A 72,089-nucleotide genomic window follows, 5' to 3' on the forward strand; every position below is an offset into this window, starting at 1 on the left:
ATCTAGTTTGCCTGATAAAGTTTAGTACAGTTTTTTGTAAATGCGGTATAAGGCTAGTGGTAGAACACCTCTGGAAGTACCAAATCAGTTATTTCTAATTACATCCCTAATACCAATCCAAGTTTGATAAAAGTAGGTCAATTAAGTAGAAGCTGATTAATTAGATGTTATAACCTTTTAACCTTTAACCTTTAGGTTAGATAACCTCTAAGTCAGATAACCTTTAGGTCAGATAACCTTTAAGTCAAATAACCTTTAAGTCAGATAACCTTTAGGTCAGATAACCTTTAGGTTAGATGACCTTTAGATTAGATGACCTTTAGGTTAGATGACCTTTAGGTTAGATGACCTTTAGGTTAGATGACCTTTAGGTTAGATGACCTTTAGGTTAGATGACCTTTAGGTTAGATGACCTTTAGGTTAGATGACCTTTAGGTTAAAAACATTAAAAAACTAGACCACTGTGTGAAGAAGTTGATTATTATAAGTTAGTATCACAGAATAAACAATACTTTTATGAATTTTGATTATTAGCCAAATTCATTTCAGAGGCCTGGTCTCGGTGATAATTCAATGATAATTCGCTGTAGGGAAAAAAGTAAAGATGGTTACTTTGTTATTAAAAAAAATCAACTAAACAATACTGTCGCCGGTGCTATGAGTTTCTAATTTATCATGATTAAAAATGTAAATGATTAAAAAAGATAGAAAAAGAGTTATATGTGATACTTTCAAGGAATTACCACATGTTTATATTATTTAAAGCTAAAAAATAAACTGAAGCCTAATAGGCTATTGAATATTGTTATTGAATAGCAAACCTGTATTTTCAATGCAGTCTCACTTAAAATACCTAAAATTGAAGCTGAATGGTCATCAAACAAGATATTTTACAATAAGAAAATTAGTAAAGATGTCATTTACAAATATATTTACCATAAAAAGGAAGGGAACTGCAGGCTTCCTGAAAAAGCATAAAGAATGCTACAAAGTTAAAATAGTTACCTGGTTAAATTTTGCATGCATTAAATCTAAGAGTATAAAATTATATAGTGCTTATTTGAGATCAGTTGTTTTCTTTTTTGATTGATTTAATCCTGATATAGAAAATTGCAGTTGCCCTGTTAGTTCTAGTAAGTTGTGCACTTTCGCTTACTTTCACTTTTGTGTTTTTTTACACACAATAATGATTAAATACTAACTGCAATGAAAACTATAAAAGAAAAGATTTGGGCTCTATCTTGCATAGAACAGCTACAAAGTGTAACCATTTTTTAAAAATAACTGAGTCCTTAAAAAATCAAAAAAGAGATGACATAATTGCTATATCAGCAGATCCAGAACTAAACTATTTTTAAAAAGATGTATAATTAATTGTTTAAAAATTGAAATGACACTTTAAAAAAATGGCTGTTTAGCTGTAACGTGTTTATTTTGTACTGATGAAATTGAAATTTGAACGCGAATCATCTGTCTGTTAACATTTACATTACAAATATTCACAAAGAACTGGCTTTGTTTAATCAGATTGTATTTGTTTTAATACCTCATTATTTGATTTAATATTACTTATAGATAACACTAAAATTGAAAACATTGGCTTCTATATCAATAAACTCATAGAAGATTCAAATGATAATAATACTTGAGAAAAAATAACACTTTTAAAAATAATACCAAAATTGTCGCTAATATCATCCTAAATAACACTGAAAATACTGATGTACAAAGCACTTATAAAGGTTTAAAAGGAATAGCATATTTCTCATTAATAGACAGCGTTTTGATACTGGTATTGTAAATATTGACCTTAGTAACCGCATGGTTCCAAAACAATGTGTCATTAATTACATAAACATAAAACAAAACACACAAAAAAGGCATGATTACAGAAAACATAAAATTACAGGTGGTTGACTATTTAATTTGCTTTGTTTTTTTGGGAAACTTTTAAAGTTTTATATTATATTGGAATGTTTTTGAAAATAAGACCAGGCCTCTACACCAGGCCTAGACCTTTTAGGCTTATCTCTCTATTTAGGCCTAACTAATCTATTTAGGCCATTTAGGCCATCTAGGCATTTAGGCCAAAATTCAAAAAGGTAAATTATTAGAAAACTTATTTCTAAAGCTAAAGTTGAAAAATGCCTATACTTTATTAGCCTAATCAAAAATAAATATGGTTGTAGCCCTGATAAAGATATGTGACCCTGATAGAAGAAGTTTGTTAGACTAGAAAACTCAAAACTGTGTTGATTGTGTTGTGCCATAAATAACAAGTAGAAAATTTTCCTCAATGTCATGTCCAATGCCAGCTACAGATTTAGTGTGCAGATGCAAAACTTAGTGTTTTTTAATCATACCTGCTAGAGACTAATACATCAAACATTTTTAAATTAGACAAAAGAATACATTATAATAATAATAATAATAATAATAAGTCATAGTTAAAGAAACAGTAAATTCAATATATGGTTGGAAATAAGAAGAAAAACTAAAATTATCTTGAAATCAAGTTTTACAATCTAATTTTGTTATGTTAAAAGTCATATTTGGCAATCTGATTTTGTTATGTGAAAACCATTAAGGAAATTTATAAAAAACTTAAAGTTTGTTCCCATTGTAATTTTTTCGAGATGAAAACAATTTAAACATTTTGAAAATTTTATTTTTGAAATTGTATATATGAAGGGTTCTATATATAATTTTTTTTTAACTATAACTTTCTCTTTGCTGAATTGTATTTTTGTTTCAGCATATCACTTTGTTTTTATGATTGATTCAAGTTTTATTTTAGTTTCCTTTTAATCTTTTTTCATATTGTTTAACTGGAATAATGTCTGGCAAAATGTTTGCATTTCTCTTTTTATAAACTTGTTTTAAACAACATCTCTCTTTTTATAAACTTGTTTTAAACAACATCTCTCTTTTTATAAACTTGTTTTAAACAACTTTATATAGATTTTTTGTACATTTTCTGATCTTGGTAAACAATAGTAATTTGAGTAGACCATTCGAATCTTTTGATTTAAAATTATTATAAAACACAAAGCAGAAGCACAACACAATTGAAGGGTTTTAAAAATCTAGCCAGAAAAAGTATAAATATTAGAATGTAGAACACTTGTTTTTAATTATTTATCCAACTGAGAAGCTACCATTTTTTATTTTTTTCCCTACATCGTAAACATAAGTGTGCGGACCGCGTCAAATGAATTTGGCTAATTATATTCATTTTCTTCTCAGTCAGAATTTAGGTATTATTAGTTCTTATAATAAAAATTAAAAAAAGCTACAGAATAGTATTGTGAACACTTAATCACTTGCATATATCAACTTATATCACTTGCATACATCAACATATATCACTTGCATATATCAACATATATCACTTGCATATATCAACATATATTACTTGCATATATCAACATATATCACTTGTATATATCACTTGCATATATCACTTGCATATATCAACAATGATGACAGTGAAAGTATGAACTAAATATTATAAACTTTTCAAAAAATATCTTTAATGTACCTGCAGCACCAATTAGGTTTACGTTATCATTGGTGTTTGTTATCTCACTTAAAACAACCATGACAAAACTATGAAAAAAAATAAGAATAAAGAATAGAATATAGGAAAAAGAATAACTTTTAAACTATTTTAAATAAAGAATACTATATTTATAATATATTATAAATATATTTTTTTAAACATGCAGTATAAGTTAAATTACAATATATATTTATAAATATTCTATTAATATATTTATAAATATATTGTAATTTAACTTGAAACTTATTTATGGCTAATATTACAAAATTTACTGCCTTTATATGGCTAACAGGAAGAACACTATGATTGAAGATGACTATGAAGAGCGCTTATTCTATGCTTTTTAGTTTTTGTTTAGAACAAAGAATTTCTTTTTTTAACTAGTCCAAATCTAAAACAAAGTTTATTAAAAAATTTTTCAAGTTTTATTGTTTCAGGGTGCATTTAAGAAAAAAGAAAAAATCTATTCCCCTAGCAGTTAATGTAAAGTTTATAAATACCTGTAGAACCCTGAGAATAAGCCAGCTCTCCAACCAAACTTGCATCCATTTTTTACAAATCCCAAAATAACTCTACCATGGTATTGTCTCTTAGATAAAAAAAAAAGTTTATTGAGAAAAATAAATATTACACTATTTTTACAGTAGGTTGATACAAAACATGATAACATGATATCTTACATCATCATATTGAGGAATAAACAAAAATAAGTGTACTTATATTAAATGGTGGGTTGTGATCAAAATAAACAAACTGTATACATATCCTGCGGATTTGCACAATTTTCATTTAAATTTAAATATTATTAGTTTTAGAGAAAAAAAAATTAACGATGAAAACAATTTTTTTATCTACCTTTCTCATGTGTGGGATCTCTTTTATGTATATTTATCAGCATCTTATTTACCAGTTTTTATATATTTCAATATGATATTAATATGATATCTCTTTTTCAATATGATATCAAAAGTGATATTTTACTGTATACACAAATAAAAAGAAACATTGATGACACCATACTAAAATAGAAATTAGTGGGGCATCATTGCATTTATGGGCTAAAGGTCATAATTAACATCTTTTTTTTTATTTACTAAAAATAGTCACTGTATTATTACAACATTTATAATCATTACAATATTGTAAAAGTTTAAATTAAAATAAATGGTCCCTCTTTAGAAATCATTCTCTGAGCTGTGCAATCAACTTCTGGACTTCAACTAGGACTTCTTGTAATGATCTTGTCTCATTATACCTTTTACCACACACAGATATCCATTTGCCATTGATGACTGACAAGATCATCATTTTTGCTTAACAGTTGGAATGACACAGATAGGATGAAACAACCACACAAACAGCCTTTCATCAACAAAGCAAAAATTAACAATAAATTAAACATTTTAAATATCATTGTAAACATCTGTATATTTATTTAGCCTTTTTTTATTTTTTAGAACATGATGCATCATTTGAGATAAAGTAATACCAACTTTCTGATCTCTAGAACTTCAGATGCTTTGCTTTCATTGCAGCTGTTAATTTGAGTTTTCTGGCAAGCTAGCAGGTCTTAAAACCTAAATCCTTTAGTTTTCTCCAAACAGTCATAGAAACATTCACATTGGAGCATAGTAGAGTTGCACTTTTACCAGTTTTGAAGTAGCAAATCTTCCTGGAAAATTTTCTTTTAAAATCTTTCTGACCTTGGAAAAAAAAAGCTTTTTGCCACTTCTTTTCTTTCATTTTGGGTTTAATTTGTTCCCTAACTTATTTTCTTTTTTATTCAGTGTACACTGGCTTCAGAAACTTTTGACCTTTATAATATTTTGCAGTTTGAAAATATTTTAATATTAATCAACTACTTCAGCTTTTTATGTTGTGAAGATTTTTTTTTACAGTGTAAATGTTCCAATTGATTGAACACTGCACTAAAAATCATAGTGAGCTGCAAGCATCAGGATTAAAAGAGAAAAACTTGTTACAAAAAAGTGATAGAATATCACTTTATCCTATACATTTCAATTCTTTGAACAGGAATACAATTCTACAGAATGACATCTTTTTTACTGATGCCTCAAAAACAAGTGTTAAAGCTATATTGTTACATATTGGCATCCGTGCCTGTTGTATATTCATTGATCATGCAAGAAAACCAACAAAAAATCTGAAAAATATTATAAATGCCATACAGTATAATAAGCATAAGTGGATTATATGTGTTGATCTGAAAGTCAGTGTAATCCTAACTGAACAACTCTGCTTGTAGCAGGATACACTAAGTTCTCTTGTTTCCTCTCCTTTGGGATTCACGAGCAAGACATAGCCATTACAAAGAGAAAGTATGGTCTAAGCAAGGTGATTTAACTGTTGGACTAAAGAATGTTGCTGATTCTCCACTTGTTTCAGCAAACAAGATTACATTTCTACCTTTACATATAAAAATAGGCCTCATCAAACAGTTTGTAAAAGTACTTGACAAAGATAGTGATGCAATGAACTTTCCCAAATTGAGTTCTGCAATTGTAACAGAAGGTGTTTCATTGGACCACAGTTAAGCTGCTACTCAATCAGGACTTTGACACATTACACTCTGACACAAGTTCAGAAAGTAGCATGGCAGTAGAATTTCTAATAAAGAATATGAAGAAAAGCTATGAAAGTCTAGGCTGTAATACTCAGGCTGTAATACATCACTCAAACTATATGTAATATAATATGTCACTTAAACTTCACTTAATGGATTCATCTGTATATATATATATATATATATATATATATATATATATATATATATATATATATATATATATATATATATATATATATATATATATATATACATATATATATATATACATATATATATATATATATATATATATTCCTCAGTAAAGGTTTTTAACTTACAGTTTGTTGTAAAAGACAACACTAAGCTACTCTATGACATCTGATTTGACATATATAAGGTTAGATTATAGCAAAACACATTAATTTAATTGAGGAAACTGATTAAATTTATTGTTTTTTGAAAAAACCACAAAAACGCAAATTAAAAGACAAGAACATTTTTAAAACATACTGAATGCTTTTAAAAAAATACTGAATGTTTTTAAAAACATACTGAACGCTTTTAAAAACATACTGAACGTTTTTAAAAACATACTGAACGTTTTTAAAAACATACTGAACGTTTTTAAAAACATACTGAATGTTTTTAAAAACATACTGAATGTTTTTTGTTTTTTTTTTTTACTGTAAAACATGAGCGGAGTGTTGCTAAATCGACTATCTTATGGCCTGCTGTTACATGGGAGTGCTGGTAAATTGACTATCTTATAGCCTGCTGCTACAAAGAAGTGCCACAACATCGACTGAGGGTTTGGTTGAGGCAGGCAATCTATCAAATAATAAAAACAACTTTTTTTAAAAAAAAAAGTATTTAAACTTTTTCTGTTCTTTAAAACACTTAAAACTGAATTTTTTAGCAAATTTTTTTACAATTAATGAAATTGCATAATAAAAAACTTAAATTATGTTTTTTTCAGTAAAATGGCTGGAGGTAAATGTCACTGTTGAAATAAATGGACTGTTGCTCAGAAAAACTCTTAAAAGTCTTCTTTTTGTTGCAAAAAGATAAAGATAAAATCATTATAATAAAATTATATCATAATATTTATTGTGATATTATAAAATAAATATCACAATAATAAAAGGTTTCAAAAAAAAAGACTTCAAAGAGTTTTGATAGAAGCTTAATTATACAAGTCAAGAAAAATTGGTTTATTTCTGCTCCAAAACTTGTTGAGCAAGCTGAAGAGGATTATGGAATCAAATTATCCCATCAGACAGTCAGAAATTGTATCCGAGACCAAGAATTTTAAGGACAACTTGTTCGTAATAAATCATATATCAGTAAGAAACATGTACAAAGAAGATTGGAGTTTGTTATGAAGTTCAAAAAACATGCTGTTAAGTTTCTGGAAAAAGATCCTGTGAAGCAATGAATTGAAATTTAAATTAAAATCATCTGATGGAGCCCATAAAGTTTGGAGAAAAGCTGGATAAGCCTAAAATTAAATTGCGTGAGAGGAACTGTCAAGCATGGTGGCAGTAATGTGATGGAATGGGGTTCAACGGCTTGGAAAGGTATCATAAAACTCTTATTTATTGATACCACAATGGCTTAGGTGCAATACAAAAACATATTAAAACAAAATTTGAAGTCATCTGCTCAAAAACTTCAGCTAGGATCTGATTTTACATTTCAACAAGATAATAATCCCAAGCATACTGCCATAAAAACTAAGGAATGGTTTGCTGAAAATAATGTTGATGACCTGGAATGGTCCACACCATCACTGGACCTTAACCCTTTCATACCGGAATTTATTTAGGCGATTTAAAAAACGCAATACTATGCCACGTAAACACTTAAATAGATGGGTTTCCTTACAAAATAAGTTAAACAAAGTATATATTATTGGAAAGCAGGCAAAATTCAGAATCCGAAAATTAAATTAAAAAAGTAAAAAAATTGAACTGATGACGTCGACATTATTTCATATTGATGAAGTAGCATTGCGACTTTTAAATATTTGCTAATGAAGCCTTTCAAATAGCTAGCTATATTGTTTTAGAAGTGATTAAAGGCTTGTAGAACGGTGCAAAATTTATTCACCTTTCATTTGATGGGTTTTTTTTCTAATATAGATAACTAGAAAATAAATAAATTACATTTTTCTCTGGTGACGTAAATTTTTTTTTTTTTTTTTTTTACCTAATTTTGTTATTCAATAAAAATATTAAAAATACCTATAAGGAAAAGTAACTAATTTAATGGGATACTTTCCTTATTTAGATAAGTAGAAAATAACAAGCCCACACTTTGTTTAAAGCAAAGAAAAATTTTTCAAGCTATTTTATTTATTATATTTAGTCAACACAAGTAATTATATATATATAAATTTAAAAATAAAACTATGAATGCCACATATTCCAACAATTAAAGACTGAATCAAGGCATAAATGGACATTGCATAATGAACAAAAAACATGTGATCTACGAATACCTTTTGAATGGCGCTGGGACTGACCAACTAAAGTAGTTTTTTGAACATTTTCAGAACAATTTTTGCAATCTCTTGGCTTATCGTTCACCAAAGGTTTATGAACTCCAACATTTGTATGTCGTAGTGTAATGTGTTCATTTGAATTACTAGGTCTCCCACTATTCTTAGATCTAGTACTTCCTATTAATTGATCAATAAGTTCCTCACGAAAACTTTGATGACTGCGGGCACGCTGGTCAGTAAACCAAGACTCTAATACAAATGCATTATGAACACATATTTCCAATAGGTGGTAAAAGATTCGCCTATATCATTTACTTGATTTTCTTCCACAATTATAATACTTCATGATTTGGTCTGCTGAATCTACACCACCCATGTTGGCATTGTAATCTTTAATTGCAGGGGGGCATGGAACATTTATTCCACCAACTGCCCCTTTTTTTCCTTTCCGCTTTACATATACCGTACTGTTTGCAACTTCATCATCATAATTTGGATAGTGAATTGTTGAAAGTATATGAACAGGCTTGCTGTCAATCCAGACCTGCGCTAAAACTGGACCACACATTCGCCAATCACTATACCCGCGTTGCAACTTCATTTTTGCTTTCATTATAATCTCCTTGGGAAATTGGCTGCGATCAACTCGTGCAGTACCTGTTGCATAAACTTTATTCTCATAAAGATACTCAAGCAAACCAACTTTGGTGTAATAGTTATCTAAATATAGATGGTATCCTTGTTTTAAAACATGTTGGGTTAGTTGACGGACAACAGTTCCTGCAAGATCATGGTCCTTTAGTCCATCAATATCTTTTCCAGTGTAAATCAAGAATTCTGATATGTAACCGGTAGCTGACTCTGCCATTACCCAAGCTTTTATTCCAAATCTTGTACGTTTGCTTGGAATAAATTGTCGGAAAGAGATTCTTCCTTTAAAAGGTATCATACTCTCATCAATGCAAATGTCTCTTTTTGGTTTATAAAGATTTCTGAATTTAGGACAAAGGTCATCTAGCAACATACGTACCTTGAAAAGTTTGTCGTAACCTTCATTACCCCTTGGTATTGCAGCTGTCTCGTTGCAAAAATAAAGGTAACGGTGAATTTGTCTAAATCGATCACGAGACATTACTTTACTAAAAGATGAAATAGCAAAAAACCATTGCTTTTGTCTCCAGTAATCATGGATACGAGGAAGTTTTAACATTCCCATGGCTAAACAGATTGCTATAAATACTTTGATATCATTTGATGTAACATCAACCCATAACATTCTATGCTTTATCGGAGAAGATTGTAACCTTCTTGAATAATAGTTATTTGTTTCAGCGACAAGTTTTTGTATTAAAGCATTATCAAAGAACAACTCAAAGAGATGGATTGGTTTGATATTTCCATCACAATTAGGTATTACAGATCTTCTAAATGTTGGTCCTGGTGTTGCTATAAATGGAATAATAGTTCTAATAGTTTTAATTTTTTTCCATTCTCTATTATCTTTACTAATATTAGGCTTCTTAGTCTTAATGGTATGAAGTTGTTTACTTGTTTGTTGTTTACGGATTTTTCTTTTATTATTTACAGTACCATTGTTATCAGCAAATGCTATTGTATAGAGTCCTTTATTATTAGTTCCTGAATTAATAATAGAAAAATCCACACCTATTTTTTCTGTTGAATCATCTTCGGAAAAAACATATTCTTCAGATGATGAAGATGAAATTATTTCTGATGATGATGACCGACTTGCTGACAATGCCATAGTCAATGGAGCTGTTGTTGAGCAAATATCAGTTTTATTCTCTTGGAATTCGTTGTCATCAGACTCTGAAGACTCAGAAGACAAATCACTAACATCGTCCATTTCATCAAGGATTCGAAGAGCTTCATTCGGATCATTTATAATCCTATTTCTCAAAGCCATCTGCACTGAAAACGTCTAACAACTACATATATTTTTGTCAATTATCTTTAGTGTTTTAAACATTAAAGCTATCCGTGAATTGAAAGTTCCAAATTTCGTAAGCTCAATTTATATGTCTACAAGCACAAAAGGTTATTATTTAAGACTAAAAAGGGTTGAACTAACTTTTAAAGAGGTGTTTTGATTGGTATGTCCAAGGCGCACATATGTGCGCCTTCGGCACGAAAGGGTTAATCCCATTGAACATTTGTGGGAAATTTTGGACTGAAAAATTGAACATCAGTCATTTTCCAAAAAAAAGAACCTCAAAGTGGCAATTGAAGAAGCCTGGGAAAAGATTCAACCAGAAGAAACAAAATCAATGCCTGGTCAAATCAATGCCTAGATGTTAAAATGTGTTTTTTTGACAATAAAAAATGACCTTAGTACTTTTATTTTAGGACTGAAAACTTGGCACTTTTTTAGGAAAAATATTTTAAAAATTGTTTGGTCTGATATAATTTGAGACACTGTATAAATATAAATAAATATATATATAAATATATTATATATATATATATATATATATATATATATATATATATATATATATATATATATATATATATATATATATATATATATATATATATATATATATATATATATATATATCAGGGGTGTGGAGTCATAAAATAAAGTACCGATTCCAACTCCAACTCTAAAGCAAAATTTTTGAAAAACTCTTTGAATTCTTTAAAAAATATTTATGAAAAGTTCTTTGAAGGTTTAATATGAATATAAGGTTAATTGAATATTTTGTACATGCACATGCAATACCGAAAAGTTTTACTATTGGAGTCGGGGTTGTGATTTTGTTTAGCGACTCCGACTCCGCTAAAAATGTCGTGACTCCATGACTCTGACTTCACAGCCCTGATATGTATGTATGTATGTATGTATGTATGTATGTATGTATGTATGTATGTATATATATATATATATTTATATATATATATATATATACATATATATATATATATATATATATATATATATATTTATATATATATATATATATATATATATATATATATATATATATATATATATATATATATATATATATATATATATATATATATATATATATATATAGGGCAATTCCACAAGAAAGAGGGAAAAAAAAAAAAAGCAAAAAAGTTATGAAAGCACATACTAAACTCCATAACTCTTTTTTATAACTATTTAAAAATACTTTTAAGCAAAAGGGTTATTTAAAAAATCTTTTTATCATACCATAGCATGGTTTTAAAGTTGTAAGGGTTGTATAAACATGTTTTGACGCTTATTTACAGTGCTGTTGTGTACCGTTGAAAATTGTATCAAATAAAATCGTATAAAGCCATAATTGAGAACTTTGATAATGATATAGTGCATTTTTTTAACATAATTTATATGATTTTTAATAATCATTTATACTTTTTTTCTTACACCATTGATTTCATCCTTTTATTTGTTGTTTTTTAATATTGGATTATTCGTTACAACCATCACGGTTATTATTGTCACAATAAAAAAAACATAAAAATGCTTGTAAAATTTCAAGTAAAAGTGAAATGCAGCATATATAATATCAATATGTGCTAAATACACACACAAAATGATTTTTTTTTTACCATGCCATTAGCTGCATTAAGTCTGACAAAGTTTTTTTTTTTCAGAAGTGGTAAAAAGTAAAAGCTAAAACTATCATGCTATGTAGAGTTAATTTTTGAAAAAAATTTAAGACTTTAATCCTGTAACTTTAGCATACTAAATTATATGATAGTATTTCACATTTCTGGAAAGTTTCAAGTCATTTCCATTTTCAGTTTATTTTTAATAGCTTAAAGAGTATCAAATGTTACAACCACCATTCTTGCGGAATAGCCCATATATATTTAAAATATTAAATAATAATATTTTGTATAAAATGTTGTATTATATTTATTATTATATGTGCAACCCTCGGAATTAGGAAAAACCTCTATCTTTTAGGTAGGCATCAGGTCGGTAAAAATCATTTGATACAAAGGTCTTACCATAAAACATAGAAAAGAGGTCGGCAACTTTTTGCCGACCTCAAACACTTTCAGGTCTGCAGTTAGGTCGGCATTAGCGAATGCCAACCCTAATTCCGAGGGTTGTATATGTATTATATTAATTACCGTAAAATGTTGTATTATAATATATTGTATACTACACAGAATTTCATATTAAATTAAGTTTACATTAAGTTAACAATAATTATTTTTAGTGCTATATTTATTGTAGGTAAATTTATTATAGCAACTAAAGAATATACACTTTTTATTGTTATATTAAACATAAATTATATAAATTTATGCAATATAACAATAATATTATAAATTAATGAGAATTTTTTTTTTAAAATTGTCTCCCCTACACAGTATAATACATACATGTGCATGAGTGACTGATTGGTAAACTTCTAACTTTGTATTTTCAATATGTTCAACTGCTCCAACACGACCACCAATCCTACCACCAATAAAAAACCCTGCTAGGCAGCCAGCTAAAATTGATTGATCTACTAACAAAGCCTTTGGGTGACGCAAACCAGTTTCGCTAAAAATACAGAAAGCAAAAGGTATAGAAATAACTAGACAATAACTTATCACTGCATAATTTTTTTATTCTATTCACAGTAAAAGAAAAATACTTTACATTGTGAAACTCCGAAATATATAATATATTCACCTGTCTAAAGTAAATATTTTTAAAATTTTCTTTATTGTTCCTTCATTTTCTGGAACTGGCATCCTAAATTCATTGGTACATAAACTATGTTTTTGGTAGAAATCAAAATGACCGGTTTACTTGTTTGACCGGTTTATTTGTTTTATTTTGCATGTAACATTTTTGCACTAAATAAATTTTTCATTACTATTCTTCTTTTTATCTTTCGCCTTTTTTATATTAAACCTATATACTTGCACATTTAAAAAATTATACCCATATAATAATATAACAAAGTTAAAAATCGTAAAAAACAATAAATAAAAAAAACAAAAGATAAAACTTCCCAAAAAAGCAAAGAAATTTGTGTAACAATTGTGTAACATTCATACTTTCTTGATTATATTAATAAACACTCATTTAAAAGACTAAGTGCACATTTGTACATACGTATGTGCGCATATATGAATGAATGTATGTATGTATGTATGTATGTATGTATGTATGTATGTATGTATGTATGTATGTATGTATGTATGTATGTATGTAGGTATGTATGTATGTACGCATCTATACAGTACCTGCTTAAAATATTAGACTAAAAAAAAAATTCCAAAATCTGTTTGTTTTTTGAATTTTCTTTGATAGGTAGAGGTTATTGGTGTTTACTTTAGCTGTTCATGTGTAATTTAACTTCCTGTCATTCATTTTTGTTTTTGATTAGAAACATTTATAAAATATATTTTTTTTAAACTTTTTAAAAATTTTAATAATATAAAATTAAAAACTTCAAGTTGATTTTATCTATCATAACTCAAATTATAAGTCATTTTTAGAGACCCACATTGTAGGCTGTCGTTATAACTTAAATAATTAATTTTCAGCTGCTTTTTTGTATACTTTAAAATCACGCAGTCACATAATAACTCATTGAATGTTACGGTTGTTTTTAGATTATTAATGGGTAAAATGTTATGTTTCCCCAAGTAAATTAACTATAGTAGATGATCTTCTGCAAGAAACAGATCAGACTCAAAGAAGTATTGCCAAACTTGACAATGTCTTGCAGGCTACAGCTAGAAGAAAAAGTTTCAAACTCAAAATGGGGGTCAACTTAGTAGTACAGAGAGGACAGGCTGCTGTGGTCGAAAAAGAATAACATGTGGTAGAGATTAAAGAAAAATCAAAAAAGTAATCAAACAAAATTGTAAAATGCCAGGAATAAAACTGAAAAGCATTTTGAAAGACCAAGGAATCAATGTTTCACAAAAAAGGAGAAGTTATGAGTTATGATTTAAGTGTAGAAAATATCTGAAGCTAAAACTTAGGCCAGCAATTAATTAAAAACATCTTGCCTGGGTTAAGAATTACTCTTCTTTTTTTCAAGATGACTGGAATAAGGTAAATTTTCTATTTGTTTTTAACAGACACTAGCAAATAATATTTTAATATTAAAAATTTTTAAAAAACACTTTTGCATAAATATCTTACCCTGATTGATTTTACTAATATTTGAAAGATCAATCTTGAAAAGTCAATATTGACAGCTTTATTCAGGTTTTAGTCAGCAATGAACCTACCTTGAGACTTTAGAAAAAAAAACTAGGAGAACAGCAGAATCCAAATGCATTGTAAACACTGTAAAGCACCCAGCTTCCATAATGGTTTGGTCATGTATATTGAGCAGGGGTACCGAATAACTTTAGATTGTACAAGAGACAATGAAACAAGATCAGTATAAAACAGTCTTACAAACTATGATGATTCCGCAGATATGAGAGTGGTTTCCTTATGGTTAAAGATCCAAATATGGCATTAAGATCCAGACAACTGATTGAAGCATGGCTTTGAGATCCAGATGCAAAAAAATTAACTTTCAAAGTGCATAAATAGTATGCCAAAACGTATCAAAGCTCTTTTAGAGTTGAAAGGATTCATAGACAAGTATTAAGTTTCATAACATGCTTTGTAAATATCAATCTATAGATTATATAACAAAAAAATGAAATGCGCACATATTTTTTTGTTATTTAATCTAAATTACATTTTTTTTTGTATCCAAAATGTACATTTTTTTTTAATTTTCTTTTGTTAATTCACCTCCTCAAGGCCGAGAAGGCCACTACAGACAAAGAGGCTACTTATTTGTGGTTAAAACCCTCTCTCAACTCTATAACTCCGAAACCTTAACGAACAAGGCAGCTGCGCGGAGAAACAAGTTGAGTGCAGTAGTTCCAGGGATATGACGGGGATCGAACTCGGAACCTTTTGCTTATGAAGAGAGAAAAAAAAACTGAAAAAGAAATTTGAAAACTATAAATACTATAAATTGGGTACTATAAAATTGGGTGGCACTAAAAACAACATTTTTTGTAAATGTCAGCTCTGAACTCTTAAATGCGTTTTATATAATAAATAAATACTGGATTTAACATTTTTTTGAATAAGTATTTTTATGGGTCGTTCAAGATCCTAAAATATCAGACAGGTTCCTAATATCAGCAAAAAAAAAAAGTCATTTATATCATGTTGGGTCTCAAACGAAGGAAAATTATATGACAATTTTAAAAACAATTATTAATTTATAAAAAAATTATTTTAAATTTTACTGCCTAAAATACTTTTAAAATGAAAAATATGTATATATACATATTTTAAATATATTAAATATATATATATATATATATATATATATATATATATATATATATATATATATATATATATATATATATATATATATATATATATATATATATATATATATAGAATGGAGATTTTGCTTTTTTTTTTCTTCAAAAAATCAAGATTTAAGGGATAACAAAGGGGTAAAAAATAGAAAAATAGAAAAAATGATAAAATAGGTAAAAATGATAATTTTAAAAATTTATTTTATATTTATATGCCCTTTATTCTTAAGTACCTTTTCAATATGTTTTGGCATGCTTTAAAAATGTTCTTGATGAGTCTTTGATTTTATTTACATTTATTTTCCATCTTGCATAAAGGAAACTGATTGATAAATTTCTGATGGGTCCATAATATATGCACACCATATATACATATATATTATGTTTCAGAGATAAAGACAGGGTTGTAAACACAATAAAGTAGTCTCCTTGACTGAAATGACTCTCAGCCTTAGGGAAATAAATACCATTAAAATATATCTATATATATGTATGTATAACAGTAAATGCAGATTTAGCTGTCCATGAAAGGTCACTTATGATATCATAGTAATATGGAAAACCAAGAATTGATTGCAATACAAGTTTAAAAACTATACTTATTTTTTTATCCCTACAAATTTTTTTTTTAATTCAATTTTCAAATAGTATTTATTACTTTATTTTTTTATTTATAGAAATATTTTTACATTTAAATATTAAAATTATAAAATTTTTATCATAAATAAAGAAAACATGATAATATAAACTATAATATTAGCAAACAAAAACTATTTATGTAACATAAAAAAATATCAATGTATTTGAAGTTTTAAAAATCAATAAAACTAGTGATTTCAAATGAATCCAAACAATTTTAACATAATCATTAGCAACTTTTTTTTTTAATAGATTGTAATAAAGCATTAGATCGTTTTCCAGGTGAAAATTCATGTAGCTGGATTTTAGACTCCTGGATTTCGGAGTTTATTGAATTTAATTTTTCAAAATTGGGCTCTACATAGATAGGTTTTTTCAGGATCGGCTCAATAGAACAACCAAACGATGCATCGGGCTTATAACTATCAGAGGATAAAACTTCATTTTCATTAGAAATATTAGAAGATGAAACTGTGACTTCATTCGACAAATTTGAGGACAATGGTCTTTTCGATTCAATACCAAGCAACAATGCTGCTTGTTTAAAGTTCTCCTACAATTTTTAAAAAGTATATAGATAAATACAATCAAGAAAAAACATATATATGTATCAAATAAAGCTAAAACATATACTAACAAGTAAAAAATACAAAAAGACAATTAAAGTTTTTATAAAATATAAATTTATACGCATAAAAAGAGATATTAAAAATAAAAGTATTAAATGATTATACAACCATCAAGTAGTAATACCAATAATAATTTCTAGTAATAATTACCAATAATAATTTTTGATAATAACAAATATCAATAAGTTTGAACACATACAAACATACATAGATAATTAAAAACATGCATACAAACATTAAAATGTAAAAAAACAAATATATAATACAAAATGATTTTATTTACATAATTTTTTTTTTTAATTTAGAAAATTATGTAATATTCTTGTAATATTCTTAGATATGAATAAAAAATTTCTTTGAAACCTGAATAAGAGAATTTTGTAAAGAGGGTAAGTCAACACCACAATAACAACTATTAATAACTGCATACTGAAGCATTGCACACCAATGTGCATCCTACATAAAAACACATCAAATAATCAGAAAAAAAAATCTTTTTTGGTAGATATGCTTAGTGAGATGAATGCTTTTCATCTCAGTAAGCACATTTACCAAAGAAGTTATATAAAGAATATATTACTGCTAAATTGTGTAAATATTTTATGTAAACTGTTACATAAATTATTTACAGTTATGTAAAAGAACAAAAAATAAACGTTTACTCATAAAATGGCATCACACCATATAAGATTGTAGTTCACATTTTGTAAACAAAAATTAAGTAATAACGTAGGGCATCACACTGCATAATTATGCAGTTTACTTCTTGTAAACAAAAATTCCATGAAAAGAAATATTTAAAAAAAAAGTAAAAGTTTAATGACTTGCTTAAAAAATTAAAAAATAAAATTAAAAAAATTAATTACCATTTAAATAAGGAACAAAATAAAAAATAAAGTAGACAAAAAAAGTTAAAATTAAAAAATAAAAGAAAATACTAACATAACAAAGAACAATAGGATTGCCAACAATGATAAGCAGTGACTGTGATCGAGTAATAGCTACATTAAAACGTTTAGGATTGCTAAGAAAACCAATATTATGACGAATGTCAAAATCGACTAAATCTTCTTTTGAACGAACCTACATTTTTTAATTTTCACATAATAATGAAAATATAAAAAATTAAATCAAAAAGCAAGTCAAAAAAAAAGTCAAAAAATTAAATAGATGAGCACAAAAAATTAAATAGATGAGCACAAATTTACTGTAGAAATAATGATGCACTCTCTTTCCTGTCCTTGAAACTCTTCAACTGATCCAACCTTAATATCATTAAGGTCAAACTGGTCTAATAGAACGCGAATTTTTTCCACCTAAAAATATTTATAATAAGTTTTTTTATGTTTTATTTTAATATGTAATTTTCATTATTTTAAATTGTAAAATTTAAAACCTGCTTTTTGTAGGGTGTGATAATTCCAATATCATCTTGTTGTAAACATTGTTCACCCATAATAATTTGGACATACTTAAGTACCTGCACAGCTTCAGCAGGATTAAAATAAGAAGGACTATTTCCTTCTCGAAAATCTTCTCCCTACAAAAAAAGAGACTCAATGAAATCATTCAGCAAAAAAACATGTTTTTCATTAATACTTGCTGAGAAAAAACACTGACCCTGACACCATGAAAAACAAAAGGAACTTCTTTATTTGGAAGAAAAAAAGACCCAACAAACTTATCAACTTTTCTTTCATCAGCGCATGGTATAAGCTCACGATTATAAAATATGTTGGAAGGTAGACGAAGCAATGAAGCATGGGATCTTAACATCAATCAGAACTTAATTTAATAAACTTTTTACATGAAATTTAGAAAAAAAAAATAATAATAATAATAATATAAGCATTTACAACATGAAAAATATATGAAAAATATCAAATTTTTATTTAATTTTAAATACTCACCTATAATTATTTACCAACTTTGTAATTACAAGAGGATTATACCCACCAACATCAAAAAAGTCTTTTTCATTTCTTTCATAAAGTTTTAAAAATGTCAAGCGCTCTAAGTAAGATATTCCAAGTCCATATTCATTTGCAACATCTGAACGAAGCACTGCACCTAGTTGAAAGGGATCACCTGCTAATACAATCTAAATTAGAAAATTCAAAACATTATGATAAAATAATTATGTAATGAAAAAAATTTTTTAATCATTTGATATGAAACTATATGAAGCACATTACTTGTGATTCATCACAACCAGCAGCAAAACCTACTGGAATCAAACATTCGGGTTCTGTTGCTTGTCCAGCCTAATTATATAATCAGATAAAAGTGTATTAAATGAATGAATTATAAAAATGTTTATTATAACAGTTTTAACAGAAAATCAACAAACTTATTTATAAAATAAACTTATTAAAAATAAACTTACAAAACTTATTTGTAAATAATTTATTTATAAATGTAAAATTTTATAGTTTATTTATAAATATAAAATTTATTTATAAATACAAAATATATGAAGCAAATCAGTTTAACCCTTTGTGGACTGACGGGACTTATTTGTGCATAAACTTTTGTCTTTCTCTTTAACTAGTTGTTTGTTTTTTTCTGTAAAAACATTGCATAACTTTCCACTAGGTTTTTAGTCATGTTTTAAAATTACATTTAATTGTTTGTCATCAACTATTTTTCATCTTAGATATGATGTCTAATGATGGTTTTTAAGAAAATTAGGCTTAATTATTTTATAAGAGCAAACCTATTATATTTATCTTTACATACTTTTATTTGTGTTTGGAATTTTTTTAGAGCTTATTTAATGTGTAACTAAATATTTGAAGTTCAGTTTAAGTGTTAAAAAGGTTTGCATACACTACTTTGTTATGAAAATTAAAGTGAGACCAATAAGTTCTGTCAGGCATTACGGTCTAATATTTTAAAAGCCAAACATATTTTTTGTTTAGAATAATAAAGTGTAAATTAAGTGTAATTACAATCAAATATGAGTCATAAGATTCGATACAGTGCTATAGAAGCTGCTGAAATAATTTTACAAGATCTTCCTACTGTGAAACTGAATTATTTAATCTTGATTCTCATATTGAACAAAATGTTATTATTGATCCTATTGAAATTGAACAGTGGCTAATGAAAACTATATGCAGCATTTAGATAATGAGTTGGTTGATAATGATACTGACATTAAAAATAATGAAATAGATTCTAAAATTGAATACGATATTGATGATAGGAGCTAGAAGAAGTTACAAAAAGATGTTTGCTCAAAAGAAAAGATTGAGTCAAGACCACATTTTAAATCCACCACTTGTAATTTTTTTTTTTTTTGTGTATAAATAAAAAAATTGTTTTTCAAAATATCATAACATTTAGATAAATTTAATTAAAATGTATTTAATAACAAACATTTTGTTTTTCTTTATTTAATATAAATTTTTTTTAAAAAAAGAGCTTTTACTGCCTGACAGGACATATTAGTCCCACTTCAGTTTCCATGGTAACAATGGCCCTGATATGTTGAAAAAATGTGTATTGTCTATTACTGGACCCTAATTAATATATTTCAATTGAATATTTCATTAAATACAAGAATTTTCCACCCTTCGACCTTAAAGGAATAATCAAAAACTTTTTAAAAAGATTTTGTGATGTTTACAATCAGTACAGCTTGCATTGATTACAATCAATAAAAAGTAAAATGCAGATCAAACAATATCATTAGTGGTCACACACAACAATATCATCAGTGGTCACACATGATATATCACAATATCATCAGTAATAAAAAAGATTTCAAAATTTTGCAGTAAATTTGCAAAATAAAGATAAAAAAGATAGTTCAATTGAAATTCTGTAGAAATAGTATTTATTTTAATATTTATTTTATAGGTGCCAAAATTTATTATGATTAATCTGCAGCAATTAGATCAGGTAAAAGCTCTTTAGGAAAAACTTTTACCAAATTTTTCATTAAACATTTTATTCAAAGAGTTTATAAAAACTTGTTTTAATAATAATATTTCAATTAGACATAATAATATAAACTGGCATAAATTGCATGAAAAAATTAGGCGAAAATAAGATTAGACATCTTAATTGGGCTGTTTTTGTTTTCTGAGCTTTTTTTTTGGATATTATCTTCTTATTACTCTCTTATATAGTTGGACAAGTGATATTTTATTATTTAATTTATATTTTTATATCCATGACCTGGCCATTAATATATGTATTTATATCCATGACCTGGTCATGAACTTAAACTGGTCCTATTGGGGCAGGTGAGACTCCTTAGCTGTGGCAAAGGCAATCCTGATAACTTACAGAGAGAATATTAAAATAGACATTAAATTAAATAATCTAAAAAAATTTAATTTCTTTTTTAATATTTTTAAATACTTTACTCTAGACATTAATAAAATAATTTAAAATAAAACTACCTCATCCACAAAAATATGGGTAAAATGGCCAGACTTTAAATTAAATGAATACAAGAAGCCAGCCATGTTGCATGTTGTTACTATGATTCTAAGACGAATTGCATAACTTATGTTATCAGAATCATTAACATAATATTGCACAATACATTCAGGAAGATTTAGCATACTACGTTGAAAGGCACATAACCGAACCATATCACTTTTATTTAAAACACCACTCTTATGAAGTCTTTCAACCTAATTTTGCATAAAAAAATATACAACTAATCTAAATATTTTAGAAACAAACTCTATATCATGCACTAAAAGTGCATGATATAGAGTTTATTTCTAAATGCATGATATAGAGTTGATTCCTAAAATGCTCCTGCAGTATTGTGCAGTGTATCATATTCAAAAAAATATTTTTAAAAGATTATTTAGATTTTTTCTTAGTTCTTGATTTAGATTTTGATTAGTTTTAAAGGTAAAATAGATGCAAACAATGAGCAGCAATCATGTCATTTTTTATTAGTAAAGGCAAAATATTCATCCTATACACATGTATATGTATGCACCCTAACATGTATGTTTAAAGAAAAAGAGCACATAGGTTTAGTATAAATAAAAAATCTTCAGTAATTTCTTAACATAAAGCAATTCTTTATACTTATTGCAAAAGCCTAAGTGTAAGTAATTATTTTAGGTAAATCAACCATCTACAAACATTTGCAAATTATTTTTAAATATTTTGGAAACCACTTGCAAAACATTTACAAATCAAAAATAAAGAACTTACAATTAGATCTGCAGCAGAGTTGGAAGGTGCACAAACAAGAATTCTGCTGTGTTTGATTTTTGTAAAGATCTGTAGAACTGATTCTACAACTGTCACTGATTTTCCAGTTCCTGGAGGACCAAACAAAATGTATGGCAATGGTCGTCCACAACCTGCAACGATTCTTTGAACAGCATCTATTTGTCGCTTATTCAATGTTTTGTTAAAAGGTTTAAAAGCAGCTAGTCAAAAAAAAAAATTTTATAGAATTTTAAATTAAAAATTTAAAAACTTTAAATTATATAGTTATAAGTTATACACGGTAGTACTGTGCTCAACTTGTTTATCCGCGCAGCGGCCTTGTTTGTCAAGGTTCGTGTTTTGGAATTATAGAGTTGAGAGAGGGTTATAACCACAAGTAGCCTCCTCATCTGTAGTGACCTTATGGACCTTGGTGAGGTAAAGTAACAAAAAAAAAATATATATTATAGAGTTAATGGGAATTTTGGAAATCAATATTCCCTGAGTCTTCTCTGAATTTCTCCTGTTTTCAAGTATTTATTCCCTAATTTTCTCATATTTTCAAGGATTTATTCCCTGAGTTTAGTTAATAATAATTATATCATTTTCCCGGATAATGTTGAAGCATAAAATACTTTTGTAAACAGAGTTAAGATCCAATTAATAATTTAAAAGTCTTTTCACTCAAATTTAGGTCAAGACCTAAGTTAAGCATAGTCATAAATCAACTAAATCATAAATATTGCATGTTAACAAATGCCAAAAAGCAATTTGCTACATGTGAGTTATATAAAACGTGAGAGTGCTGTAAGGCAATTTGATATGTGGGAGTGAAAGTGCTGTAAGTTATACAAAAGTTCAATAGTGAAACTTTAAGAAATTTTTAGAAACCATTTCTTAAAAACTAATTTTCAAAAAGTACGAAAATTTCAATATATTTTATTTACATAATAAATCAACCTAAAAATATTAATATATTAAACTTAGTTTTTAGTATATGTATTTACATTTATCCCATAATAAGCTAATATTAAATCATGAAAAACTTACTTTTTGAAAAATCAACTAATGGATATTTCTTCTCAACATTAACAGGAAATAGAACTGTTCAATAAAAAAAATTGAGTTTTAATTAAGAATAATAATGCAGGGTGTATAAGTAACACCACATGTATGAGAGTAATACCATAATGTATGAAATGTAACACCACAGAGAGTGTTATAAGTTGTATAAAAGTATTTTAATAGTGTTGATACATGTTTAAGAACTTTTACCGAAAATACTTAAAAAAATGAAAAAAAACTTTAAAAAGCTAAAACTATATAAAAAACCTTCTTCTCCAAGATTAATTCCAAATTCAATGGCTTGATGAAATCTTCTTGATGGTGTTCTAAAAATTAAATACATGATGTATTAAAAAAACATAAACTCAACAATCATTCTCAACAACTGTGAATTTGACAAAGTCAAATAAGTTTTTAACTATTTATGAGTTTGTGATGGAAATGAATTTTTGAGTGTTTTGGCTCCTTTTCTAATGGTTGCTTTGAAACTTTTGTCAAAATAAGCACCAAGGTGGTTGACTTTTTCCTTTTTTTTCTTTTCAACATCTTCACTTCCAACAAGGCTGCAAGTAAGCACTATTAGAGTTGGAAGTTACTGGAAGAGAAAAGATGAAGTTTATAGAGCAAGATAAAATTGACAGAAGACTTTTTTTTAAAGATTGCAAAAGATTATTATAAATATATATATATATGTGTATATATATATATATATATATATATATATATATATATATATATATATATATATATATATATATATATATATATATATATATACATATATATATACATATATATATATATATATATATATATATATGTATTTACATATATATATATACATATATATATATATATATATACATATATATATATATACATATATACATATATGTATATATATATATATATATTAACTTATCAATACATATATGTATATACATATATGTATATACATATATATTAACTTATCAATTATATTAATATACTTAATATACTCAAAAACTCGCAAAAGTTAGCCATACAAACATTTCTATTATATCTTATATGTTGTTAACACATAATATAAGCTTCTCACTATAAATTATTATATATATTATTATATATATAAATATATTTTGTTTCTTGAAAAAAGTTTTATAATTAATAGTCTTCATAAAGACTATCGCAAACATTAAACTAGTGATTGCAAAAATTAAAATTAAAATTAAATTAAAGATAATATAATAATTAAAATTAAAAAATTACTTTACTTCTGTTCAAAGTATTTTTTTCTAAAAAAATAATTTAAGCAAATCAAATTTTTTTTGTTTCACTTTTTATTGCAAAACAATTTGAATGAAAAAATTAAATGAAAACATCAACTTAAAAACCATTTTAATTGTTCATAGTATGCTAGATCAAGAAACAATAATTTATAAAAAACATGGTATGCTTTTTTGCTTCGATCTTACTCGTTTGTAATCTATAGATTATAGACTCGTATGGTCTATAGGCATATTTTTGCGCAAATATGAAGTTTTATGACAATAATGTTTTAATTTAAGAACAAATTTATTTATTTACTTTGTTTTATTTTATACGCGTTTGTTATTAAGGTTATTAACTGTATAAAACAGCACGAAACAGTGTCACAAAGTGGATTTACATTAACACTTTATAGTTTTAAAACAACTTTGCAGTTTGTTTTATTGTTGTTTTATAGCTTTTTACAAGAACAAATTTAAATATTCTTTAAAAAGAACACGTGTTTTATCATCAACATGACCGCATTAAAATATTGTAATACTTGCGTTTTTACTCTTACTTTTTTACCTTTACTTTTTAAGTATTATGTTAAGTAAAAACAATTACTAAAAAAAATAACTTAATAGTATTAAATACGTTACTTGCTCATTATATTAAACTTTAAATTATAGCTTAAATTAAATTAAATATTATATATATGTAACAGCAACTTACGCTATTTTAAACTTAGCCAAACAAAAAAATTATAAGGTAATATCTAAATATGAGAGATAATATGTTAAAAAAATAATATTTATGTACAAAAGATACAATTTTATACTAATTCAACTTCCCCCCCCCCCCCCCATTAACGCAAAGCGGTGCAAGGTATCGGGGGAGGAGGGGGTTGGGGGGTGAGAAAAAAAATTTAAACTGTTTTTAAATCATTTTTTATATAATATCAAGTTGATTAAAAAAAAGTTTTACTTAAATATACAGCCTTCTAGTTGGCTTGAATCAAAGAGAAATAGAAAATTAGCGCAAAAACATTTATTTCGTAGTATTTACAAACTTCAAATATTTTAATTGTTTAAAATTTGGATTCAATAAATCTGGCACAGGATCTAAATTAGTAAGCAATTTTTTCGCAATTAGATTTTTTTGCATTAATTCGAGCTCTCGATATATGTGTGTGTGTGTGTGTGTGTGTGTGTGTGTGTGTGTGTGTGTGTGTGTGTGTGTGTGTGTGTGTGTGTGTGTGTGTGTATATATATATATAATTAACATTAATTTGCTATTAAAAGTTTATGGAAAGTTTATGGAGAGATTCTTACCTATTAAAATAAAATTCAACATCCAAGTCATCATTGCAATACATATTGTGAAACTCTTCACTAAACTTTAACAACACATCTTCTGCACGCACCTGTATTATGAAAAGAATAAATTTATACTCTGCACAGAATTATTTAGTGGATTATTTCATGTTGTACACTTTGTAACTTATATCAAATTTGGAAAAAATGCTGAAATACATATTGTACATATAACTTATAATATATGATAACTTATTTTGCTGGGATACTTTTCAGTTTAATTGTTAATAAACTAAAGACCAATATATTATATATATATATATATATATATATATATATATATATATATATATATATATATATATATATATATATATATATATATATATATATATATATATACTTATATATATATATATATTTATATATATATATATATATATATATATATATATATATATATATATATATATATATATATATATATATATATATATATATAAGTTATTTTGCTGGGATACTTTTCAGTTTAATTGTTAATAAACTAAAGACCAATATATTATATATATATATATATATATATATTTATATATATATATATATATATATATATATATATATATATATTTATATATATATATATATACCTATATATATATATATATATTTATATATATATATATATATATATATATATATATATATATATATATATATATATATATATATATATATATATATATAAAGAAACTAAAATTGGGCAATGTTAATTATACGTTATTATCAAATGCATATACATATACATACCCACACAAATATGCATATACATACATATAAACATACATACAAGCATACACATGTATTTTTATACATGTATACACGTATATACACACACACAAATATACAAAACATGTACATATACACATACACATATATACTTACACATGTACACATACATGCATACACACAATGACCGCAAAAGGTGACCAACAGAGCCATCCAGTTTGTAGACCTGGTAGATGTGATAATGGAAACAGATGACGTCATTAGGTGAGAAACAGCAATGAATGCAAAGATTTTATTGCTCCTAGCAATAAAATTTTACTGCTCAGGAGGGGGGGAAACCAATAAGTTAATAAACTCATGTCTAATGACACCCTGAACTTTAGGTGTAATGGAAAACCCAAGTTAATTTGCCTAATGACAGCATAAACTTTAGGTGTAATTGAAAAAAGTTGATAAAAAGATTTAATTTTGCTATAAAAAAAAGTTTATTATTTTCAATATTATGGCGGTAATAATATAAAGTAAAATGACATTTTTAAATTCAATTCAATTTTAAATGAAAAGGGAACTTCTGTTCACTAAATCTCGTATCATATCTAAGAAGTTGGGCTCTTGAGACTTTTGGAAAGTCTTCAACAACGTCATTAACAAAAGTAAGTCTAACATTACATTTCTAATTTATGGGATTGTTCTTATTACCTCTCCCAAGGCACAACTATTTGCTATTCTTTGCAATTCTTGAATCTTATGGCTATAATATTCCTAGCATTTCAGTTTAAATGGTTAACCCATTGTTAGACATTCAAATCACTCCAGTTTTTGTTGCTAAAGTTATACTTTAATTAAACTCTTCTACCACTAAGGATCCAGACAACATTCTTGTCATAGTCTTACAAAACATTTTTTAGAACTCTGCGAACACTGAACACTGCGGTTTTCTCTAAACTATTTAATAAGTGCTTGACTGAATCTTATTTTTTGTCTGCTAATTTATGTTCCAATTTAATATAGTTTTCGATCTTCTCAAACTACAGCTGACTTGCTAACTGTGACTGGAACAATTGCCTCCATTTTATGCCTAATAAAATGGAGGCAACTGGAGGGGCAAGACAAAAGCTATGACTTTTGACATATCTAAAGCTTTCAATCAGGTTTGACATGCTGGTTTTCTCCATAAGCTTGTTTCATATGGTTTATTTGGGAAAGTTTTTGAGATTATCAAATCATTTTTAACCGCTTTATCAATTTCATCCTAGAAAGCCAATACTCTTCTTCATTTCCAGTAACTTCTGGGGCACCTCAAGGTTCTATTTTTGGTCCTATATTGTTTCTTAACTACATTAATGATATCCCCCACAACCTTACATCTAAAGTGGCTCTATTTGCTGATGACTCAACTTTATATCTTGGTCAGACAAAAAGTTTTTTCAATTGCTTAGAACAGGCAGCCAATCTTGAATTTAATCTCATTTCTGTAACAAATTGGGGCATGCAGTTGCTTGTGAATTTTAACTCAAACAAAGTTCAGTTCTTTACTGCAAAAAATTATTGGAACACTGTTGATTCCTATATTAATGAATGACAACCCTCTCACTGAGTCTTCTTCTTTACATCACCTTGGATTATTGTTCATTACTAACCTCTCATGGAAACCATATATACAATCGATTGCTATGTTAGCATTTACTAAGCTACTTTTTATCGTTTTTCTTTTTATTGTGCTCACCACTATCTTTCTCTTGATTCCATTATCTTTCTCTACAAATCTTATATTTGTCATTGTATAGAATAATGTTGTTATATTGGGCTGGTTCTTCTAATGATGTTCTTTCTCTTTTAGACACCGCCCAAAAATGCATTTTAAATGTAGTTGGACCTGCTTTATATGCCAAGCTTGAGCCTCTCTCTCATTGTTGTAAAGATTGCATCACTTTCTCTTTTCTACAAATACTATCATGGCCACTGCTCAAAGAAGCTATGATCTTTAGTTCCATCAACAAAAACTCATTCTCGCATCTTTTAATCCTGTATCTGCCCCTGCATGCTCTTACAACTTTTATTCACCTTGTTTTTTCCTGCACTTCTACCCTTTGGAACACTCTCCCATCTTCATTTCTGACTTTTTTTTTTTTAATTCACCTCCCCAAGGCCGAGAAGGCCACTACAGACATGGAGGTTACTTAAAGGTGGTTTTTTAAACCTCTCTCAACTCTATAACTCTAAAACACGAACCTTGACAAACAAGGCTGCTGTGCAGAGAAACAAGTTGAGGGTTAGGGTTAGACTTATACAACCTTCAACTTTCACAAGTCTTCTGTCAACCGTTTTTTTGCTCTTCAAGTCTATTCTTTGTTTTCTAGTAACTCCCAACTTATTAGTGGTTGCTTGCAGCCATGTTAGGATTGTTGGGACTGAGATTGTTGGGATTGAATTACAATTTAAAAAACTCTGTAGTTAAATCACAAACAAAAAATGTTTTTTGTTTTACATTGTTGTCATTTATTTTTGTTGTCACTAAAAATAATTTACTAATAAAACTTTTTTTAATAACTTACTTGGTGTATATATCCTTCATAACTAGGAGATTGCTGACCTTTTGCTAAACAAAATAAGGTAAAAAATGATATTGTTTTTAATTATAAGAAAAAATATATGAAAAATTTAACATCTCAACTAAAAAAACTGAAACTATTTTAACTTAAAAAAAATAAATGTAGAAAATAAAAAACAAGATTCAATATCAAGCCTTTTCGCTTAGTTATTCTAAATGATGGAACAAATAATATTTTTAATAAATAAAAAATAAAATGTTAAAATATTTTGATTATCAAAGAATATCTGTGCAGTATTAAACCTACATCAGTATTTAAGTCAAACTTAAAGGTTAGTTTATTGTCATTAGGTAAGCAAAACAATAAAACATGACACAATTTTAAATCTACCATAAAAAAGCTATTTTTAGATTTTCTTTATTATTTAAATTATTTGAAGTAAGAAAAATATCTATGATATTCATAAGACATGAAAAATCAGAAATTTCTGATAATCAGAGATAAATCTCAGATATATTTTTAAATAACTTACAATGAAAAAAAACAATAACTCTATCCCCAAGTAAAAGTGAAGGTCGACCTTCCGCTAGTCCAGGAACATTTAATGATAAATACTCTCCAGCAGGACGCAAAATTACCTAAAATTGCAAAGAAATAATAAAAAGAAATGTATTAATAATAAATTTTGAAAATATTTAAATTTTTTTATGATAAGTAATTATTTAAAATGATGAAGTTACCAACCATCTCCAAGTCAAACTCTTTCATTTCTTCATCTTTATGAATTTCTTCTATATAAAGAAGGCTTGAGAATTTTTTTCTATAATTGCTGATGTGCAGTGGCTTGAAAAGATACAAAGAAATGATAATAAAAATAAGAAAAAAACACATAAAAGTCATACATAAACACCATAGAACAAGAACAACAAGTAAATGCAATAATTTCTTTAAAAAAAATTTGCCTTTTAAATATAAATAAGCTAAGTATAATTATAATAAGTATAATAAATTAAATACAATTATAAAAATTTCAACCTGTGATATCTCAGGTATAAGTTTTTCTAGGTCTCCACTTGAATTTAAAACACAATCTTTTAAATATGAAGGAATAGGATATTGCGCAAGCTTGTTGGGTAGAAATATTTTTGTTTTTCTAAAAAAATATACACAAACAAATAAGAATAAGAATAAGAAAAATATATCAAATTTAAATTAACAACGTTTATAAATATACAAATCTATAATCAAAATGCTAAAATATAATAGTATAATAAGTGCATGTAAATGTAAACATATAAAACTTAGTAAAAACAAAATGTCATAAATTTAATTTATTAAAAGTTATTGCAAAAGTTATTTTTAATTAAAATTTCACAAAAAATTTTTTAAATATTTAAATATTTTTAAATATTTACAAATACTTATAGTTACTCTATGAGTATTTTTTTCACAAAGTGTTAAAAAAAAATTTTTTAATTACAGTTAATATTAAGATATAATTGTATAGTTATAAAATATAAGATTAAAATGATGCACACGAAAAGGAATCTTTTAAAGCTTTTTTGAAGCTGAAATAAAAGTTGGATATTGAACTGCATGAAAGCTGGATATTATGATGGATATTATGAAGGTGAATCCTTGGAAAGGTGATCCCTTGGAATAGCGAAACCTTGGGGTACTCAATAATAAATGGGCTGTTACACTGAAAATATTCCACCAAATCAAGAAACTTATGTTTTGTACACAATTTCTTTCATACAATTTCATATAATTTCTAACAAAAACCAAATTGTGCACTATTATTAAAAAAAGCAGCTCTTAAAGCCATATAAAGCCACTTTAAGCCATTTCTAATTATAAATCAATAAAGTAATTAGTCTTTTTTAAAGGATTATATTAAACGAGATGGTAAGAAAAAAAAATCTTACACGTTTCCTAAAAGAGTTCTATAAAAAAAACTTTTTCAGGGATGCTTTAAGGCCCTTAAACATTTAATGGATCTCTAATAAAAAGAAGTTTTTCAAAAATATATCAATTACATGCAAATTTAAAATAAATAAAAAAAAGGATTTTCACAAGTATTTTTAATGATATTTTAAAAAGCAATTTTAAAAATTTGGATGCTTTTAATAAGGGGTTGTCCATAAATTACATCACACTTTAGGAGGGGGGGGGGGGGAGTTAGTGTTTTGTGACATAATTTGTGGACAACCCCTGAAGTGATTTTTTTTCTAACATTTTTTTATAATTTTAAATAAGACCCAAGTATACTTAAATTTCTAATCATCTAGATTTAGACTTATTAAATTTATGAATGCAAATAATAAATTTACCTTAAAGGCTTCTGTCCTGGTACAAGCGTTGATTTACTACTCCGTGTGTTGATTTTTTTTCCAAAAAATGTTGGTTGATTTACAAAAGGTGTTTTACACTTCAAACCTTCTTCTAACTGATCAACAACATTTGCTCCAATTGTGTGTGAAACATCAAAACCAACAAAATGGAAAACAAGAAAAATTTCCACTTTTCCCAAGTTTCTATATATGTAATAAAAACAATTTTTGTAAAAATTGTTCATGGCTTTACTCCAATACTTTATACATCTCAAATCATAATTATATATGTTAATATACAGAAGCCATGGCAGAAACAAATGAGAGCTTAGAAAAGCCTATAAAACAGGTATAGTAAGGTCATATTTAAGATGTTTTAACTTATTAGAGAAACATGGAAATTGTTTGAAAAGATTATAATAAATTTTGAAAATATAAGCTTATATAGTTTGTCAAAATTGTTCATAATATAAGCTTATATAGTTTGTCAAAATTGTTCATAATATAAGCTTATATAGTTTGTCAAAATTGTTCATAATATAAGCTTATATAGTTTGTCAAAATTGTTCACAAGATGCTATTTTCTATTTTATATTAATAATATTAACATATAAAGAGGAAAACAATATATTTATTACAATAACTTTTTTTTTTAATTTTTAACAAATTTTTAAAATAAAACATATATATATTATGGGATATAAAAAATCATCCCATGTGGAAATCATCAGCCATAAAATAAAATTTAATAATCGAAAAAAAAAAACGTTTAAAAAAATTACATATACAATGGAACAAGTACTGACATCTTTATAGCAATGTTAGATCTAATGAAAGAAAAAATATATAATGGTTCTCAAATCACCAGTACCATAGTGTCAGAGGAGAACAACAGAAATTTGATTTTGTTTCTGCACATAAAGACCATTTTTCCCCATTTTTTAAGTAATTTAGTGTCTTTATAAAAAAAATTCATTTACAAAAAGATGACAAATTTGAAACGAAGGGTGAAAGGCCTGCAATGCCTAATAAAATAGGTTACACTTAAGCCAACATATACTTTATTTTTGTATTCAGGTTTATTAGAACATACTGTTGCTTGGTATATAATGTTATTAAATAGACATTTGTTGCTCAATGGGCAGACAGATATATTAACACAATTGCAGTTTTTTTCTCTCATCATAATATTATGATTGTATAAAATATTTCTACTGTGAGAACCAATTATGGATTTATTATATGGCATACAAGAACAACTGATCTTAATTGAAAACTTGTTACATTGTATTCCTAACTTTTTTAAACCATTTTTTTTTTTGAATTTGTATTTTATGGCTAATGATTGCCTACATGGCATGAAACTTCAAGTCCCATAAATTGTTCTTCATTATATATATATATATATATATATATATATATATATATATATATATATATATATATATATATATATATATATATATATATATATAAACAATTTTAAAATGTATTCTACAAAATAGAGTGCTCAATGTTCTAAAAAGAACAGAGCAATTATAAAGTAGTAGAAAATCACTTAATAAAATTTTTTTTTCATTCAACACCGTATTTCATTAATAAAGACTCATCAGAAATGCAATAAACTTGAGGAATTAGAGTTTTTGGAGCACTTAGGAACAGTAACAGAAAAAGGATGAGACATAATTGAATGACGAGTAACACGAGAATGAATATTAGTAGATGGTACAAGAGACGCTAGCTCTTTAGAGTAGTGCTCATTATAGTATTTGTAGAAAAGAGAAAGAGAAGCAACATTACGACGATGTGATAATGGTTGGAGGTTGGCTGCAAGAGCAGGTCCAACTATGTTTATACTGCATTTTTGCACCTTGTCTAAAAGAGAAAAGGCACCATTAGAAGATCCACCCCAGATATGGCAACAGTATTCCATACAAGGCCGGATTTGAGATTTATAGAGATAGAGAATAGAATCCAGAGTAAGAAAGTATCAAGCTCGATAAAGAGATGCAACCTTAGCAGTTGCTAATTTTGCAACGGATTTGATATATGGTTTCCAAGAAAGATCGAAAGTAAGAGTTAATCATATATATATATATATATATATATATATATATATATATATATATATATATATATATATATATATATATATATATATATATATATATATATATATATACATACATATACATATATATACATACAATTTTTTTTAAATGATATATGAGCAGTATTTATATATATATATATATATATATATATATATATATATATATATATATATATATATATATATATATATATATATATATATATATATATATATATATATACATACATATACATATATATACATACAATTTTTTTTAAATGATATATGAGCAGTATTTGCAGGCAGTAGCATTATGATTTTCTGAGGCCTAGAATTTTCTTGAACCATATGGAACTTGCTAGAATTTTCTGGACTGAACTTTGTAGAGTTTTCTACAAGTTTATCCTAATCAGCAAGATTTAGACTATATAAGCTGCCTGATTGAGCATTGTTAATAGTGATATATGAATCTGTGTTTGTCAGACACAAGCCAAATAATATTTATGTACTTATATATATAATATATATCTATATAATATATTTAATATATATATATAAAATATTATATATATAATATATATCTATATAATAATATAATTAACAGTACTTATATTTATTACTATTGCCATTATTGCATGGACTCATAAAATTGTAAAAGATTCTTGTACAAAATTGTACAAGAACCTTGTACAATTTTATGAGTTAGGAAAAAGAGAACTGTTCCTCTAGAAGAATTATCACTCGATGATAATAGTAGGATACAACTCTAAATCCATATTGTTGGTCACTTTTTGTTCCAGGGAGAATCCGTCTAAGGGAGACAAGAATGCATAAAGCAAATTAAGAAAGACATAATAAGTTTGTGGCAAAAGAAATTAAATTTTTCACATCTTAAATTCAAGTCATACAGGCAAAAAAACTAAATCAAATGCTGAAGATGTACAATAAATGTGTAAAACAAAGTAAATACAATTATAAAATACAAGTGTTATGATGTAACAATAAACTGTTTAATGCTTCATATTAACTCTCCAGTTTAAAAAATTAGAATTAAAAAATAACAATAAAATTACTTGAATTTTTATCCATAAGCATTTATGATAAATTCGAATTTTTGATTTGTGGGTGACCTTTTTCAACAAGAAAATTGAATTAATTTTTTTTTTTAATTTCTTTTGCACCAATGTTTATCAATTTATGACCCAGGAACATGGGGTCACAAAAAAAACCCTAATATATTTTTATATTGTTAAAAGTTAAATTGTGTTGATAACATATTTTGAATTAAATTTTAAATTACCACATTTTAATAAAATTCAATTTTAAACCAATTTTAAAATCATTTGAAAAACATAATTATAACAGAAATGAACTAATAATTATAACAAATGAAATTTAAATTTGGTATTTGTAAGATATTATATTTATTTATTTCTTTATTATATTTATTTATTATTTATTTCTTAAAACAATTACATAACATATAATTTTATGTTTCCATTTTTTTATATTATATTGTTAATCTGCTAATTTCTTAACTTTCGATTACTGACTTTTTTATTGAACAAATTTTATTTAACTAATTTTAATAGCGAAATTTAAACAAATTATAGAAACTAACTTTTTTACTTGTGAATTTATTAATTAACAATAATATAACCATGAAAATAACATACGTTCATTAATAAAACTTATGTCATAAGAACAATGAAATATAAATGAAAATGGAAAAAAACTTTTATTCAAAAACAACTTCAAAACTTAATAAACCATTTCTTTATAAGTTTGTTTTATATTTAAAGAATGTTTAATTACAACTATTTGTTAAGTAACCAACAGGCCTTGCCCATGGTTATTTGCTTACAGGCCTCATTGATTGGTGGATCCAGCAATGGTTTTAGAAAGAGTTAATCATGGATATTTAAATTAGTAAACAAAAATCGTTGAATGTAAAGTAAATGTAAAAAGAAATTCTAAATTAAATAAAATTATACATAATGGAAAGTTTAAACTTGAAGCACTTTTTTTTCTTATCACTCAGTTAGGAAATTATCGAGTAAAAAAAAGTTATTTAAACATCTGTATTTTTTTATCAAAAAATATGACAATTTTAATCAAAAAATGGTTTTACAACTGCAGTTAAAATGTTTATTAACATATTTTGAATATTTAGTTTGTCTTTATATTGTTAACAATATAAAAGGCAAACTAAATATTCAAAAAAATAACAGTTATGATGTAACATAAACCACTTAAGGAGTTACCATGTATGCAAAATGTGTCGGGCATAATAGGCGTTGTAGCTAAGCTACTCACACACACCAATGTGGGGGCCCTGCAAATGTAGGGGACCCGTATGAAAATTTAGGAGGTCCTTTCAGGTTTTTTTTTTAATTAAATTTCTAAGATACGTATATAAAAACATATATAAATGCAAACATATGTATATATACACATATATAAATGTATATGTATATTTGTATATATATATATATATATATATATATATATATATATATATATATATATATATATATATATATATATATATATATATATATATATATATATATATATATATATATTGGTGATAATACATATATTGGTGAAAATACAACTTTACAAGATTTGTAAAGTTGTATTACTCTGCTCTTTGTTGCATTCTGACAGCTCATAGGGCAACCATATTCCTTCCTTCTGAATCTTCCCAACTGCTTTCGATCGAAGAGAAACAGCTTATTGCATCATGCCAAGAGATTGAAGAAGAACACTATGATAAGACATAGAATATTAAAACTAAAATTTGTTACATAAAAATAACTTTATTTAAAAAAAATAGAAAAACAACAAAATATGTGGAAATTAACTTCTTGACCTATTATATGTTTTAGGTCTTCAAGTTAATTTACTCTTGATTCCACTAGTTGTGTTCTACCTTATATAGCCAACAAACAGGTTGATCCATTGCTTGACATTAGTATCACTTCAGCTTCTGTATCTAAAGTAATTTCCTGCTTAGACTACTCTACAGGTTGTGGTCCTGACAACATACCTGTTATAGTCTTGCAGAAGTGTTCTCCGGAGCTGTTGTGTATACTTTCAAAACTATTTAAGTGTTAATCAAAGTCTTGTTTTCCAGCATGCTGGAAAACGGCATCTGTTATCACTATTTTAAAAAATTCTGGAGAACGATCTGACTCATTTAACTACCTTCCCATTAGTCTTCTTCCTATTATAAGCAAGGTTTTTGAATCTTTAAGTAACAAATACTTAATCTCTCATCTTGAACCTAATAACTTACTTTCTGATCATCAATATGGATTTCGATCTTCTCTTTCTACGGCTGATTTGCTAACAGTAATAACCAATAGGTTTTATTATGCATTAGATAGAGGTGGAGAGGTTAAGGCTATCGCTCTTGATATTTCTAAAGTTTTCGACAAAGTTTGGCATGCTGGTTTTCTACATAAGCTCTCTTGTAACGGTGTATCAGGTAACATCTTTAAGATTTTGGATTCTTTCTTACCAATTGTAGTATAAAAGTTGTCCTTGAAGGACAGCACTCTTCTTCATATCCTGTAACTTCAGGGGTTCCTCAAAGTTCTATCCTTCACCCTATACTCTTTTTAATTTACATTAACAATCTTCCTGATATTCTCACATCTAAGGTGGCATTGTTCACTGATGATACTACCATATATTCTTTTCTTAATAGAAAGCCAATACTCTCTGATTGCTTGGAGGAGGCATTTTAGCTTGAAAAAGATCTCACTTCTGCTACAACAAGGGGCTCACAGTGGCTGATGAACTTTAATTCAGATAAAACTCAATTCAGCAAATCGTTATCGCAATAATTTAGATCTTCCTATATTTACTAATGATAATGTACTTGATGAGTCATCTACTCTTCATCTTCTAAGAATAACTCTTACTTCCGATCTTTCTTGGAAATTATATATCAAATCCATTGCAAAATTAGCATTTGCTAAGGTTGTATTTCTTTATCTTGCTCGACACTTTCTTCCTCCAGACTCTATTCTTTATCTTTATAAATCTCAAATCCGTCTTTGTATGGAATACTGTTGTCATATCTGGGGCGGATCTTCCAATGATGCCCTTTTTCTTTTAGGCAAGGTACAAAAATGCATTGCAAACATAGTTGGACCTGCTCTTGCAGCCAACCTCCAACCATTATCACATCGTCGTAATGTTGCTTCTCTTTCTCTTTTCTACAAATACTATTACAGGCTCTAAAGAGCTAGCGTCTCTTGTGTCATCTACTGAAATTCATTCTTGTGTTACTCGTCATTCAATTAAGTCCTTTTTCTGTGACTATTCCTAAGTGCTCCAAAAACTCTTATTCGTCTAGTTTTTTTCCTTAAACATCAGTCCTTCAGAATTCACTTCTTTCATCTTGTTTTCCTGATTCATATAATTTGCAATCTTTTAAGTCATCTGTCAATCGTTATTTAGCTCAATAAACTTCAACTTTTCTCTTCCAACTTTAATAGTGGTTGCTTGCAGCCTTGTTGGAAGCGAAGATGTTGAAAAAATGTATATATTTTTACAAAAGATACCAAAGCAGACAATTAAAAATAGGAATACAAACATTAAACAAAATTATTTGAGAATTGTTATTGCTAAAGGTTTATTAAACTATTTTCTTTTTAAAATAAAAATATATATTTTTCTTTAAAGCAAAACTAGAGCATCTAGTTTTGCTTTAAGTAGTCAACTAAACTCTGGAGACCTTTGACTGAGGGTGCGCACAAGACGATGTTAATAGACAATATTGATTCCATGAGAAATTGAATTATATTTGCTAAAAGCCAATTTATGTGTCAACTGTGGTGTGGTTTTTCCAAAAGTATGAATTAAAAGGATGTGTAGCATTCTAAAAACCTTCTTCAAGTTGGTAAAACAGATTGAATAGATAAAGATGGGCTAAAAAAATATAAAGATTTGTCAACAGACAAATAAGGTAAGGTCATATTTATGGACAAACGATACATAAAACATTCTGAGCAAAACAAAGTCAATATGTGCACTAGAAAGTTGGTAAATGATTGACATACTATACCAACTGTTGAACAGAGTTGACAGGCATTTCCATCTGGACAAAGAATTATAAGCATTTGATTTATTTTTCCGCAATTAGCAACCATGAAAACTTTTAACAATATTGAAAACTATAAAAAATTTTAATTCTTAATTATCAATAGTAAATATTTTTATCAAAAGTTCTTATAAATAAATATAAACCATCAGATTGTAATCTGATTGAGTTTTTATAGAATGAATAGAAATTTCAACCAATTTAACAAATTTAACCAATCAATCAAGAACCATTTCTGTTTCTATGGCAAAATAAATCTTGCATTACTCAAAAATATTTATTATAAAAAAAATTAAAAGTAGTATTAAAATTAATATTCAGGTTTCAAATAACTAAAAACATTTTTCCAGTAGGGTAAAAGTAAATATACATAAATGTTCTAAAAAATATACATATGTAAATAAACATAAATTTTCTAAAAATAAAAAAATAAACACATTTTACTGTGGAGTGAATTCTACATTTAGCAGTTTTCTTTCTTCAGGAAGTATTATTTGTGCAGGTTGTAAAGCAGAATCTTCAAAAAATAAACAAACAAAAAATTGTAACAATCTGCATAATTTTTTTACATATTTCATATGTCATTGTATATGTGTGTACAGTGACTGAGGCACCAGCCCCAGTCCCTTTAAAAATTAAACTTTTTGAAAACCTGGCCTTGGCCCCAGCAAAAGATTAAACAGGGTTGTTTAATCTTTTGCTGGGGCCAAGGCCAGGTTTTCAAAAGATTAACATAACTTATGCATACATTTACTATTTATTAAATACTGCCACACACACACACACACACACACACACACACACACACATATATATATTTAAATATATATATATATATATGTATATATATATATAGTAAGCAACCGGGGCCCAGCCCCAGCTAAAAATGAGACTCTTTGCAAAACCCGTACCGACCCCAGCAAAATTATAAGATTTAGCAGGGGTTGATAGCTGGGGCTAGAAAAAAATTTATAGTACTTTTTGTATTATAATTTTATATTTACATTTACTATTTATTACATACTGCCATATAATTATATATTTTTAAACTAATCTAATTTACTTTCAACAAGATTGCAAGCAATCACTATTAAGTTATGAGTTACTTTAAATATAGGACAGGTTAAAATACTAGAAAATGGTTAACTGAAGACTTCAAAAGTTGCAGGATGTATTAAAAATAAAAACACGAAAATGGGGAAGAGTTAAAAGGCTTTTTTGATGAGCAAGGACACAAAACTGAATTAATAAAAGCTTTTATAGCATGAAGGGACAGATACAGTAAAAGGATGCAACTTATTGAATAAGAAGCCAAGTAAGAATAAGTTTTGGTTTATCGTAATAGTGATGATAGCTCGTTTGAACATTGGACATGATAGTATTTATAGAAAAAAGAAAGAAATACAACCTTACAACAATGGGAGAGTGGTTCGAGCTTGGCAGATAAAGCAGGTCTAACTACATTTACAATGTGCTTTTAGGTTTTGTCTGAGAGTAAGAGGGTTGTTATTCGTCAATATAGGAATGCCAATAATATTGCAATATTTTTTTGCAGTAAATAAATGTTGCCTTAAAAAATTCAAATCCACAAGCCACTGCAAGCCATAGGCTCTTACAGAAGAATAGATCAGATTAAAAACCGGTACTTGTTCTAAGCAATCAAAAAGTAAAGGTTTTTTGTCAAGACAAGAGCGTACCGCGCTCAACTTGTTTCTCAGCGCAGCGGCCTTGTTCGTCAAGGTTCGTGTTTCGGAGTTATAGAGTTGAGAGAGGGTTATAACCACTATTAAGTAGCCTCCTCATCTGTAGTGGCCTTTCCGGCCTTGGGGAGGTGAACAAAAAAAAAAAAAAAAAAAAAAAAAGAGTACAAAGTTGAGTCCTTAGATAATAAAGGTACTTTAGATGTAAAATTTTCATGAAGATTGTTATTGTAGATAAGAAACATTACAGGAGCAAAGATAGAACTTTGTGGTGCCCTTAAAGTTACTTAAAATAAAGTAGAGTGTAGGCCTTCAAGAATAACTTTAATTCTGCAGTTACAAAGAGATAATTTATTAATCTCAAAAAGTTTTATATAAAGAAAGTAATAACAGAGTGAATACTAATCGTAAGATGGTTGGAGAGGTCAAAGTGATTTCTAGAGTTTTTCTAGAATTCTGGTGAACACTTTTTTAAGATTATGATGGAAATCTTGTCTGGAGAACTAACTATAGAAGTGTTCAATTGAGAATTAACTTTAGCATTAAAAGCCATAGTGATTTTAATGTTTAACAATGGGTTTATCTGTTTAACTGGCAGGAAGAGTGTGGCCATTAGATTCAAGAGTTGAATTAGAGTAAGATTTTTCTGTAAAAAAACTCTGCCTTATTCTGAAGAGAAGTAAAAAGTCAGACCCATAAATTTGGGATTAAATGTTAGACTTACTTTAGTTAATGACACTGTTGAAGTCTTACAAAAAGTCTCTAGATCCTAACATCTGAGATAAGAAACAAGATTTAGTAAACTTAGAATAACAGAGGTTAACATCAGACAGGACCTTATTACATTGGCTTCTTGGAATAATAAAAGGACATTTGTTTACAAGAGAGATGTTCTTGTAAAAAAGATGAAAAAAATGATTACTGTTCAATAAAGCAACTGCTCAAGATGGTAAAAAAGGTGGAGTAGAATGAGGCTTGACTTCCGAGATACGCTTTATGCATACATATTATGGGTATAAACATATATTTTTGCTATTTGTTTAGATGCTGGCAAACAATATCCTTTCATATTTATATAAACTTGAGTATTTATATGATGTAGTATTTTCCAAAAAAGAAGATGATCAGATGGATGTGTGGTGTGACTCTAACAAGACAAGAAATGGAGGCATAGTCTTAGATAGATTCAAAAAAAACGTCTTATTGAACAACGTTTGTTAGAGAAGATTAAAGTGATTTAGGTATCAGCATGTAGAGAGGTAGAAGCTTCAGGAGAAAATGCTAGTGGTAGAAGTGAGAAAACTTAAAGAGAGTGCCTTATATATTGTATGGATGAAGGTTAGTTAAAGAAAGAAAATGCTCTAGATTGTTTATATTAGAGAAACAGCATAAAAGAGGAAAGCTAAAGCCTAATGATGATGACAATGATGACAATGATGACGATGATTATGATGATGATCATGATAATGATTGTAAAGATAATTATGATGATCATGTTGATCATAATGATGTTTATATATGCATATATGCAAAATATAATATGAATTTTGTATTAAAAAAATATTCTTTAGGATGTATAATTGTTTATGCAGCCCCAGTCACAAACCTGGCCATGGCTATATTTTATGAAACCTGGCCCCAACTATATTTTATCAAACCCAGCCTCGGCCACGGTCAAATATCAACCCCGGTCGTTTACTATATATATATATATATATATATATATATATATATATATATATATATATATATATATATATATACATATATATATATATATATATATATATATATATATATATATATATATATATATAAATTCATTTCCAACCAAGTTGCAAGCACCACTATAAAGTTGAGTTACTAGAAAATAGAGGATAGAGTTAAAGAGCAAGGAAACCGTTAACTGAATACTTAAAAAGTTGTAGGTTGTATAAGTCAGAAAATCATGAAGATAGGTAAGAGTTTTGTTAATGTGCAAGAAAAAAATTTAGTGAACAAACTGTCAAGACTGCTTATCAAGACTTTGATAAACATTGGTCCAGGTAAAAATAAAGCAATAATCATCCAGGGTAAAAACAAAGATTGTTATGCTGCATAACTGATCTGAACAGTAAGCATCTTTAAAGAACTGCTACCATAATTTGACTTATTATATTCATAGCTTATGGTTTATAATGAACATTTTAACCATTTTAATCCTCAACTGCTCTTAGTAATTATCAATTTTAATATTGCATGTAAAAATATAGAAGAGTATTTGACTAAAAGAGTATATTAAGCTGCTTTGAATAAATTTTTTGTGGAAAAAATCAAGTACAGTGTCTTACAACTTAATCAGATGCTGTTTGATGCTAATATAATGTAAAAAATAGTGTTTTACCAACTGATAGTCCTTTTGCTAGATTTAATATTTTGATTGTTTTCATTTTTTTGAGCACTTTTTTTGCATTTTTGCAGCAGTTAATAGTTTAGGAAATCTAAAGATATTTACACTATGCATAAGCCAATTTAAACCAAATAGCTTCAAATAGCAAATAAATATTTTTATTTATAGATTAAAAATGGTACATTTAGCAATAAAAGAACTTGTTGATATATCATAGAAGAACACTTATGTAAGCTTAATTTTGAAAATAGTGAATATTATCGCTAACGTTTTTAGGTTTTGAAGTAGCAAAAAACTAACAAAATATAAACTAAAACTGCCATAAATCTTTAACCACTAAACCAATCCAATTGAAATTTTATCAAAAGTTTGGTGCGACCATATGCTACATTTGCACAGATTTTTATGAATTATATGCAGTGGTTCTCATTCTACAGGTGTTTTTATTGTTGTGCTATAAAGTCAAAGTTTCACTTAATTTGAACATCTAAATTAAATTATTTTCTGTGGAAAAAATTAAAAGATTACAAAATTTGCATCACATTGTACCTTGATGTGTACGCTATGATTCTATATAAGTGGCATTTTTGGGTTAGCTAGGTTGGCATTATTGATCAACAATATCAACAACACTGAAATTAGCAGAAAATATTCTTAATTTTATTGTCATATTTTGTTTGGTTATTCTAATGATACTCTTTCTTTTTTAGGCAAGTTGGACAAGCTACTAAAAGAGCTACCATCTTATGTTCTATCAACTAAAGAAAAGGATGCAATCCTTTTATTGTATCTGTTTCTGAAAATTTTATTAATCTAGTTTTTTTCTTCACACATCGTTTTAGGTGTAAAAGCTTGCTTTGGATTTATTTTTCAGTTGGATTTTGCCGGAAAAATTAAAAAGATTTCAAAAGGTGTTAGTAAAGGATAACTGATGCAAGCGAAACACTCAAAATTCACACCATCTTCTACCACATCAAAGATTTCATTAGTCGCAAAGAATCTCCTTTGTGGCCTTATAGTAAACAAACTGTCGAAACAGCTCATCAAGACTTAATATAAACATTTGTCAAGGTATAAACAAAACATTAGTCATCCAGAGTACAAAGAAAGATTGTTATGCTGCATAACTGATCTGAACAGTAAGCATCTTTAAAGAACTGCTACCATAATTCAATTTATTAGATTAGGCAGCAGAAAATAATAGGTTACAGTTTATAATAAACATTTTAACCGTTTTAATCCTTAGTAAGTAATTATAAATTTTATTATTGCATTTAAAAATATTGTGGAGTATTTGACTAAAAGAGTATATTAAGCTATTTTGAATTTCTTGTGGAGAAAATCAAAGACAATGTTTTACAATTTAAGCAGATGCTATTTGATGCTAATATAATGTAAAAAATAGAGTTTATAGTTATTTTTTCACTTCAGATTACGCATTATCAAAAAAGTGAAAACAGAAATCTTTTTATAATTTAGAAAAAATTTTGTTTAAAAAAGTTATTTAAATTAAAAAAAACTAGTTTAAATTTATAATAATTTTTTTTTGCAACAAGTAATTTTTTCTATTCGTTAACAAATTTTTTTAAAGTAAAAAATCATTATTATTTGCCAAGCCAGTTATAAAAAAAAATGAAAAAAAATTTAACTTATTTCAATTTTTTTATACAAATGTCCAGAAAAGAAATGATAATAAAAAATGTAATATTAAACTTAACTATTTAATATTAAAAAACAAAAAAAATTGAAAAAAAATATAATCATTCAACAATATGTACATTTATAAGATAACTCTTCTACATTTGTTTTTCTCAATTAGTAAATGAAACTTATTTTGCCGTAATTTATTTTATTTTGGTAGTTTAAAAAAGTTTATGTCCTTAAATAAAATAAAAAAATTGAGATAATTTTATGGCATCAAAATCATGAAGTGCTAGTACATACATACATACATTCATATACCGTCATGCGGGGCTACTTGAACCCAAAAAAATAAAATGTTTATTTATTTGTTTATTTTTTACAGAATTATTTGGTATGAAAGTAAATAAGTTAATTATACACTTACTCAAATCAAGTAACATAAAAAAAAAAGGGTGAAATTTTTTTGCAAGAAGTGATCGAAAAAATATTTTTTTAAAGGAAAGTACAATAATGGTAAAAATTTTGTGCAAAACTTTTGTCTGTCCAGACATAACCAAAAAAGATAAAAATTATTTGACAACATTTCTTAAAAGAAGTATCAGTTGCTACAAAATGTAGCAATTATAATTTTATTTTATTTTTATTATTTTGATAAAAAAAATTGTATTTATGTTTCAAGTTCAAAATTGGGGCTACTTGAACCCTAATGTCATAGTGGCAGCTTATGTTTGAAAATGATTAAATTTGCTTTCCATTAACATTAAACCCCAAAGTGTAATAATATATTTAAAAGGAGTTGATATATCTGTTATTTTAACCATGTTTTTAATATTTGTTAGGTTATAAAATGTATACCTAAATAATGTTAATTCTTGGTTAAAGCTATTGTTATACACCTATATGCAAATACTTTGTGCTATCAAAACTGGTTCTACCAGAATGGTTCGCAGATATAAAAGAAAGTTGGGATCTAGAGATTACAAAGACTATACCAATCAAAACTTAGAGCAAGCCTGTATTAATATTAAACGTGGAGGTATGAGTCAACAAATTGTTGAAGAACAGTTTAGAATCAGCAGTTCATGCATTAAGAGCGCTCTTTGAAGACAGCACCTTACTATCACAAAGAAACATACAGGGCATCCTACAGATGTGAAGACAACTCTTCACACCTGAAGAAGAACAGTCATTTTGTGATCACTTGAATAAAGTTTCAACTTTTGGCTTCCCACTGACCTTATTTGATCTTTGAATTATTGTGAAACCCTATCTGGATTGATTAGGGAGTGATGTTCAATGTTTCAATGAAAATCTTCCAGGTGTCAAATGGGTAAAAGCCTTTATTAGAAGACATCATCAGCTATCCGAGAGATTTGCTGGAAACGTCAAAAGAGTCATGGCTGCACTACACTACAGGACTTTTACACTACGCCCCCATAAAAGGGGGGCTGAAGTCCATCCAAATATTTTTTTCTCTACAATAATCCTTACTAATTTATAAGTCCATGAATTAGCAACAAGTTTTTTTTACATTGATATAAATATGAGAGTGAACCACAAACATCAAACATGTATCAAATTTGGGTCCAAGTAGCCCCGTACGACGATATACATTTATGTATGTATGTATGTCTATATATGTATGTATGGTCTACTTATCTTTGTTTTACGATGGCATATAACTGTCATCCTGAATCTCTTAAAGTGTCGGCGTGCAAAAATAAACACATGTAAAAAATATATAATATTTGTTTATTATAAGTTCGATATTTATTTAATTGCTTGTTTTTTCAAGTTTGACAAGTTTAATTTAAAAAAATTCATTTCTATTTTTATTTTTCTCAAATTTATTCAAGCAAAACAAGGTTAATTTATTTAAAAGTTAATAAAAATTACTTTCCAGATATCTGTTGTTCTCTCGGTTTTTTACTCAAAATTTTAGCACAATTATTATTTTATTAAGTTTTAAAATCTAATAATAAGTTATTTTTATTTGTTAAAATCATTCATTTAAATGTTTACAGTTTTTAATACTAAGATCAGAAGCCTATTACGTTTAGCCTTGGTATATTTTAGTTAAACACATGCAGAGACGAAACATGTTAGATAAAAAACATTCAACTTTTTTTAAATTTAATACAAGTTAAGGTTTTTATAAAACCCATTCAAAATAAGAAACATGACAGTGTTACACAAAGGAAACTCAAAACAAGTCATAATGCCTAACAGAACTTTTATTGAAAATGGGGGTTTAAAACCTGTGGCTTTAAAAAAAATGATCTTGATGAATATATTTAGATCTAGATTTCAATATTTTCAATATATCTAGATTTCAAATAAATGATCTAGATGATCTAGATCTAGAACTTTAATTTGGTGTATTCCTTCAAAGAATATTCAGAGCTTTTGAAAATCGTCACAACAAAAAGGCTATGCTAAAATTAGCAACAGAAACATTTGTACATGTAACATCAGTCGTAAAAAAGAATAACTTTTTAAACCATTTTTTACATTCTCATACGCATACAGCAGCTGTGTAAAGTTTAACATTTAATTACATTATGTTACAAGTTCATACAACGCTACAATTTTAAAGAGTGTTTTTTATTAAAAAATGGAAAACAATTATTGTAGGAGAAGTAAATTCTTATTCCCCGTTGAGGTTAGAACAACCGGATATAAACTGTGAATTGGAGTAAACTATCTACTCATTTTTTTCAATAATTTGGTATTAACAAAATTTTCACCTACAGCACAAACTAAATTTTTAATTCTAAACAACATTCTTTCTACGAATAATCTAAAAAACCAATAAAAATGTAATAGATAAACTATGACTTATTTTTTGTTAAAAAACAACTTCGAAACTAAAAAAAAAACTGACTCATAAATACATAAAGACATGAATACGTAAAATTATAAAATACTTATTTCATCATGACTATACTCTTAATATTTGTTTTACAGTGATCCTAATTTTATAATTTGAATTTTTTAAATCAAATTTCAAAAAAAAAAGTTTTTAAAAATTTAAACCTCACTTTTCTGCCAAGATCAGGCAAGGTTTACATTTGTTTAGATATGATATAACCTAGAACTTCACATATATTATGGTATATATATATATATATATATATATATATATATATATATATATATATATATATATATATATATATAAAATTAAAAAATAATTTCTCATGATACCTGATTTATTTTGAGATAGATTGCAAAAAAATCCTTGCACTTTTTTAAACTGTTCAATATTTGAAAAAATTCTTGCCTCTTTTCCTGTATTACTAAATAAAATAATCAAAATAATAATAACTAACAAAAAGATAATAAGTTAATTAAAACAAAAATTATTAAATAACTTAAAAAAATAAAGTAAGAAAAAAATTAGGAAAAAAAAAAAAGAAAAGAAAATTCATTAAAAACCTTATAGATATTTCAATAGAACGTCTACAATTTAACTGTACACTGCCAAAACTAAGATCATCACTGATAGAAATATCAGATATAGGTTCATTATTTATATTTAAGTTTTCATTCTTTTCAATATCTTTTTTAACAGTAACTTTGCGTGAAACATAAGTTGCTCTCCAATCATCCCGCCGCTGCTTTGATTCTATAATATCTGCAACAACACTATCACCAATATTCAAATAAACACCACGCTCACAAACAGAAAATGAAAAATATAAAGTTTCATTAATAAATCCATAACCTCTAAGCAATTCAGTAACAGTTCCATGGACTCGTTTTTCTCTTAAAGGTGAAACACATATGACATTTTCATCAGAAATTAAAAAATTACTTTCAATTGACTGCCTCCATACTTCAATTTGCACCCAATCACCAATAAAGGGTTTGTAACCAATTTTAAATTTTCTTTGAGTTAAACAAAATTCTGAATTTACAAAAATTGAAATTTTATTATTATCAACTGATGTTACTGAACCAACATATAGTTCTTTTTCTGGTTTATTTACATTGTCGTCAAAAACTGAACCCCATAAATTTAAAATTTGAACTCTTTTAGCGATCCAACCGCCATCACTATGAAGACGTGTTGCCTCAACAGATACATTGTCTCCAACTTTTGGTTGCTCATTTCCCAAGACAACATTTTGTGTAAAATATATTTCATTGTTAATTAAACCACGATTGTTAAAGTAACTTGTAACTACTCCTTCAAAAGAACTATAAATATTTTCATTTTTATCTTTAATCTCTGACTGTGATTCTTCATCTACATGATTTTGCAAATCTTCTTCTTTAAGGTTATTAATTTGCACTAGGACATGCCCAAAAACTCCTCCTGATATAAAGTTAACGATTTTAGATAACAACTCTAGCATTACTTATATTTTAAATGAACACTATCCTATAGTCATATGTAGCAAAAATTATAATTCTATTTATTATTATTTAATTTTTTATACATATATATATATATATATATATATATATATATATATATATATATATATATATATATATATATATATATATATATATATATATATATATATATATATATATACACATACATAATATATATATATATATATATATATATATATATATATATATATATATATATATATATATACACATACATATATATATATATATATATATATATATATATATATATATATATATATATATATATATATATATATATATATATATACATACACATAATGTATATATATAAAACCCTTAGAATTTGGAAAAATGAATTAGTCAGCAATTTATTGTTGATCTCAAACTGCTAAATGCCAGCATCCATAAAACATTACCATAAAACATCACCTTAAACATTTTTAGGTTGGGAGTTAGGTCTGCATTGCCCTAATTCAGAGGGCTGATATATATATATTTTTGTATACATTTATATAAATATATATATATATATATTTTATTTTATTTTATTTTTTTGTTATTCACCTCTTCAAGGCTGATAAAGCCACTACAGATGAGGAGGCTACTTAATAGTGGTTATAACCCTCTCTCAACTCTATAACTCCGAAACAGGAACTTTGACAAACAAGGCCGCTGCGCGGAGAAACAAGTTTAAATATATATATATATACATATATATGTGTGTGCGTGTGTGTGTGTGTGTAATGATGCGCTGCTACAGCTGATACAGATATTTAAAAAAAAGATTTTAGAAGTGGTTCTTAACTCTATAGGAAAGAATTTTTCTTTTTACTTTATTAATAAAAACTTTAAATGAAATCTTTTTTCAACAAAAACTAACTATTAAAGTAAATAACTAAAAGTTAACAGCTATTGTTAATAACTTGCAATAATCAGCTGGGAAGTAGTGGGACTTGGCCTGCTACTCAGCAACTATGATACAGATGGACTTTCCATTTGGTAGTCAAGTCGCAAAAGCGCTTTCACTAAAAAAATTTGGTACCAGTCTAAGGTTGCTACCAAAAAAATCCAAAGCATTACTCAGCTACCAATTAAATTTAGAAATACCAATTAAAATTATTTAAAATTACAGACCTTTTCATTTACTGAAAATAAAGTGAAAGGAAAATGAACCTTTCAAAATATCAAAGTTTTTCTGGTTTATTAAAATAATCTCAGATGTGTGCAATTTGATTGAAAAACTTTGAAGAAGCGGTTTGTGTGCTTTATATAAAATGTCTACAACTAGCTCGATATATTAATTATATTATTTAAATGGGAGAGTGTGTACAATTTATTTTAAAAACTGTTAACTCATAACTGTTTTTAGTTTCAGAATATACTTTGCAAATTTAAAAATGTTGTAGTCAATTGAAATTTGGTATTTGATGCAACGACTACAGACAATTGTTCTAACTGTTAAATTAAATGTAAACTGTTAGTGTCTTCAAACAGATATGTTTAGTCAAGTAGGAAAAAGAAATCATCTTGAACTAGTTTTGAACAATTTGATGCCTTTTTTGTAGGAGAAGATTCTAAAAGGTTGTATTGATGATATCATTCTACTAAAGCGTTGTCATTCACCATTACCAGCTGCAAAGACGCAACGGATATGGAATGACAAAAATAGGAGGACTGTGATAGCAAAAGACATTAAGAAAGCCTTGAGGTTGGCGACACCAGAGATGACAAATGGAGCAGAAGTTCAAACAACCAGTTTGAACTTCTGCTACAAGGCTTGAAAATACCTATCAATCAGTACATAAAATTTTATATTTTTTGTTGAACATGAATGTAACAATCTAAATTTTTCAATGTTTACATTTAAGCAGTATTTTCATTCTTTTGTGCATCCCTGCAAGTTGTCAGCTACATTTACAATGAATAATGCACAGTGGACGATACAATAAAGTAAAATGATGTATGTTTAGAGACCTCTTGCATGTAATCAACACAAAAAAGCTAGATTTTGTTCAATAATCCAACAGGACTCACCAGGTGGTTGCAGGTGACATCAATGTAAAGTACAAGTTACTCAAAAAATTAGCAAAACTAAGTAGATTTAAATTAAGGTGTAAAACACTAAAAAAGGGTCTCTTTATACCATCCTATATGAATATCAAAAATGAGAGAAGGATATCAAATGGATATAAAAAATGCAACGTGAGTGAAATTAATTTTTTTCTTTTGCTTTTAGCAAAAGAAAAAAATATTACTAGCCTGACTAATTTTAGAGTTTGATAATGTAGCAGAGGTGCAGTACCAATTTTTTTGCACCTCTGAGTTTTTAAGTTTTTTTTACTTTTGTAATAATAACTTTAAATAAGACCTTTTAAGCTTATAGATAATATAAATTATTATATTAATATTTTAAGCTAGATAAGCTTTTAGCTTTATCTAGCTTTTTTCAAAAAAAAGCTTAATATTGAATAAGTAAAAATTGGAATTAACAGTTAGCATTTATAGCTTGCCTAAACTCTCGTATGCAAAGTTTCTCGTTACATATAAAATAAAAACTCAAGTAAACAACTAAAGATCAAACTAACTGTTAAAGATGATAAGCTTGAAATAACTCAAAAAAATTTTCATTATATAAAAAATTAACGTTTGAGTAACATAAAAGTAATTTTAAATGGTTAATAATTTGGGCAATTCTCAAATTAGTGAAACCAGAGAGCTAATTTTTCAAACACTTTTTTTACAATTTTTTTGCATATTTTTACTATAAACTAAATTTACATTTTAAAATACATTTAGACGTTTTTGTATAGTTATGGAAAAATACTGATACTAATTTCTTCAGTTAATAAAATTTGAAAATTTTCAATTTTTAATGTCATTTGAAATGATATTTTTCAATTTTTAATGTCATAATGAAATTTTTCAATTTTTAACATTTGTATTATTTTCCATTTATCACAATAAATAAATATTTAATATTGTTATAATAACTTAAAAGCATTTTTTTAACTATTTCAATATAAATAAAACAAAAAAAATTTAACTTTGAAAAAATATTTATTCGTATATATTACAATTCAGTAAATATCTTTTTTGTGATGTCACACATAACAAAAAAAAAATGAAAAGTTTTATTTGTGAGCAAACTAGAATGGTTCTTCTGAAAATATTTTTAGTTACAAGCAAAAAGTATTGAAGAAACAAAATAAAAAGAAAAAATTTTCTTTGATATTGTGGTAAAATAACTAAAAAAAAATTATAAAAAGTTCGGTCACATACATAACGTAGTTTTAAAATTAATGATGTATTCGGTCACATACATAACGTAGTTTTAAATTAATATGTAACATTACACAGATAAGATCATTAAATTTAAAAAATCAGAAAATATATAGTTGATAAGGATTGGAACTAAATCATAAATACTATATATATAATTTTTTTTTTTTCCGAATATAAAATATATATGGCTTATATATGGTTTTAACATGAATATAATATTGATATAAATTACTTTTTTAAAAATTATTCTCAATTTCTTAAACAAATTTAACAAAAAAACAACCATTTTGAAAGTTATTTTAGTTTGAAGTAGCTTAAAAAGATGAATCAAATAATTCTATTAATTATTGATTTTAAGGTCTTTGTAAATTTTAATAGTTTTCTGTTTTAAGTTTAGGTTAATATATAACAAAAATAAAAATGTCTTGAGCTGAGAGATTGAAAAACTTTAGAGGAAAACGAAAGAATACTGTTCAATAAAAGTTAAAAGGATTAAGAATCTGTAAAAAACAAAAGTTGCACAAAAAAACAGCACAGAAAAGGATTCATATAAAAAAAAAAATTGGTTGACAAAAATATAAAGGCCAACAAAATGATTCCATCAAATAGAAAGAGAAAAAAGCTGAGAAAATATTTTTTGAGAGAGGCTTACTCTATTTTTCAATCAACCTATGGAGAGATAATGTCTTTCTCTTTGTTTTGTAAGCATAGACCAAAAAAAATACTTATTTTAGAAGAAGCACCCACAGACAAGTGAAAACTGCATGAGAATTTTCGCTTATAAATTAAAGCAATAGGTATCAGCTATAATAGTTCATAGTGGGTGTCTTCAAATAATAGTTCATAGTGGGTGTCTTCAAATAATAGTTCATAGTGGGTGTCTTCAAATAATAGTTCATAGTGGGTGTCTTCAATTACAATCCAAAAATAGGATAAGTAATAGAGGAATTACTATTTAGCTTATATCAGGAACAAATACATATAAAAAGAGTTCAAGCAGCTGAATTTGAAAAAAACAAGGGGATTGCAGGAGAAAGAGTTCTTCAGGTGGATTTCGCAATGGCATATACTTGCGAATATACAAATGAAGTACAAAGTGCACTGTGGAGTAGGAACACTGTTCAATTATTTACTGGTACTGTTCTCAATAAAAACAATTGAAAAACGTATCATATCTGTTCAGACACTAGAGGCAAGGGTAAAGATAGTGTTTACTCTTTTATTTGGTAATTATGAGATATTTATGTTTAAAAACTGTAATAATGAAACTCTTTTCACTGATGACCCATCATCAGAATTTAAAAACAAGTTTATAATGAAATTGCTCAACAAATTATCTTTGCAATAGAATAAAACGTTTGAGTGGAAAATTTTTGCAACTTCATATAGAAAAGGGGCTGTAGATGGTGTTGGAAGAAGAGTTAAGTCTCTTGTTCAAATGAAATGTATGAGCAAGAATGAGAAAGCGTGTGTATAAACATCTATGGATTTTTTCAATGTTTCCAAACCATTAATGACAGCTACTTCTCTATATCAGCAATCATAAAATCATAAGTAAATAGACAACAAAAAACCTCGGTTAGAAGTCAAAAAACACTAGGAATACTAAAAATTCATCATGTCAATGATTTCAATAAAGGCAAGTCATTTTTAAAAACAAAGTGACTTAAAGTCATTTGATGATATTCAAGCTACTAAAATATTTTCCCAATCTTCAGAAATGGCTTTAAATGATTGGTGCCTTGTGAAGAACAATAAAACTATGTACCCTGTTAAAATAAAGCATAAAAAGTTGAAACTTTTTATGCTTTATTTTAACAGGGTACATATTTTTATTGTTCACTACTCAATTTAATCTTTATGTTTAAAAATTAATAAATTTAATAAAAATTGTTTTAAATCTATTAAATAAATAAAAGTTCGTACAGTGTCACACATGTAACAAAACTTGTCACACACATAACACTAAAGATTATCATTTAATTTTATGAAGTTATTGAAATTTTGAAAAATAAAAGTATTTTTTATAAGCATTAACAAGTTGTCTGTAACATGAAAAAAAAATCATTAAACTAACCAGTTCTGCCAATTGGCAGAAGTATTTAATCAAAGTTTAAAATTCAAATTTATAGTTTTGTACGCACCACACACATAACACAACTAATCTTTGTCAGATCAGGTTATCCTGCTACTGGTAACACGTAACCCAGTACAATCTGCTTCATGACCTGCTGCCTTGTAGGATACTTCTTTTTAGGCAAAAGCTAGGAGATGCCAACTCCGATATAAAACACCCCCTGCCTTGAGACTTTTGATTGAGTAAAGGCTAGAGATGGTGTCTCGATAAAAATACTCATCTTGGGCAGATGTTAAATGCACCCAGCTACTGTCTTGTAGAAGGCCTCCTAGGCAAAGACTTAAAGGGTAAACAGATTCTATCTGTTGACCAGCCTTGCACCCCTTCTTCATCTATTAGGCTGGCACAGATGTATTTTTAATACATTGTTTCCAGTTTAGGATGTTGAATGCTGGATCTTCTTGACTCAATGCATGGGTTTGCTTGTGTCACTGTTTTTACGACTAGGCAACTCATTCTATTATCTCCTTATGAGGGTACAGCTCTAAAACTCAGTTTTATGGTTCTGAGGCCGGCTAGTAGTCAGGTTTCCCGAACTCTGTGGTAGCTCTCAGAGAGGCTGATTCCATCAACAGCTGAAAAATATCAAAGTATTAACAGTGCCATGTTGCGCATGGATGGTGTCCCTGTTTGTACTTTTGGTGTGCATTGCGGAGGCCACATTTGGAGCCCTTTGTTACGGCTTAGGGTTTATTGGTAGTAATGAGGCAATTGCTTGGGCTATTAAACGGTGTTCTGAGTACTATCTATGCTTTGAGTCAAGTTCTTCAAACTAATTTAAAAATGAATAAAGTACCAAAAACTATAAAACACAAAAAACCATCATCATCACCAAGTTCTCTAAACCTATCATTCACTAATATTCGTGGTCTTCGAAGTAACTTTTCTTCTGTTGAGTCTTATCTCTTGCAAAGTTCATCAGACCTACTTGCTCTTTGTGAGACTAATTTGAGTTCAGCTGTCTCATCTTGTGATCTTAGTGTTGATGGTTATCTTCCTCTGATTCGTAAAGACTCCAATAGTCACATGCTTGGCCTGGGCATTTACATTCGTAAGAATTCACCTGTTTGTCGTGAAACTAGGTTTGAATCCACAGACTATTCCTTCATGTGCTTTCGTTTAGCACCACTTCACTCTATTGCCTTTCTCTTTGTTCTATATCGCTCTCCTTCATCTCAAGACTGCACTCTTTTTGATGTTATTTCTGATCATATTGACCAAGCCCTCTCTCTTTATCCATCAGCTAATATAGTTGTTGTCGGTGACTTTAATGCTCACCACTCTGAATGGCTTGGCTCTAGTGTCAGTGACTCTGCAGGCATTAAAGCCCACAACTTTTGCCTTTCTCAATCCCTAACTCAAATAGTCAACTTTCCAATTCACTTTCCAGACAACCCAAACCATTTACCTTCTCTGCTTGACTTATGTCTTGTTTCTGATCCTAGTCAGTGCTCAGTTTCTCCACATTCACCCTTAGGTGCTTCTGATCACAGTTTGATCTCTTTAAAACTAATATCTCATTCTTCTTCATCACCTGAATCCCCCTATTATCGAACCTCTTACAACTACAGTAAAGCTGACTAAGATTCTTTCCGTGATTTTCTTCGTGATGGCCCTTGGGTAGAAATCTTTCAACTTCCTGTCGACAAATGTGCTTCTTACATAACTTCGTGGATTCAGGCTGGCATGGAATCTTTTATTCCCTCTCGACGATTCCAGGTCAAGCCTCACTCTCCTCCATGGTTTTCCTCACACTGTGCTGCTGCGATTGCCAATCGAAACCGTTACTTCCATATTTACCAGCAAAACAATTCTCCAGAAAACAGATGTCTGTTTATTACTGCTAGAAACAACTGTAAAAAGGTTTTGTCTAACACCAAAACCCGCTATTCTCAGGTCATGAAATCTCGTATCTCATCTCAAAAATTAGGCTCTCGTGACTTCTGGAGAATCTTTAATAATATCAATAATAAGGGCAAATCTATAATTCCACCTCTCTTGTATGGTTCAGACTTTGTCACCTCACCTAAAGACAAAGCCGAACTGTTTGCTAAAAACTTTTCATCAATATCATCTCTTGATTCCACTAATTGCGTTCTACCTGATATTGCCAACAAACAGGTTGATCCATTGCTTGACATTCATATCACTCCAGCATCTGTATCTAAAGTGATCTCCTGCCTAGACTCTTCTACAGCTTGTCGCCCAGACAACATACCTGTTATTGTCTTGCAGAAGTGTTCTCCGGAGCTGTCGTCTATACTCTCAAAACTATTCAACAAGTGCTTATCAGAGTCTTGTTTTCCAGCCTGCTGGAAAGCCGCATCTATTATCCCTATCTTCAAAAATTCTGGGGAGCGATCTGATTCGTCTAACTACCGTCCCATAAGTCTTCTTCCTATCATAAGCAAGGTTTTTGAATCTTTAATTAACAAACACTTAATTTCTCATCTTGAATCTAATAACTTACTTTCTGACCATCAATATGGATTTCGATCTTCTCGTTCTACAGCTGATTTGCTAACAGTAATAACTGATAGGTTTTATCGTGCATTAGATAAAGGTGGAGAGGTTAAGGCCATCGCTCTTGACATTTCAAAAGCGTTTGATAAAGTTTGGCATGCTGGTCTTCTCCATAAGCTTTCTTCTTATGGTGTATCCGGCAACATCTTTAAGATCATTGAATCCTTCCTTTCCAATCGTAGCATAAAAGTTGTCCTCGATGGACAACACTCTTCTTCTTATTCTGTAACTTCAGGGGTTCCTCAAGGTTCTATCCTTGGCCCTATACTCTTTTTAATTTACATTAACGATCTTCCAGATATTCTCACATCTAAGGTGGCATTGTTTGCTGATGATACTACCATTTATTCTTGTCGTGATAAGAAACCAACACCCTCTGATTGCCTGGAGGGGGCATTTGAGCTTGAAAAAGATCTCACTTCTGCTACAGCATGGGGCTCACAGTGGCTGGTGAACTTTAATTCAGATAAAACTCCATTTCTTTCAGCCAATCGTTATCGCAATAATTTAGATCTTCCTATTTTTATGAACAGTGATGTACTCGATGAGTCACCTACTCTTCATCTTCTAGGATTAACTCTTACTTCCAATCTTTCTTGGAAACCATATATCAAATCGGTTGCAAAATTAGCATCTGCTTAGGTTGCATCTCTTTATCGAGCTCGCCACTTTCTTACTCTGGATTCTATTCTTTATCTCTATAAATCTCAAATCCGGCCTTGTATGGAATACTGTTGCCATATCTGGGGCGGATCTTCTAATGATGTCCTTTCTCTTTTAGACAAGGTGCAAAAACGCATTGTAAACATAGTTGGACCTGCTCTTGCAGCCAACCTCCAACCATTATCACATCGTCGTAATGTTGCTTCTCTTTCTCTTTTCTACAAATACTATAATGGGCACTGCTCTAAAGAGCTAGCGTCTCTTGTGCCATCTACTAAAATTCATTCTCGTGTTACTCGTTATTCAATTAAGTGTCATCCTTTTTCTGTGACTGTTCCTAAGTGCTCCAAAAACGCTTATTTGTCTAGTTTTTTTCCTCGAACATCAGTTCTTTGGAATTTGCTTCCTTCATCTTGCTTTCCTGATTCATATAATTTGCAATCTTTTAAATTGTCCGTCAATCGTTATCTTGCTCTACAACCTTCATCTTTTCTCTTACAGTAACTTCCAACTTTAATTAGTGGCTGCTTGCAGCCTTGTTGGAAGCGAAGATGTTTAAAAAAAAAAAAAATCAGTTCTTTTACTAGAATGCGCAATAAACATATTATTAAGAGAAATGTTATTTTATATCAGACACATCTCCTACTATATTATTTGCAATATATATCTTGCATATCTGAAGTAAACAATTTTTTATTGCCCTATTTTATTTAAAAATATTTGTACCAGAGTCACACACATAACGTGAGAATTGCCCATTTCTAACTTTTTTAATTTACCTTTTATTTTTAATTTTTCTAATTTACCTTTAATTTAGTAAGTTTTTTTTAAATTTTTGTATAACAATATAAATATAATAAACATTATTTAATGTTAAAAAAAAAAATCTTAAAACTAGTTATATTATATTACTAGTTATATATTTTAGGGTGCTTCTAAAAGCATCAACTAAATAAAAAACAAGAGGTGCCAGCAGACCTTTTCAAATTTTTTTTTTTAATTTCTGCTGGCACCCCTTAAATGTGTTCTATATAACAATATAATATTAGATTTAAAAAAATTTTCATTAAAAAATATTTTGAGTCGTTGCTACGGACCCTCGAACAATGAATTGACCCCTAATATTATCAAAACAAAAGTTTTTAAAAAGTTATGTCAAATGAAGAAAAAAATTTTAGAAAATTTAAAAATATGAATCTTTTTATATCTAAATTATTATTTTAGATTTTAGCAAACAGAAAATGATGTTTTTTAACTAAAAACAAAAAAATTTAACAAAATTTTTTAATTATAATTTTTTTTTATTGATGTTTTTTTATAAGATAATGATTTTTTTTTTAATTTTTATATAATTTAGCTTAGTTTGAGACCCAACACAAGATACTTCATAAAAAATTCAGTATTATTTTATTGTCTAGAACACATTCAGGGGGTGCCAGCAGACATTTTCAAAATAAGTTGTTTTAAGAATCACCCTAGTATATATATTTATATATATATATATATATATATATATATATATATATATATTATATATATATATATATATATATATATATATATATATATATATATATATATATATATATATTTATTTATTTATTTATTTATTTATATATAGAGAGAAAGAGTTTTGTTAAGGGCTTCGTAATAAGGTCATTATGATCATCTTTAAGTCCTGCCCATATAATATTATAAATATTATTGTAAATAATATTATACAACAAATGAAATAAAATGAAAAATAAAAATGTTTCTATACACATTTATATGTATATATATATATATATATATATATATATATATATATATATATATATATATATATATATATATATGTATATATGTATATATATATTTTTATATATAATATATATACATTTTTATATATAATATATATATATGCATATATATATACATATATATATATACACATATATGTGTGTATGTATATACACACATATATAAGCATATTTAGACTGGCACTCTCGTGTCATAATGATTTATGGAGTTGTGAGGGTACATACATTGCTACTTATGATAAATAATAACTACATCAACCAAGGGTTTAGGTGAATGCAGCAATGTTTTTTTAATACAAAAGTTTTTACCATATTAACATAAATATGAGGTCATTCAAAATACATTAAATGCTTTTATTTATGTTATACAGTTTAAAGTTCTTTAAATCACATTTTAAATATGGTACTCCGCAGTGGCTAAATGTTATAAGAATGGCACACTTTTGGTATTGTTATAAAAAAGGTGCTAAAATATTTATGAAAAGTATGTCAGTCTTTTATGTTGTCAAAGCAGAGATCAAAAACGCAGCGACCTTAATTGTCAAGATTCTTGCTTTTGAGTTAAAGAGTTGAGAGAGGGTTGTAACCACAATAAAGTAGCCTCCTTGACTGTAGTGGCTCTCTTAGTCTTGTAAAAAACATTAATAAAATCAATTAATAGCTTGTACTAAAGTGACTAATTCTATATAACAAATAATTAAAAATAATAATAATAATAAAAATACAAATAATAAAAAATAATAATAATAACAATAGTTTGCATATAACATATAAATATAATATAATTTAGTATCCTCTACAGTTTGTTTTTTATCTAATTTTTATTGATTTCACTCCATAGGTTGTATATATAATTGTTGGTTGCATATATAATTATCATGTGCTGTATATATAACTATCATGTTTTATACTCTACTGTTCATAATTATTTGAATGACAAACATTTTAAAAAAATGCTTAAATTTGATAATTTTTTAATGCTTTTTTAATTAATTAATTGTAATAAGTAATTGTATCTGCTTGTAATCTAAAATAAATTGATAATAATAATACTAATAATAATAATAACAATAATATAATTTTGTATTATTTAGTAAACATACACATAATCATATTTATTAAATTTACTAAAGCTTGCAGTATTATTTATATATTATTTTTCATGATGCTGAAAATAAAAATATCAAACCAGTGAATAAATATGTTCATATTTATTCACTGGTTTGATATGAATATTGAATAAGAATATTATATTCAAATATAATATTTACATTCGATATTCAATATTGTAAACTAAATATGTAATATTGAGAATTAAATATGAAGATGTATATTATACATATTTGAAAATGGTTTAATAGTTGAAATGCTTAATATTTAGAAAATGGTTATTTATTCACAGGCTTGATATTTGAAATTTTTAAAATCATTTGTGACATTTTTGCTTGTGTAAAAATGTGTCAAAAATAATTTTAAAAATTTCACATGTGCAATGCAAAAAACTTTATAGATATCAAGTATTCTTTTAAGTACAGAGTGAACTAAACACTTTTAAATTATTAGAAAAAGCAACTACTCTTAAAAAAAACTAATTAAAAACAGCTTAACATTAATTTAATCACAAATACTTTCTTTAACCCCAACCAAAAACTCAAATAAAATGACATTCGTAAACGTCGTTCTATTTGAGTTATAAATTTGCCCATTCTAGAGTAAATCGGTACCAACTGATCAAATTTGATTAGTTGGCAACTGATTTACTCTAGGATGGGCAATTTTACAATCTTCTAATTTAACTATAGTGGTAGAATTATTATCAAATATAAAAACAAATATACTTTCTTAGTCTATAGAACTATGAACATAGATAACTCTAAAATATTTTTATAATTTTGTCTTTCGTATATTTTTATTTGGTTTTTCATCCCCCTCGATTTTAGGATCAAGGGTGCATACTTTCCCCTACTTATTTATTAACATTTACAACTTATATTTTCTAGAAATGCACATAATGCTGGAATAGTATAGCTAAGTAAATGTAGCTACAAAAAATGAATTGCCTAATTAGGCTTAATTAAAAAATTTATATATTATAGCTAAAATGCTATAATATATCAATTTCCAAATCAAGTCTAACTTCCCCAAATTTGGCGCAAACTAGAACTATATTCGAGATGATTATTTACTGAATTCTGATTCATTTTACAAGAAAACATGTGAGTTCTTTAATGCGGACGTATAAGGATTAAAGTTGGCTGTGTTAGTTAGAGTTTCAACGGTTTTCGATATCGGTATATAACCTGTTAATTTATCCAATATCGAAACCATATGGTTTGTAATATGACCATTTCGGGGCTTTCCATAAAGAACGTCACCATTTTTAAGACAATTTTTGAACTTCCCCCCCCCCCCTCCGCCTTTGTCATTGATTTTCCTTTTTTTATATACCCTCCTTAACAAAATTCGTTCATAATTTAAGCATTTTTATTGAAATTTTTCGCATGAATTACATTTTTATGTGTTTGAATATCATTCAGTAGCTTTATGGGTATTTCCACGTTTGTTTTAGTTGTTTGTTCTTGTAGGCCTCCGTGAAAGAAAAAAAAATTCTGTTATATTACTCATATTCAATATATTAAATTTAATCAAAGTGCGTCATGGGAACTTGTCTCACTCTTCGTCCATCCAAGGGTTTTTTAAATACTCTAGTTTAAAAACTTTTCGCTAAACAGACAGCAATGCGTTAATACTGATGAAAATATCTATTCAAAAATGCTTAAGATTAAATGTGGCGTTCCGCAACGTTCCATTCTAAAATCTAATAAGTTATCTTTAAATACAGAAAAAACCAATTACATCTTATTCCATCCCAACCAAATAAGAAAAAAAAATACCAAATATATTACCATTGCTAAAAATAGAAAACAAAAATATTGAAAGAACTTCAACAACTAAATTTCTATGTTTGCGAATTGACGAAAATATTTCATGGAAAGCACACATTGACTATTTAAATACTAATATAACCAAAAACATTGGCGTGCTATACAAAGCTAGACCAATGTCATCCCAAGAAAATCTAAAACATCTTTATTTCTCATTTATACAGACCTATTATACGTATGGTAATATAGCATGGGCAAGTACCAACTTGTGTTATTGATATTTTTTGGGATTTTAGTTGAAACGAAAATCCCAAAAAACTTCAACAACAAATATCAATATAAAAAAATATATAAATCAAGTATAATTTTATTTATGCCAAATCATATATTTATGTGTACAAAATCTAGCATTTATCAATTGTTTATTATCTTACATTTTATTATATGTGAATCCAACATAAAATGAACTACCATTATATTTTGTGAAACTAGAAACATGTAAAACGAATGTACAAAAAATATTACTAGTTCAAGCGGTTTCTTGATGACAAGACCATCTGGTATTCTGCAAGTTAACCGCGTTATATTTTTTTTATTGTATAAAATTGTAAGATTTTTTTTTTTTTTCTCTTACCATTATATATTTTATAAACATTGTATATTTTTATCAGTCATATAGAATCAAAACATTGTAAAGAACAAAAAAAAAAATCGTCAATTGATTACTTGGAACAGGGCACTCTGATTCGTCAGAAACAATTCGCATCATTTAGAATATTAATGTCCACTGTCTCGATTTCATCCTCATCGAACCATTCAGCAAAGGCCGCGCTCTCATCAACCTAAATTACGGCCATTAACTCTCTTTTGCACTTGGGGCAATGCGAATAAGTAACTAGCACAAAGGCAATAGCCATTTGGTTAATAAAATTGAATGAGTAATGCTGACATGCTTTTTTAACATGACTTAGGAGGCAAAGTACAAGTTACAATGCTTACAGATTCTCTAAGATAAACTTGATTGTACAGAGGGACAAACAGATCGTAATGAGGAAGTTTGAATAGTTTTAATGATGGAGGAATGGTGCTCTGAATACATGAAGCGAGAAGAAAAAATAAAAAAAAAAACGATTCTAGCTGGTGGCGTCTGAAACGGCTACAGCTTTCAAACCGTCTTCTGACTAGCAGATTGGAATAAGTGGAGGCAGAAATCGCCCTGGAATAATATAAAAATAAGAGCTCCTTTTCAAAGAACAACATCCGGGATCCTCACATTTCACAGTTTGCGTAAAATATTGGCTGGTGTGCCCATGAGAGGCTAACCATTCCTGATCCTTCAATAAGAGATGAGTAGCATTGAGCTCTATCTTCCCGTTTGGATTAGTATACTCAATCGCCGTTTGAGACTGAATCATGTCAATCATTAGACCTGAAAAGATTGAGGCACAAATCTTTCCAGTGAAATCAAAATTCTATTTCTCCAAATAAAAATAGACTGTCCTGCCTTAAATATAAGTCGCAATGCAGATAATTAATTCCTTGAGTCTTGCTATATATATTGTATTTTGATAAAGAGTCAATATTAAAAATGAATTTGAATTTCTTGATAGTCTAGATGAGTTTCATAATTGTCATTAGGGAGAATCAATCTCGCTAAATCAACACTGAAGACAACCACTAGCAAGATCTTTTGACCAACATGGTCAAAGGATCTTTTGTAATGGAATTGAACTCTGGCAATGTCAAAAATTGTTATAAGTCTAATCTGTGACCATGCACTGTCGATGATGAAGGCTTTCCAGATCAAACAGAAATATAAGTGGGACCAAAATAGAAAACTGCAACAGATTTTCCAAGCCCATCTCGTTTGATTTCAATGCCTGAGTAAAGAAACGGGATGAGCTTGTGCTTTGCGGGGATGATCCAATCATGATTAAGAAGTGAAAATCGATATTTCATATGTATGAATATAGAAGCTCCATTGTCAGCAGCGGTGATTCCAATTGAGGGCCTTTATAAAGTAATTAAATAATTATAAGTGAATAAGTTTAGAGACAAAAAATTATATTCAGGCCTAATATATATACATTTTTTAATTTTATTTAGGTGCTCCAAGAAGACCTTACGATCTTATCACAGAGCACTGCGGATTAGCATTTAATTGAAAGTTCACGCCTCCTTCCTAACCGATGTCACAAAACTTGCCAGAGGTGGGGTTCGAACCACAAATCCACAGAACCACAGATATTGTCCAATAGAATTTTTATTAGCTTAAGTTGTACTTTCACTCTAAAGACTTCAGATTGCCACTTATCGTGGGCAACAGTTCTGTGTTCAACAAATTGAATGATGACGCGTAATAGCTCACATATAAATATATATACATATATTTATATATGATTATTCTGGTTAAATGCATTTCCGCGGTGCCCTGTGACAAGACCGTTAGAACTTCTTGGGGTACCTAAAGAAAAAATAAAAATAAAAATTTATCTATTTAATGAAAAAAAGTTCGTGTTAACATTTGTTTAAATTTTATTTTCGTGTATATATATATATATATATATATATATATATATATATATATATATATATATATATATATATATATATATATATATATATATATATATATATATATATATATATATATATATATATATATATATATACGAAAATAAAATTTAAACAAATTTTAATACGAATTTTTTTTCATTAATAGATAAATTTTATTTTTATTTTTTCTTTAGGTGCCCCAAGAAGTTCTTATTTTCGTATATATATATATATATATATATATATATATATATATATATATATATATATATATATATATATATATATATATATATATATATATATATATATATATATATATATATATATATATACGAATATATATCACGCAAAAACTTTTGACGTGAACGGACGTGCTTTTGTAAACTAAATTAAAAATGGCTAAATTTACCGTTTCTCAAATTAAAGACCTGTTAGATATTCATGAGAATACTTTGTTAAAAATATTTAACGAGAAGTTTGATAAAATGGAAATTAAGCTATTAAATCTTCAAGAAGAAAATACAAAACTAAAAAAAGAAACTAATGAACTAAAGAAGTCGGCGGAGTTTCTTAGCGAGAAATATGAAGCAATTGTTCAAGAGCTTTCTGAAATGAAAAAAAAGCCAAACTTAACATCAAACCAAAATGATATTACAAACGTTGTTGTCAAAGACAAACTAGCTGAGTTGGAAGACAGGAGCAGAAGAAATAACCTAAGGTTTACGGGAATTGAAGAAGATGAAAACGAAACGTGGGAATTGAGTGAGGAAAAGATTCAAAATGTTTTAAAAACAAAACTTGGATTTAAAAGTAATGTTGAAATTGAACGGGCGCACAGGACAGGGAAAAAAAGTAGCGATGGAAAAAAGTACAACAGAACCATAATAGTTAAATTTTTAAACTACAAAGACAAAAAAACTGCGTTGGATAACTATGTTCAGTTAAAATTGTGGAACGATCGATTTTACGTAAATGAAGACTACAGTGAAAGAACTTTAGAATTGCGAAAACAGTTATTTAAAGAAGCAAAAGATTTGAGAGCCAAAGGTAAATATGCTAATGTTGTATATAATAAACTCGTAACGCGCGACTTTTAAGAAATTCTTTTATTTTAGAGTTATTGATTTTATCTTTATTATTTATTTATTTTTAATTTTTATTGTTTTTAAATACAAAAATGGATTCAAGTCGCTCTAAAAATTTTGACATTTTTAAATTTAATGATTTTATACTTAACAAAGAGTCCGATCCGGATCAAAGTTATTTTAGTGAAACAGATGCTTTACAAAGCAACTGCAGCTATTTTTATACTTTTGAAATAAAAGAATTTCTTGAGCGTGATAAATTTAATGCAATTCATATAAATATAAGAAGTTTAAAAAAAATTTTTGAAAATCTTTGCAATAGTTTTGAGGAAAATCTAACTATTTTTAGTGTAATTTGCCTAACTGAAACCTGGTGTAGTTCTGCTGACTCAAATTTAGATAATAATTTTAAAATACCGGGCTATAATTTAATTTCATTAGGGCGGAAAACAAACAAACGCGGCGGTGGTTTAATTATTTATGTAAAAGAAAACCTACGGTATTTTGTTAGGCATGACATGAGTATTTCTGACGTCAATATAGAGGTTTTAACGGTTGAAATATTAAGCAATAAAACTAAAAATATTGTAATTAGCTGTTGTTATCGCCCACCTACTGGCGAAATTAATACATTTAGTTCATTTTTACATGACGATATTGTAAATAAAATCAACCACGAAAAGAAATTACTTTACATATTAGGTGATCTGAATTTAAATTGCTTAGAGTATCACGTCAAAAAAGACATTAGTGGGTTTTATAATGGCCTATTTGAAAATGGAGCAGTTCCTCTAATAAACAAACCAACAAGAATTACTCAAACAACAACTTCCTTAATTGATAACATTATAACCAATGATATTTTTCATAATTCGCTTAAAAAAGGCATTATTAGAAGTGACATATCTGATCATTTCCTTATTTTCTTTTCAATAGATATTTATGCGAAAATTTTATGTAATGAAAAAAAATCATTTAAAAAACGACTTTTTCATAATAAAAACCTAGAATCTTTTAAATATCAACTTTCTTTAGTTAATTGGGACATTATTAACTTTTCTGAAGACATTAATTTAATATACAAATCTTTTTTTAAAATTTTTTATGAAATTTATGACATCAATTTTCCCAAAGTAGAAATAAATTACAAACATAAAAAAATTAAATCGCCATGGATTACTAAAGGTATTCTAAAATCATCTAAAATTAAACAAAAACTTTATATTAAATATTTAAAATTGAAAACAACTGAGAGTAAGACCAATTATAAAAATTACGTAAGACTATTTGAACGCCTAAGGAAAAATTCAAAATTAATATATTACACTAATTTACTTGAAAAATACAAATTAAACTCTAAACGCACTTGGCAACTAATAAACGAAATTACGGTTAACACTAAAAAAACATCGCAATCTTTGCCCTCAGTTATTAAAGTAGATGATAATTTTATTCTTGATCAAAAAACAATTGCTTCCGAATTTAATAAATATTTTGTATCTATAGGACAAAACCTAGCCGAAATAATTCCAAACCCTAAAAAATCATTTAAGGCAACATATGACCCTCTAAACTCGTATCTAAATTTTTTTGATTTGTCTTTTGAAGAGTTTGAAAGTGCTTATAAATTGTTAAAGTCAAATAAAGCAGTTGGTCCAGATGATGTCAATGGGAACGTTATTATAAACTGTTTTGACGTTTTAAAAGACATACTTTTCCAAATTTTTAAATGCTCTATTAATCAGGGAGTTTTTCCTGATGATTTAAAAATAGCAAAAATTATTCCTATATTTAAAGAAGGAGAAAAAACTAATGTTAAACACTATCGTCCAATTTCTATCCTCTCTGTTTTTTCTAAAATTTTAGAAAGAATTTTGTACAACAGAATATACAATCACCTTTTATCAAACAAATTATTATATAACATGCAATATGGATTTAAAAAAAATAATTCGACAGAGCATGCAGTTATTCAGCTTACAAGAAGTATATCAGACTCATTTAATAATTCTAAAATCACATTGGGAGTATTTATTGATTTAGCGAAAGCGTTTGATACCATTAATCATAAAATTCTTGCTAAAAAATTAAAATGTTGTGGTATAACAGGCAATGTTTTAAAATTGTTAAAAAGTTATTTAACTAATTGCAAACAATTTGTTTACGCCGATGAAACATTATCATCAAATTTGTTAAATATTACATGTGGAGTTCCTCAAGGATCCTCAAGGATCCTCAATATTAATGATTTATACAAAGCCTCGGATTTAATAAAAATTATGTTTGCTGATGACACCAATTTATTCATGTCACACAAAAGCATTCCTACTTTATTTAGTTGCTTGAACATCGAGTTAATCAAAACATATGACTGGTTTAAGACTAACAAATTATCTCTTAACATTGATAAAACTAAATGGATTCTTTTCCATCCTCTTATTAAAAAACATAAACTGCCAATTAACATGCCTCATCTTGTTATTGACAATATACAAATTAAACAAGTAACAGTAACCAACTTTCTAGGTGTTTGTATAGATGAAAATCTTACATGGAAAAGTCACATTAAAAACTTATCAAGTAAAATTTCAAAAAGTATAGGAATATTGTACAAAGCAAGAAATGTTTTAAATAAACGTACTTTAGTACAATTATATCACTCATTTATTCATTGTCACATAAACTATGCAAACATTGCTTGGGGTAGTGCAAAGAAAATTAAACTTAAACCTCTTTATTGTCAGCAGAAGCATGTAGCACGTCTCATATATTTTAAAGACCGTTATACTCATGCCAAGCCTCTATTATTTGAAATGAAAGTTTTTAATATATATGAGCTCAACATTTTTAATATTCTTTGTTTTATGTTTAAATGTAAAACCAATTCATCCCCTATTTCTTTCCATAATTTGTATTCATCGAAAGATAAAAATAAATACATTTTGCGGAATGACAATTTTATAAAGCAGCCCATTTTTCAAACAAATCTTTTTAAATTTTGTATTGATTATCGCGGACCATTCTTATGGAATAAAACGAAATGTAACGAAATTGTAACGAAATGCTTATTTATAATGTAATAAAAAGAAAAGAATATATATATATATATATATATATATATATATATATATATATATATATATATATATATATATATATATATATATATATATATATATATATATATATATATATATATATATATATATATATGCGAAAATAAAATTTAAACAAATGTTAATACGAATTTTTTTTCATTAAATAGATAAATTTTTATTTTTTCTTTAGGTGCCCCAAGAAGTTCTAATGGTCTTGTCACAGGGCACCGCGGAAGTGCATTTAACCAGAAAGTTCACGCCTCCTTCCTTACCATGACGCGAAAATATGTCTAGATCTCGTTTCGAGCCTGGATCTCCTGCTTATAAAGCAAGCGCTCTAACCGCTGCGCCACAACCGCACATAAATAAAATATTAATTACTTACGTTGATTTCATAAAAACACATGTCTACATAGTTTTCCACGTTATTAAAACTAAAATTAAAAAATTCTATGACTTGATGTCCTTTTCTGAAGACCCCCTCCTCTCGTCCTATTTTGTCCTTTTTATCTTACCCCCCTCCCTCCTATCTTTCCTATTTGCATGACGTCCTTTATGGATGTTTCCTTCTATATTTTTGAATATTTGCTTTTAATTGCTTCTTAAAGTATCTCATTTGAGATACAAGACGGACATTAAAAAATACTTTGCAAATCTCCTGCTGAAAAAGCATCAGTGAAAAGTAGAACGAAAAGAATTCAACGGAGGTTTAGTGTGAAGCTAAGTCTTATAGTTAATACGTCTAAACAAAGTTTTGGCAACACTAATGACGGATAAACAACTAGAAGGGCATTTGAAAGTCCTGAGACTTTAGCTGGTATATCGGGAGTAGTGGTAGATGTTATTATCAAATTGAAGACAATCCTAAGATCAGTATGTTCCTGTTATGTGTTGAACTCTAAAAGATTTGGCCAGTATTAATATAAAACAACTCAAATATTTATATAAAACGACTCAATAATTAAAACTGGTATGTGATTTCCCTAAATATTTTTAAACTCTTGGAAAATGGGGTGGAGATATCTGAGGCACTGGTACTCTCTATTGGCTACTACTCTGAGGAGATATATGAGGCTCTGGATAAGGAAATTCTCAGAGCTAGATTGAACTTTGCAATCAAGATATCTAGAGAAATTGTTATGATAAACCAGTACCAATAGTTCTTGATCAAAAGTGATCCGGTAATATTTAACATTGATCCGGTAATATTTAACATTGATTCGGTAATATTTAACATTAATTTAAAAAAAAAAAAAATTTGAAAATGGAAACTTCTCAAAAAACTTTTTTCTTCGTTAATACCGTAATAATGTAAGCACAACTTAAGCCGTCGCACAACATAAAGAAATCCTTGAAAATCATGAGAATACTTTGATGAAAATTTTTATGATCGGATTGAAAAAGTGGAAATTAAATTTAATAACTTAGAAGATGAAAACTTTACGTTAAAAAAAAAATTATCTGACGTACAGAGCTGTCGAATTTATAAGTAAAAGATATGATAAAATAATAATTGAGTCGAAAAATCACCAGATGGAAGTAATATTGAAAATGGAAACAATAACATAAAAGAGAAAATAGCAAAACTAGAAGACGACGACAAATACACGACGATGAAGCTTTGGAACGAGCGGTTACACATTTACAAAGACCTTAGCGATTTTGCAATGGATTTACAAAGAAAGCTTTTTAAAGAAGCGAAAGAATTAAGAGCGAAAGTTTGCTAAAGTAACTTACAAATAAATAATTACGCGTGACCTATAATCATAAAGGAATTCTTTTAATATTCTATAATCAAATTTAAAAATAAAATGATGTGAACACATGTTGTTCTTATCTTTATCCCAACAAGTTAAAAGAATTTTTTAATAAAAATGGCACTGAAAATCAAAAAATCAGAATCCTTCACATTAATATTAGAAGTCTAAATAAAAATTTTGAAAAGTTTTGTGATTTTTTAAATGAAACTGAAATTATTTTAAAAAATAATTTGCTTAACAGCAACATGGATTTCTTCGAATGAGTTTAAAAATAATTCTATTTTCCATCTTCCATGTTTCGAAACAATTTTGTTAGAAAGACAATAAACGGGATGGAGGAGTTCTGATTTACGCCAAGGAACACATTGTACATAACTTAAGGAATGATACGTGCGTTTCTGACGGCGATAAAGAAATTGTAACTATTGAAATTTTAAACAAGTATTATATTAAGCTGCTGTTATAGACCACCAGATGGTGCGTCTGAAAATCTTAGTTTCTTTTTACAGCAAAATATCATTCACAAAGGTAGCAAAGAAAACAAAATTACTTTTATAATCAGAGATTTCAACATGAACTATTTAATTTATAGTAAAGATAAAAAAGTAAAAAGTTTTTATGATGAAATATTTATGGCAGGAGCTCTTTCTTTGATTAATCGCCCTACTAGAATAACCATAACTTCAACGACGTTGATTGATAATATTTTTACAACAGATATTTATAATAAGAAATTACAAAAAAGAATTATAAAAGCCGACATATCCGATCATTTCCTCGTTTTTCTAACAATTCATACTGTATCCTATAATAACCCCGAAAGAAAAAATATAATAAAAGAACGTGTCTTCATCGATATTAATATAAAATCCTTCCGATATCAATTATCACTTCTGCATTGGAAACATATAAACTTTAGTGATGACGCAAATACAATAAACTCTTTGATACGTTCTTCTCAATATACAATGCGAACTTTTTACTTTTTGAACGAATAACAAAAATAAAAACCTTGAATAGTCCATTGATTACCAAAGGACTTAAAAAATGCTCTAAAATCAAACAAAAACTATATATAAAATATTTAAAAACAAAATCAGATTAAAACCAACAAAAATATAAAAATTACCAACATTTATTTGAAAAAATTCGTAAAAAACTAAAAAAAAAATTTATTAGTAAATTTAAAAACGACTCAAAAAAATACTTGGAGAACGTTGAAAGATATAACAGGAAAACAAATTCAAACT

General features: G+C 27.4%; 3 protein-coding genes across 3 annotated transcripts in view; 1 reads left to right on the plus strand and 2 right to left on the minus strand.

Moving 5' to 3' along the window:
- The window catches only part of LOC100201008 (RPII140-upstream gene protein), a 17,659-nt gene extending 4,186 nt beyond the window's left edge, over positions 1 to 13,473 (minus strand). Inside the window, exons 1-4 of the mRNA XM_065815517.1 lie at positions 13,304 to 13,473; positions 13,006 to 13,171; positions 4,063 to 4,151; positions 3,542 to 3,609 (exon numbers count right to left, since the gene is read on the minus strand). Of these exons, the coding sequence (XP_065671589.1) occupies positions 3,542 to 3,609; positions 4,063 to 4,151; positions 13,006 to 13,171; positions 13,304 to 13,365 (385 nt within the window). The 5' untranslated portion in view covers positions 13,366 to 13,473. The remainder of the gene's footprint in view (positions 1 to 3,541; positions 3,610 to 4,062; positions 4,152 to 13,005; positions 13,172 to 13,303) is intronic.
- Positions 13,474 to 16,711: 3,238 nt separating this feature from the next.
- On the minus strand, positions 16,712 to 49,045 carry LOC100201712 (uncharacterized). The gene is made up of 21 exons (XM_065816398.1): positions 48,092 to 49,045; positions 47,861 to 47,952; positions 39,365 to 39,437; positions 31,710 to 31,913; positions 30,412 to 30,529; positions 30,121 to 30,219; positions 29,909 to 30,014; positions 29,380 to 29,423; positions 26,057 to 26,148; positions 23,763 to 23,821; positions 23,481 to 23,534; positions 22,431 to 22,651; positions 21,653 to 21,889; positions 19,436 to 19,504; positions 19,151 to 19,341; positions 18,861 to 19,008; positions 18,637 to 18,780; positions 18,449 to 18,556; positions 18,183 to 18,323; positions 17,604 to 17,696; positions 16,712 to 17,164 (listed from the first exon to the last, which is right to left on the minus strand). The coding sequence occupies exons 1-21, from the start codon at positions 49,012 to 49,014 to the stop codon at positions 16,841 to 16,843; spliced, it is 3,540 nt and encodes a 1,179-aa protein (XP_065672470.1). The 5' UTR covers positions 49,015 to 49,045; the 3' UTR covers positions 16,712 to 16,840.
- A 16,246-nt stretch (positions 49,046 to 65,291) lies between these two features.
- On the plus strand, positions 65,292 to 65,993 carry LOC136089533 (uncharacterized). Its single transcript, XM_065815585.1, has one exon. It carries the CDS (start codon positions 65,292 to 65,294, stop codon positions 65,991 to 65,993), a length of 702 nt encoding a protein of 233 aa, XP_065671657.1.
- The last annotated feature ends 6,096 nt before the right edge of the window (positions 65,994 to 72,089 follow it).

Source organism: Hydra vulgaris, chromosome 13 (assembly GCF_038396675.1).
Source record: "Hydra vulgaris chromosome 13, alternate assembly HydraT2T_AEP".
Taxonomy (NCBI): Eukaryota; Metazoa; Cnidaria; class Hydrozoa; order Anthoathecata; family Hydridae; genus Hydra; species Hydra vulgaris.

What these genes read in the sequence shown, in the direction of transcription:
- LOC100201712 (XM_065816398.1), bottom strand. Translation starts at nt 49,014, where the DNA reads ATGCTAGAGTTGTTATCTAAAATCGTTAACTTTATATCAGGAGGAGTT. An exon ending in TCTATTGAAATATCTATAAG is followed by an intron (nt 47,953 to 48,091) that starts GTTTTTAATGAA and finishes TATTTTATTTAG; the next exon opens with TAATACAGGAAAAGAGGCAA. An exon ending in ATGAAGGATATATACACCAA is followed by an intron (nt 26,149 to 29,379) that starts GTAAGTTATTAA and finishes TTCATAATACAG; the next exon opens with GTGCGTGCAGAAGATGTGTT.
- LOC136089533 (XM_065815585.1), top strand. Translation starts at nt 65,292, where the DNA reads ATGGCTAAATTTACCGTTTCTCAAATTAAAGACCTGTTAGATATTCAT.